We start from the raw sequence: 72,089 nt of genomic DNA on the forward strand, positions 1-72,089 counted from the left end.
GTGAAGATGCCAGTGAATAACTGTAGAAACAGGATAAACGTTTCATGGACGAATTGCAGGATTTTTTCAGGTAGGTAAGTGAAGATGCTGACGATTGAGTCGATGAGAAAGATTAGCTTTTCATGGATGTAAGTGAAGATGCCAGTGAAGAACTGTAGAAACAGGATAAACGTTTCATGGACAAATTGCAGGATTTTTTCAGGTAGGTAAGTGAAGATGCTGGTGACGAACTGGACGACGAGGATAAACTTTTCATATAGATATGACAGGAATTTCTCAGGGAGATAAATGAAGATTTCGGCGATGAAATGGAAAAAGGAGGTAATTTTTTCATAGAGGAATTGCAGAAACTTTTCAGGAAGATAAATGAAGATGTATGCGATGAAATGGAAGAGGAGGGCTATTTTTTCATAAAGGAATTGGAAGAATTTTTCGGGGAGGTAAGTGAAGATGCCAATGATGAATTGAAGGAGGTGGATTAGCTTTTCATAGAGGGATTGGAAAATATTTGTGTTGAGGTTTGAGGGGTCTGTTATTTGGGTTATCAGTAATTTTCTCATGCCTTGCATCTTTCTGTCTTTGCTCTCTTTAGTCTTTTTCTAAAGGGTGAGTTAGCATGCATGAATACTGACTACTGAGGAAGAAGCACCGGGGAGTAGAGCTACTGAGCTAGAGGCGTGTGGAGCACTTAATAGGCAAATTTTTTTAGTTGACCCTAACTTTTGTTAATATTATAAATTGGTCGTCAAATTTATATTTATCCCTAATGCCAATATTTTGAAATGGGTTTATGATAGAGGGGGTCGTTCAATGTAAGTTACAATTACAATGTTTAAAATGAAACGATCGAACATTATATGTCTTTTTCTCTAAAAGAAAATCTATTTATTCCTCTTAATTTACTGTAACTTTGCTTTGCTCTAATCAAGATAGTTTGCCCTCCTGAAAAGTCCCTTGTATTTCATTTCCTGAGAAGTCCAGGTATATTGATAGTTAACTGATTTTACTTTCTTTTTTATCCGCACTGCCCCCTATATATAATTTACATTCTCATCTTTTAAATCAGTTCGATTTTGGAAAATATATGTGTGAAAATATTTATTTATAAAATAAGATCATATGAAAGGACCTTACTGTCTTTTCCATACGAACAGACCCCTATATATAATTTAAAATTTTTTAAAGGCTGAATGTAGAAGTTAGAAACCGAAATGACGGACAGCACTTCACTCCAAAATTATCGAATTAGTATCCCCTCAGGTTACCCGACTGAATAGAATTGAATTGGACGGTCCGAAAATGGATTAGCATGCATCTCAAAGCACTAATAATCCTGCCCCCTCTGTCATCCCGAATCCCGACCGGCCGAGAGTAAATCTGAGCCGTCTGTTTCAATTATGTTGAGTCAGGTACCTGGGAGGATACGGATCCAAAATTATCTGTGCGCTCCGGTTTCCGAGTCTGTGCTGTGAAAAAGAGAAAAACATCACTTTCCAAAAATTGGAAAGGTAAACATACAAGATTGTGCAAAAGAAAGTGTGCAATGAAAAAGTGCAAAAATTCCATCTCCAGTATTGAAAGGAAAAGTTTTGCACACATCTAACGATCTGTTTTTAGATACGGTGTTCCTATTATATTTAGAACCGCTTTTGAAGTGTCTGAATTCTGAATAAATACAGTGTCAAGTAGAATAGATTCTTCCAAATCTGATCCATCGACCCAATATCCATGAGGTCCACAAATTTGCAAAAACATCAAAAGTTAATAGATGATTATATACAACTTCATGCAGCTTATCTTACATGCACATTAGCTCTCAAAATTGTGCAAGGATCCGACAAAGCATATGATAGTCCTACATGTGACCCACACATCACTTGTCATCATCAACTTTAGTGTAACCATTCCACTCGGACCTTGAAGAAGGATATAAACAGTACTATCACCATTGATCGATAATTCATGAAGAAGACCAAAACGAGCACCACGAGCTGGGATATGGCTGTGCTAATATAATGAAATAATTCAGAAACAGGCGAGCTAGAAATCACTGGAATTTCGGTGACTAGCCTCCTCAAGGGTGATTAATCATCCATGGAGGCAAACCTGAGCCATTTGATTGGGTTGGAGTCTGTGCTGGTGAAGTTTCAACTTCAACTCCAGGTTGGCTGCATTTTTTGGGTAAAAAATGACAAAATTGAGGTTATTTGTGAAAAGAATTGAAGAATTGAGCTGTTAAAACATGCATGTATTATTGAAATTGGGTTGGTATATCTAAGGTACTAGTTTGTTATCTTCGTATGAATTAGGTAAGTTAACATTCGAAGAATCAGTAAGTTTTGATTTGTCAATTATTTGATGATATCAAGTAATTCAAGTTCACAATTATGTTCGAAGTTTGTAGGATATATATTTACACAATTATAGTAGGCATGAGATTTTCAAATTGTGAAATGAATTCATGCAATTTAGAAAATAAGTTATATAAACAATTCAACAATAAATTTCCACGTGAAATGTTCATTATGCCTATATATTATACTAATTCTAGGTTTTATTGCTACTACAGGTTTTAACAGGTGCAAAATAAAAGAAGTGATAAAAAGGGTACCCGATATTAAGAGTAAACTGCAAGTCTTTAACCATAAAAGGAGATGCTGGTGAAGGTTGTGCTTGAGCATGAGTTTGTGGGCCACACAACATCTGCTGGGCAGGCATTTTCTGTTCTTTCTCTTTTGCAAGTAGATGCTTTTTAAGATTTCAATAAAGAGGAAATATAAGTCAATTTGTTGGTAACGCTAGTCTTTTATATTTTATGAAGTTCCAGTTGCAATTCTTTGAACATTATCATAAAATTTTACCTTTTGGAGTGATGAGTTTTCCTCCTTTAGCAGCTTCTCCTGCACAATCAAACAATAATTTTAGCCTATAATATTCAAATCGAATATGGCAATAATGTTTGTTATTTTTGCAATTTCTCACCTCTCAGCTTCAAATAAGAACATTTATTCTTGGAAAAAAATTATTGTCTGATTTTCACACCCCTATTAATCATTTAACAGCCAATAACTTGATGCTGCAATACTTGCACCTCTCATAAGTAGTACCAGAGATAATATAGCTCCAGGTACTACAACAGTACAATATTGTCTGATTTTCACACCCCTATTAATCATTTAACAGCCAATAACTCGATGCTGCAATACTTGCACCTCTCATAAGTAGTACCAGAGATAATATAGCTCCAGGTACTACAACAGTACAATATGTTCTCAAAAAGTTCTGATAACTTGCCTTTTGATGAAGCTCTGCTATACAATCATTGTAAACTTGGTTCTGCATCAATTGATAATCCATATTATTAGACTCAGCAACACAAAATATGATTTTAAAGGGGCTGCTGTGAAATTTTCATTTACAGTTTATCATATTTTTAAATAACGTCAATTATTTCTATTATGCCCAACTAATAAATCATTTAGAATTTACTTTGTGAATATTGCATCAAATACTGACAAACTTATCCACTCCACTTTTTTTTTTCTATTTGAGTGATGAATTTCTGTACTCTTAATCAAACCTTTATATCATTTGGGTCAGCAAGGGCAGAAGATATCTAGCATGTACTTCATATAACTCTGTTGGTTATCACCGGATAATTAACCGCTTAACAGGTGTCAACCTGATATATTTAACTATGCACCAGCCAATAAAAAATTGCAACTCATTTGTCAGCCCAGTTCTAATTTTTTTTTTTTGAAGGTTGGCTAGAAGCCAACAGATATATTAACCAATATAAAAGGTTTATTTACAAAGGCCCAGTTCTGATTAGGTGTAAAAATCTCCTTATGCACGTATACTATCTGAACATACTCTGTTCAGTGTCAGCCTACCAAAAAAATCTGATGACTTTAATTGACAAAGGTGCAACAATTGACAGAGATGTCTACTTGGAAGGGAAAAAATGGAACCTCCCATTGCTAATTTGGTTTCCATTTTAGCTCTGCGGACAAGCTTTGTGATTTATTGTTTCCTTTTCAAAAGGGCTATTGGATCATTGGTTGCATGACTTAACCCATATTTGTTAAATCTTAGTGTCAAATAGATTATTAAGTAGCATTTTATTGATATCATGAGAAATTAGTAAAATATTAGGTATTATTTGTAAAATGTCATAAAGATTGAGTGGGAAAATTTATGTAATTGAGCAACCTTTCTATTTCTTATTTGTTTCAAGGAAGCTTCAAGCTGTTGCTCCAGGTACTGTAGCTCTTTCATTGTCAGTGACTCTAGTTCTTCTCCCATAAGATGTCTGCACACCAAAAAAAGTAATGGAACAAATAAGTTAAAGGAAATTTTTTCTTATTTAGGTTCTTCTTTGCTTCAGTTTTTCTTAATTTATCATGGTTATATTACACTCCAATGCATGATCAAAGGTTATTGCTAGAAAACACAAATGACCTTACTGATTTTGGTTTGTGCCAGTTACAGTTGGGTTATGCATGAGCACATAGCAGTACAGGCAGCTTGGTAATGTTTATGATCATGATGTGAAATTTCTCACCTTTGCCTTTTTTGCAGAGCTTCTATCTTAGACTTTATTATTGCACAACTATTGCTCAAGCTATCCTACAAAAAAGCACAAATACATGGAAATTTTAGTATCATGAACCACAGATGTCTTGCAATCTTGCATGGCACACAGGTATTCGCATAACGTGTGATGTACAAAAAAGCTCCAGATACTTGAAGGAAACAAAACAATGCATGTAAAATTCATTCGTTAGACACAAAAGTTCATCGTTAATTTTTGGGTATTCAATTTTAAAGGCAAAATCCAAGCATTGCTCTCTTAAATTCTCCAGAAGAATGAAATTTTCAAAACATTATTTCAATTCAATCAGCCTTAAGATTTTAACAAAGAAATATCTTTCTTTTAATTCTGGTGCCTAAACAAACACTGCTTTCATTTGGCAAAAAAAAAAAAAAATACTATTTCACTTTGGGGATCCCCATCGTATATATCCCTGTCCAACAATGACTTCATTTGACATATCATCCCTATATATACCTCCAGATACAGATGTGCATCCACTAGTATTTTATTAGTATTTTACAGTCAGTACAATGTGATGCACATGATATATACATGTACATGGAAATTGTGCCTTATATGAATAATTACTGGGACTCAATTGAGCATGTGTTACCTTTAATTGGCCTTTTAATAGCAGAATTCATTTAAGATATGATATGCTAACAACTAAAGACCTATAAGCCTATTATAGTGGAACCCACCAAACATACCCGACATTTTATGTTTTTGGCTCAAATTCATATTAGTTTAAATAAAGCTAACAAAATCTAGTTTGCTGCATATTTGAAAATCATTTGATCCAAACCTAATATACCTATATTTTTATTCTTTTTTGTTCAAATTCGTATTAGCTTACATAAATGTAACAAAACGCCTTCATCGATCATTCATATAGGAAATACCTGAGACACAGAATCTGGTTCTGACACTGCCTTTTCAGCAAGGGAGTACTGCTGAAACTTCTCAAGAATCTGTTCCATCCTGCACAAAATGAAACAGGTGCAGCAAGATTATTGTCTAATTTAGATCAAAGACTCCATATGTTGAGAAACCAAGCCGAGACAAAAGAGATTTATATATATATATTCAGTTCCTGCAAAAGATGCTCCAAAAAGTGTAAACCAAGCTGTGAGATGGCCAATATGTTTCCTTTATTTTATACTGAGTTCAAATGTTACATACATAGATATTTGCTTAGTACCAATATTTCGTGCCAGAATCAGAGCAAATATTATCTGCAAATGTCCACATCTGTTTTTAGATGCACATACCAACCATTTAACACAAATGCATATAAAAAATTATAGATTGGATATGGTAATAGTATGCAAACTTAACAAGGACCATTGTAAAACATACAAAATATGAAAATAAATAATGGGTCATATTTTCCATAGTCATATCATAAGAATATGATAAAATATATGCACTGAATACTGTTGTTACAATTACGAATACTAAAACTGATGCGGGCACACTCATTTTATTTTAACTACAATATATTTTTCATACTTACGAACTAGTTAATTTATTATAAAAAGTACTACTACATATAATATTGGTTAATGATTTTGTAAATAAAAGACGCGCGCATGCTATCATGCATGTATAGTTGTTGCTCTAACAGGTGCTTGGCTTCAGGAAAAAACAATACTTATTTTGTTTTGTTAGTTATAATTTATATGAAATTTTATAAATTCAACTTAAAGGTTTGTATTCATCAACTCTTAGTAACAGTTTTGTATGTTAATATGAATATATAGGAGATGACCGATGATAATTCATAACTATCAATTTTCCAAAGATTCTTTTTTTCAATCTTGAAGTTGATGGCTTCTAAGATGCGTGTACTTTATGCACTATATTGAGATGGACTCTTAAGGGAGACTTCTTGATGTTTCAATCCTAAATTGAGTAATTTTAGTTCGATTCATACGATCATTATTATCAAGATATATATGCTTGACAAACAAGGACCACCAAAATGAAAGTTCCTTGGAGTAAATTGTTTTGAGGTTAAATGAGAGGAGCCATTTTTCTCTACTAGGGTAACAGAGAATAAAGGAATTTTATAGTTGGAGAAGATCCTATAATGAAAGATAATGCAAAATGGCCCCTTATGTTCTTCTCTATGTCCCAACTAAAAGTGAATCTAAGTGAAAAACATGGGATAAAACTGTTCATTTTCATTACCTTACCATCTAAATGGGTCCAGAGCTACATATCATGCTGATTGTATGAATATAATACAATTCTAAACAAAGTATTATGGATAGTTGTATAGAAAGTGTGATGTATACACAGGGGCGGACGCAGGATTTTTGTCAGGACGGGGCAATAATCGGATGCAAATAGCTTATCGGATTCAAATCCAATAGCTTATCGGGTACAATTCAACATAACAAAAAAAATACCAATCAATATAATAAAAATCCTAAGTTACTTGAAAAAAAATCAACAATTCAACATTTATAGGGAATTTGAAATCAACATTTTGGTTCAACTAATTGTTGTTATTTGGGATCAGCGCCTATTTGGGCTCCGCTAATTTGTTTTGCTCAGAGTTTATATGAGCTCCGTTCCGTCTATTAAAATTCCAGAATGAGCTACAGGGGGGCAATTTGAATTCCAGAGAGGGGCAGAGGTCTGAAAAGCAGATTTTTAGCACTATTTTTGAAAATCCAGTGGGGGGCAGCTGACCCCCCTGTGCTACAGTAGATCCGCCCCTGTGTATACATATTGACAATGACACGCAGTTCTGTTTACATTATTTGAGAATGCAAATGTGGGGTGATTATGTCTTCTAACAGGCATAACATTATGCCTTCATGGTTTCAGGTACATTGGTGTCTATTGGCTATTCTTAATGCCCTGCTCATTAATAATGACCATAAGGCCTTTTATTGGGAATGTAAAAGAATTTATGTATATAATTATTTTGTTGGCCATATGCATTGAAAGGTAAATGAAGAGCAGTAATTATTGTGTTACACTAAAGGCCTGTTGGTAGCCTATAAATAGAGACTAATTAATAGTTTCATCACCATTATATGGAAGTCAAAACACATTTGCTCTGACTTTCATATCACAATATTCAAGGTCTTTGTCTTGATACTTGTATGGTACTAGTGATCAATTCAAATAGTTGTCCGCAATTTTTCATGATGTTTATATAATTACTCTTTGGAGCAAAGAAGAGAAACTCTTTGGAACTACTTTGGCAAACATTCAGACTAAGATGAATAATTTATACTTCATTAGTTAATTAGTTAATAAATAATATACTAACATGACAGAAAATTGTAGAGATTTTTTTAATTTAATTTAATGTCAAATAATCCTATGATTGAAACAACAGTGAGAATCATCACATAGGAATCAAACATAACTAGTGGATGAAGCGTGATCAGGTGCAAAAATTTGGCTCCAAATTGTGCAAGGAAATTCCATCTAAAACCAAGGAATTTGAACAGATGAAAATCAACCGCTGAGAACATTAATTAATGAACAGCTTCCACCCAATATGAGATTACACTCAAACATAGTGGGTGATTTCTCACTATATTAAGTACATTGTGATAAAATAGTTAATTCAAAATAGTGGATCAAGCGCATTGTGAGTTATGTGAATTATTATTGTCCAGGGTTCTAAATAGCTAGCTATATATTAGGCCTTGTTCGGTTGCACAGTGGGAATGAGAATAGGAACGGGAATATAAAAAGTTTGAACTAAAATTTACTGTTCACGTGGGAAAAAAAAATTTAGAGTAAATTTTTTTTTTCCCACGTGAACAGTATTTTCGGGATTACTTCCGAACAGGTCCTAAAAGTTATAACACTATTGGCCATTTTTTTTTTGTCAGGATTCTAAATAACTATCAATAGTTGCACAATAGCTTTTATTTTATCATAAAAGCGATGACTCACACTATTTAGAACCTTGTTATTGTGAGATTCTTCCACTTGTTTCTGTATAATTTGAGAACTATCAAATGACACTTGTGTATCTGTAGACATGTGAGGGGACACGTAACACAAGTCTGAAATCCTCAGAACCAAACCAACTTAATGAAATGTTTTTCCTTTAATGTTGTCCGTGCAATGAAGCGATGCTTTAGACAGTGGACATTTTCTACACTATACTTGGATTTCTATTGTCGATCAATCAAAATTGAACATAAGCAAGTACGGACTGAGGACACGTACATCTGTATGACAATATTATATATAGTGCCATTCAAGTTATTTAGGAACCCATAAAATGACACATCGACTCCACAAGGGGTTCTCACAGGAAGGCATATTTGAAAGAGGAAATTTAAATGTCGTTAATTGTTGTGCTTCTATTATGTCTTAGTTTTTAGAATTTAACCAACTCAAAATCTAAATTAAATTTAAATTCAAAATTAAATAATTAGATATGATCTATATATATCATTTTCTATATATACACATAAAAATGATGACATTTCAACTTTATTATAATTGACATCAAGAGTTTGCAAATTAAAATGTATTGATATGAATAATTTGTTGACATTGATTTCTTTAACTTATGATTTATATTATAACAAAGTTAAAAAATCATAATTTTGTATGTGCATGTATAAAAATAATATGAATCATATCTAATGATTTTCATTTTGTTATTTTAAGTTGAGGAGGAATCCGATTACCACAACAATTTTCTACGTTTTCAAAGTCCAAATCATCGATCTAAACTGTTCAACATGATCTCCACAATAAAATGTGCTTCCAGATCAAACTTTACAATTTTGAATTTTTTTACTATTTATTAAAGGCAAAGGCTTCTATGGACATAAGGACCTATTTGTAAAAATGAACATATTTTTATTTTCAAAGTTCAAACAATCGATCAGAACCGTTCATCTTGTTCTCCATATTAATATGTGCTTGGAGACCAAATTTTATATTTTTCTGAATTTTTTTACTATTTATTAAGATGGGTACAAAAAATATCAAATTCAGACCATTGAATTTTGTACCCATCTTAATAAATAGTAAAAAAATTCAGAAAAAATGTAAAATTTGGTCTCCAAGCACATATTAATATGGAGAACAAGATGAACGGTTCGGATCGACTGTTTGAACTTTGAAAATAAAAATATGTTCATTTTACAAATAGGTCCTTATGTCCATAGAAGCATCACTATTTATTAAATATTTTACAAAAACTAGTCAAATTCAGACCATTGAATTTTGTACCCATCTTAATAAATAGTAAAAAAATTTAAAAAAAATGTAAAATTTGATCTGGAAGAACATTTTATTGTGGAGATCATGTTGAAAAGTTTGGATCGATGATTTAGACTTTGAAAATGTAGAAAATAATTGTAGTAACTTTGTGGTAATCGGATCTCTCCTCTTTTAAGTTTCTAAATGTTAAGTAATAATAATTTAAAAGTTGGAGGTATAATAAAAATATAATAGAGACCTGAAAAGTGAAAGTATCAGAACATTCCACTATTTAAAAATTAAGGAAACTACCCGTTAAGATCTTATTTAGAATAAAACTTGCTTTGCTTTTATGAGTACATCATATGCCATCTTTTCATATAAGAAGATTTATTGGTGCAGTAGATTATATATGAATGTGCGAAGGTGTTAATTTCCACTATGTCACAAAGACATTGGCAAACAAATTTGGACCACTTACATCAGAGAAGAACTTCACCTGTGTAGTTTCTGCACAGTCTGTTCCAAGTTAGGATAAAGAAGGAGGGTTGTGATAGGTGTGGCGATCCAACGATAGACCAATGGTCGAAAAACAACCATTCTCTCATGAAATAAAACCCATAGATATTTCGTTGGGGCGTAACTCTCATAGCGACGCACCATATTGAAACCCGGGTGTGGTGTTAAATGAGCAAGGGCTGGGTCGTCACCTCATTAGTGGCGCGCTACATCGGCGCCCGGATGTAGTGGTAAATGAGCAAAGGTCTTCATGTCTTACTCGACGGGTGCGAGGGGCAAGGAAGCTAGCCAAGGAAAGTAGGATTCATTTAGGTAGCTGGAATGCAGGGTCCTGAACAAGTAGTTAAGAGAGATAGTTGATACTGCGACTAGGAGACATGTGAATATCTTATGCGTTCAGGAGACTAAATAGACGGGTTAGAAGGAGAAGGAGGTGAAGGATACAGGCTTCAAACTATGGTACACGGGAAAAAAACGGAACAAGAATGGGGTGGGTATCTTAGTTGATAAGAGCCTCAAGAACGAAGTTGTCAACGTTAAGAGACAAGGAGATAGGATCATCGCATTTAAGTTGGTAGTTGGTGATAAGGTTTTGAACATCATTAGTGCGTATGCCCCACAAGTAGGTCTAAGTGAGGTCGCCAAGAGGGATTTTTGGTAAGATCTTGATAGCATGGTCAGAGGTGTGCCTAGTAGTGAGAAACTTTTCATAGGATGAGATTTTAACTGTCATGTTGGTACAACTAGTGGGGGATTTGAGAGGGTATATGGAGGTTTTGGATATGGCGATAGGAACTAAGAAGAAGAAGAGATCTTGAATTTCGCTGTAGTCTATGACCTCATGTTAGCTAATACCTTCTTTAGAAAGAGACAATCCCATATAGTTACCTTCAGTAGTGACCAGTACTCTAGTCATATCGATTTTGTCCTTATTAGGAGAGTGGACAAACGAGCTTGCGTAGATTGTAAGGTTATACTTGGAGAATGTGTCATCTCACAACATCAGCTTCTGGTATTCAATTTTCGTCTTCGGATACGTGTTCGGAAGGACAAAGACGCCAGAATTACAAAGACGAAATGGTGGAAGCTCAAAGGGGACGCTTCACTGGTGTTTAAGGATAGAGTGATTGAAGAAGGGGCATGGAACGTAAAAGGAGAAGCAAATCGCATTTGGAAGGTGGCTATGGAGGTTTTTGGAGTGACAAGAGGAAATAAACGCGAATCTAAAGATACTTAGTGGTGGAACGAGGACGTGCAAAAGACTATCAATGAGAAAAAAGAATGCTACAAATGCTTGCACAATCACAGGAGCAAGGACAACATACAAAAGTACAAAACGGCAAAAAAAAATACAAAAAGCGGTGAGTGAAGCAAGGGGTCATGCATATGAAAATCTATATCGTAAACTAAGTACAAATGATGACGAAAATGACGTCTATAAGATAGCTACACTTCGTGAGAGGAAGACGAGAGACTTCAACCAAGTTAAATACATTAAGGACGAGAATAGTGGCCTTCCGGTGAAGGACAACGAGATAAAGAATAGACGGAGAGCATATTTCGACAAACTATTCAATGAAGAGGATGATAGCACCACGATCGAGTTGGATGACTCTTTTAATGACACTAACAGACGATTTATTCTGAGGTGAAAGAGGCATTAAGAATGATGAAGGTAGGTAAGGCGTTGGGGCCTGATAACAATTCTATCGAGGCATGGAGATGCCTTGGAGACGTAGGGGTAGCTTGGCTAAATAAGTTGTTTAATAACATTTTCAGATCAAACAAGATGCCTAACGAGTAAAGGAGAAGCATATTAGTACCAATCTTCAAGAATAATGGAGATATTCAAAGTTGTACAAATTATAGATGGATTAAGCTTATGAGTCATACAATGAAGCTTTGGGAGAGAGTTATCGAGCATCGCTTATGAAAAATGACAAGCGTTACGAAGAACTAATTTGGTTTTATGCCTGGAAGATCGACCACAGAGGCGATTTTCTTGACGAGACAGCTTATGGAGAGATATAGGGAGCAGAAAAAGAATCTACACATGATATTTATCGACTTGGAGAAAGCATACGATAAAGTACCGAGGAATGTCATGTGGTAGGCTCTTAAAAAGAAGAAAATTCCAACAAAGTACATTACCCTCATCAAGGATATGTACAATGACGTTGTGACTAGTGTTAGAGCATACGATAGCGAAACCAATTACTCTCTTCTTAAGATATAATTACATCAAGAGTCAGCTTTGAGCCCCTATATTTTTGCCCTAGTGATGAACGAAGTTACAAGGGACATACAAGAGAAGATCTCTTGGTGTATGGTCTTTGTTGATGATGTGGTGCTAATCGATGAGAGTAGGATAGGAGTTGATAGGCAATTAGAGTTGTGGAGACATACTTTAGAATCGAAGGGTTTTAGACTTAGTAGGACTAAAACCGAGTATTTGAAGTGTGAGTTCAGTGGTGTCAAGTCAGATGATGGAGATGTCACTTTGGCTGGACAAATAGTGCATAGGAAGGACACCTTTCGATATTTGGAGTCGATGTTGCAGAGTGATGGTGAAATTGATGAAGATGTTAGTCATATGATACAAGCGGGGTGGATCAAATGGTGATAGGCATTTGGCATCCTATGTGACAGAAAAGTTCCACAAAAGTTCAAAGGCAAGTTCTACATGACGGCGATCAGACCTGCGATGTTGTATGGCGCAGAATGTTGGGCTACTAAAAGACAACACATTCAGAAGATAAGTGTAGCAGAGATGCGTATGTTGCGGTGGAGTTGTGGCCATACAAGATTGGACCGCATTAGAAATGATGATATACGTGATAGACTTGGGGTAGCACCAATTGAATAGAAGATCGTCTAACACCGCTTGAGATGGTTTGGACATCTCCATCGGAGACCTCCTGAAGCACCAGTGCGTACTGGAATTATAAGGCGTATCGAAAACACAAGGAGAGGCAGAGGTCAGCCACAATTGATATGGGACGAAGCAGTAAAAAATGACTTGAAGGAGTGAAATGTATCTAAGGAGTGCGCTTCGGACAGGAGTGCGTGGAAGCTAGCGATTCAAGTACCAGATTCATGACCTAGTAATAGTTAGGGATTATTTAAGGGTAGTATTATAGGTCTTAGGTCATAGGACTATAAATTTGGAGTCAATGATGTAAGCTTAGGACTTTGATCCCTACGATTAATAGTTTAGGTAGAATATAGTTAATATTAGTATTAGTAGTATTACTATCACTTTCACTCGCACTCTCATTCTCACTTTTATTTTTATTATTTTTATTACTACTCTGTCTACTCATCTTTATTTTATGATTGTGATTGGATTTTATTTCTAGCCTATCCAAATTTATTTAGATTAAAGATTTTGTTGTTGTTGTTGTTACATCAGAGAAGTCTCATTGACGGGGAATTCCTAGACAGAAATTCTTTATTGATCACAAATAAGTTGCAAGCCCAATAACAGGTTGCACGAGTCCGATGACAATATCAACATTGATTGGAGGCTACTGTTCTTTTTGTCGAAGCTAATTTAATTGCAATCTTGTATGTTATTTCTACATAACTCGATGTGGGTTTGAATAAGTGGAGTTTATTGAGTAACAACAAGCAGTATATCAACTATTTTTGAGTCTTATATAACTGAAATATCAGTTTAGCAATACAGAAACAAATATTAGATGCGAGCTCCTAAGGTTATGCAGTGGCTTCATCCAGTTTGTGACAATGTGGAATTTAATTTGATCAACTTTTGCTTATAATACGATGATGCTGCAAGTTATGGACACCTTAACAGAAAAAAATATATATTTGTTGCTTGAAAGGAAAGAAGATTCAAACTAAAATTAAGACATCATTGTCCACTTCATATGTTAAGATATATATTTGGTGGCTGCTTTCAAAGAACATATTTTTGTACCATCCTCAAAGAAAAAATGAATGTGCTACGAATATTGAAACAGTGCTCATTCTTTGAACACTGGTAGGAGCATACTATAAATCCACAGAATTAGTTTCAATTAATGACTGGAATGGAAATAAAAAAAATGCTAAATTAACTAATCTAACTCAATCTTGATGAAGGTCGTGTGGAAATATTCCTTCGATCAATATGCAAAAAGGATCAAATAGTTGTAATCTGTTACATGAGGAAGATGAAAGAAAAAAAAAACAATATTATTTTAATGCTTTGATTGCCAATGCTAAATTACCTAATTTTTTTTTCTTTCATCTTCCTCTTGTACTATTGAATATGCTCTTCGATCAATATTCAACAGTACATGAGGAAGATGAAAGAAAAAAAAAATTAATATTATTTTAATGCTTTGATTTCCATATGATTCAACCAATTGGTAGCTAGGGAGACCAAAGCAAATTTGAAATAGTTGAGGTGCTACTCAGAATCTGAACATATAAATTAATCAACCAATTTGCAAAATAAGATTCCTAGCCTATACAAGAGAAGAAAAAAGGATTGAAAGGAGAATGGACATCAAGTGTGTCATTTTTGCCACAAATGATGGAATAATAAAAGAAAAATAAATCTCTTCAATGGCTCTCCCTCTGTGTTGCAACTCATTAGTAAGTAGAAAATGTGAAATACACAAAAAAAAGTTACTGAGTTGAAGTCTAATGTGGTATATCTGATTAAGGCTATCAATGCTGATGAATTAATAAAAACCAATACACAGTTGACAGTTGTATGAATCACAAGCCGCTGTTGACTTACAAAGTGATGAAGTGGTGCACTACAGTCGATCCAAACATGGGATTAATGATGGACTCATAGTCAAACTTCCAAACCAACAAAAAGGGACCGTGAAATGAAAAGAGAGCTTCGGCAAATGGTGACTGAGTGAAAATATACATTGAAATTGTTATACTTACAGTAAAGAAAAGGCAAGCGAAAGAGAGAGAGGCAAACAGTGGTGCTTCTTCTTACCCTACATGCTAGAGGAAAACGATAAGGATGCTAGCATGCTATAGAGCTATAGGAAACCAGAAGCTAATCTCACAAAATAATGTCAGAAACTTCTTCATGCTAAAATCACGTCCCATTTATGAAAGACGAATTTTCTCAAAAAAGATCAATACATGAAAGACGAAATTCCCAAAAACATCAATAAAATTCAGCAGTTACTTATACTAGAATGAACCTAAACAATTTAACAATTTGATCTGGTAGAATTATACATACCGGTCATTGGTGGAATACTCGAATAACTTCCCCTTAGCAGAGAAGATTATGAGCGCCACGTCTGCATCGCACAAAATTGATATCTCGTTTGCCTTCTTTAACAGCCCGCTTCTCCTCTTAGAGAATGTGACCTGGCGGTTTATCTTGTTCTCTATTCTCCTAAGCTGCACCGGCCCTCTCCCCATTCCCTCTTCTAAGAACAACTTTAGAAGGAGAAAAAAAAAAGATAAAAAGGAGAAAAATGGTAGAGAGGCACGCTGCCCTCCCAGCAGTTACCGATTTGGAAAGGAAACGAGGGGAGGAGAGATTAAAAGAAAGGAGCGAGATAATGTTTACCTACACCGAGTCTTCTGTAGCTGCACCACTGTAAAGTGGGGTCAGACGGTATTTATACGAGTCAGGTCCACAGACCATGTCTATCAATATTTTTCGAACAAGGGAGAAAAAAAAGGTGGTTTTAGATCGAGGAAAACAGTGGTTTTGAAAACCAGAGTGGTTTTCGTCCACTCTGCTGTCGACTTGGTATTGGCTGAGGTTACGTGGCTAATGCTGACTGGTTCGAGAGCCCTTTCTCAGTCGTTAGTTTTTTGGGTCCAGACAAATTCGTATCCTCTGCATTAACTCAAAAGGTAATCTTTTGAGTTAATAAATCTCAATCGTCCAATACATTTTAAGATTCGTGTGAACTAGATCTGCACTAATATTGAAAGGTCCCTATATTACAAACAAGTTACGAATTGACTCCGTTTAATATCGGACGGTTGAGATTCTTTAACTCAAAAGATTCCTTTCCTTTTGAGTTAATGCAGAGGATAGGCATTCGCCTGCAGACTGCGTTAAGCCTGTAGTGGGGTTGGGTCTGTGTCCTTTGTCTCTGTATCAACGCGCTCTTTGCAATTTGTGGAAAAGAGGCGGGGCCCATCTGTGGGTGTAGTGTAGTCTGTGTAGTGTATCCTTCTATATTATTTTATTTTTTAGGCTGGAAAAGGAAATGTTTTTTCTTTCTATTTGGGATTGGATTTGTGGCGAGTTGCTACGAAAGGAAAGTGATTCCTGCTATTTATGGGGCGGCGGATATTTTGTTTTTGTTTTTTGTTTTCTTATTTGGCAGATATTTTGTGGACATGCCTATTTTGTGGTGGTTAATTTGGTGCAATATTATTTAATAATCTTTTCTTAATGATTTTGCAATGTTAATTTTCTTAAGAAACAATCCCACACAGTAAACAAATATCTTGTACAATTAATCCCCCTAGTAGACCAGTTATTTTTTTAATGGAGACATAATTATTTATATAGCTATCTAAGTTCAGATGAGAAGCAATTAGTAAATCCTTTTTTGTTGGAAATTTAAAGTTTATCAAGCCTTTTATTTTATATATCATGACAAATTAACACGTTTTTTTTTATTTACAAGTTCATTATATATGGCAATTACAAACATCAAGATACTATACTAACCATATATTAAAAGCTTTTCAAAAAACAAAACAATCGACTAAGCTAAAAGAAACAACTTAAGCCATTTGTAAAAACAAAAGTTTTTTCATAATCAAATTACAAAATATTTTGATTAAAATTTCCTTTCATTAATTTCAAGGAAATCAAAGAAGAAAAAAGAAAATTAATCTTTAATTTCTACTCTGGCTGGTAATTTGAGATTATAATTATTAATTTTATGAAACAACATGCCAAAAGGAAATACATATAAGTTTGAATTTTTCTTATATGCTAAAAACAAATGCGGACAAATTTAAATGTTCTTACTATAAGGAGTTGTTTTATTTTTCAAAAGATTCTTAAAATTTTTTTTGCTAATTAAAGAAGCAAAATAAATTGAAATAAGGAAAATAAATGAGAGTAAAGTTGTCCATTAATTAAAACTTTTTAATTATGTTGCGCTGATAACAATAAGTTTTAGGGTAGTGATATTAAAACTACTAATTTTTTTATTAACACAACCTTATCTAATTATTTTACTATATAGACAATTTTACCCTTTTTTAAAATTTTCTTTAAAATTTGATTCTCTCTCATATATTACCACATTTTTCCCCATAAAAGTTATGTTTAATAAAATATGTTATTTGCTTAAAATCTGTTTCTTTCTCTCTCATATTATTATAGATTTATTTCCTTAAAAGTTAGATCATTTATTTTCATCACATTGTTTAGATTTTTTAAGAAAACTACTACAGTGAAAGATTTTATTATATTATTAATAGCTATCAACATTATATAGGGATGGGCTGCACTACTCCATGGAGTAAAACGCGTTTGTACTCCACGCCGTATTTTTATTTTGAAAATTCAAATGACCGATCCGAACCGTTAGATGTGATCTCCATATTGAAATGTGCTTGGAGACCAAATTTTATATTTTTTGGAATTTATTTTACTATTTATTAAGCATTTTTCAAAATTTCTGTTTTGTTGTGAACAGTAAAAAACAGTAAAATTTTCTGGACCATCGGATTATCAATTTTAAAAAATGCTTAATAAATAGTAAAATTTGGTCTCCAAGCACATTTCAATATGGAGATCACATCTAACGATTCAGATCGGTCGTTTGGATTTTCAAAATAAAAATATGACGATGTGGAGCACCAACTCATTTTACTCCATAGAGTAACGTAGCCCATCCCCATTATATATATATCAATTTATTTTATCTAACTTCACAAATTTTATTAACAATCTTCTATAAAAAAAATTATATTGTCAATAAATATTTTATCTTTTTTTTAATTTACTGAAGAAAATGACATAATTACTTATAGAAATGGTGTATTGAATACATCATCAAGCCAAAATTAATTATCAGCAATAATTTTAATATTTAATTTATGATTAAAAAAATTAATTGAAGTACAACATAACACTACAATAAAAGAATTACATATATCAAGCCAAAATTAATAAATTGTTTTCATTAGACTTAAATTAATAAAATATTATGCAAATTCTCAATATCATATTAAACTTAAATTGATAAAATATTCTACAAATTCTCAATATCATATTGGCAAAAGGTCTATCTAAATCGATATAGCTCATTAATTTGTTTTCTCCATTATTAATGCTACGAACATGATAACCTACAAAGAAAAAAAATCTCGTCAATAGATAACTAACTTATCATATTGTTTCAATAAAAATATTGTTAGAATAAACTAACCTTAATCGTTTGTGATGTTAGGCAATATATTCAGATCAATGGCATTACATGAGGTGCTTTCTATTAGAAGGTTCGCTTTGATGTTAAGACTCAACAATCTTAAAATATGATGGATCTTGTCGAGTTGAGCTTTTTTTTTTTTTTTACCTTAATATCTTAAATCTATCTAGTCATATAATTGGTTCAGAAAAATTGAACAAGAGCTCCTTAATTTTTTTTTCTGACAATCTCTTTTTTATTAATGGGTCATTCCATGTACTCATCTTGGAGCTCTTTTATTAGTTCTTTCATTTCATCATTGTCGCTATAAACCAAGTTGTCGGTAGAAAGTGATATTAATTATAAAATATCAATGAATAATTTTCGTAACAATTTTAATTATAATAGACATATAGATTATAAAATTCAAATTTAGAATAAAAATTATAAAAATTAAATAATATATTTGAGTTGGATAGAAGTGCCGCCTCAACTCAGTAGGCAAAAAAAAAATTACCCATGTCAAATTGGTTCTACGTTTCTGACAATTTTTTTTTTTATCATTTTTGGTTGATTAAAATTTGAAAAGATTCAAATAATCATTTTTCTTAGAAATAAATAGGGGTGACAATGAGCTATTAAAGAGCAAGTTAGGTCACATTCGTACTTAGCTTGTTGGTGTATCAAGTTGAGCGAGCGAGTTTGGATTTTAGGTCCTGAACTAAAACTATTGCTCAAGACCGACTCGTGGCTTGTCCGAGCGAGCCGAGCTAGCTTGATACTAGCTTGGCAGATTTATAAATTTGTATATTTTCTTTTCTGCTATATCTTAAATTTTCATAACACATCTTATCAATTATGATTAAAACAAAACAATATTTATATGACTAATTACTGAGGAATACTCTTAATTCAATTGTAATTATGCAAATCAACTACTATAAATTAACTTTACAGCTAAATTTATACATACAAATATATCAAAATTTTAAATTCATACAAACATATTCACATAATAAATTCATGCATACCAAATCAAACAAATTCATACAAATTAACTTAGTTACTTATAATTAATTCACACATATTCCACACAAAATTACCAATCAACTTAAACACAGTCCAAAGTGCAATTGCCATAACATTGGCTATAACATCCATAGATCATAATATCCCCAATCTGAAGTGAACGGATCCGATTAAACTATTAAACTATGTATATTAAATAGCTCGTTAACGAACGAGCTGGCTCGTGCTGAGCCAGGCCAAACTCAAACTCATTAATTCTGGCTCGAGTATGTAGCGAGCAAGCTAATTTTATCTTGATCCACTAAGGAACGAGCTGTTACCGATCGAGTCACAGGCGAATACCAAGCGGGCCACGAGTCACGAGCTTTTTTGCCAGTCGTAGAAATAAAGCGACTACGAAAAGACATTACTTGATAAATTGAATAGAAAAAATGTATTTACCTAAGAATGAGAAAGTCATTAAATCCCTTGATATTTAAATGCGAAGTTAAGCATTGTTCTCGAATTGGTGGTTGAATTTTGGAACAATTTTTTTTTGAAAGATTTTTTGTTTGTTTTTTTGGATCATATTGTGTGTCATAATATAAAGAAAAATACAAAAAAAAAAAGTTAAATACATACTTTGACTCTGACTTGATTGCTTAAAACTTGAATTGAATTGAGCTGTTTTCTTGTGTAAATTTTGTAGCATTACTGTGAGAAAAAGGGATGCAGAAGAAAGATGAATAATTATATTGATCCCCTCACCCCTGTCCCCCCATTTAACCCCGCACTCTCTCTCTCCAAATTAACTCCCTAAACTGCCTTTTATCCCCTCATTAATTCCTCTAAGAATTTCCATTTATCCCCGCATTAATTACTGCCCTTTAATAACAATCCCCACATTAATTATACTGTTCTCTAATAACAATCCCCACATTAATTATACTATTCTTTAATAACAATTCCCGCTAATAAATATTTATCTGTTTATTGATGTTCAAGAAAGTATTTATCATTGTTCTGACAAGTATTTATCCTTATGTCTGAGAAGTATTTATCATTGTCCCTGACATGATAATACTTTGATTTGATTAAACATTACTTATTGACAAGTTCAAGAAAGTATTTATCGTTGTTCTGACAAGTATTTACGATTATATATGGGAAGTATTTATCATTGTCACAGATGTTTTACTGTAAGTTGCAATTATGTCTGAGAAGTATTTATCCATGTAACATAAAATATTTATTCATGTAACATAAAATATTTATCATTATGTCTGAGAAATATTTATTATTGATATTTTACTGAAAGTTGCAATTATGTCTGATAAGTATTTATTCATGTAACATATAGTATTTATCAATGTATTATAAATTATTTATCCTTATGTCTGAGAAGTATTTATCATTCATATTGTACTGAAAGTTGCAATTATGTCTGATAAGTTTTTATCCATGTAACATAAAGTATTTATCAATGTATCATAAAGTATTTGTCCTTATGTCTGAGAAGTATTTATCATTGGGTGAGGGGATAGTTTATTTAATGGTCCCCAGTTGTGAGGGGACAATCCAGAAAAAAAAAGAAAATTTGTGCGGGGATAAATGACAAGTATTTATGAGGGGATTGTTTATTTAATGGTCCCCAGTTGTGCAGGGATGATTCAAAAAAAAAAGGAAATTTTGTGCGGGGACAACTAATGGATTGATTTATTCTTTCCTAAATAGAGATCATTGCATAAGGATTAACACTTTGCAAATTCACAATAAATACTTTGATGCTTCAAGTTAAATACTAACAGTTTATGCGGAGTATTAATTATTGAGCGGTTCCCCCCATGATATTTTTGGCAGTTTGTGCGGGGTTTTTTGTGGAGATAGACATGCGGGGATTGTTATTAGGATCCAAGAAAGATACATCAATGCAAAATAACAAAAAAAGGAGAAAAATAGTATCTATTGTTTATGGAAATAAAATAATTAATAAATGATCATTATATTAATTACATTATGAAGCAAATATAGTAATTAGGATGATATTTAAAGAGGGTTAAAATTGTCTATACATTAAATTTTTTAAAGATGTTGTGTTAATATAAATACTAGTATCATATCCGTGCGTTGCAACGGAGACATATTATAAGAAAATAAATATATCAATGAAAATAATAATTATCCAAAAATTAAGACACATGTTAATAGAAAATTTATATGATTATGTATTTTTAATTAACTTTAATCATGATCTCTAATAACAATTTGATGATGTGATGATTCTTTATTTTTAAGTTCCAATGATATCAAATAATAGCTCGATTCAAATCTAAAATCAAATATCGTACAACAATTCAATATCGACATATAATATGATATCAAAAAATATAAATAAAAAGTGTTATCGTGTGTATCTATAGGATATATACCAGTATCATACTCGTGCATTGCAATGGGGACATATTATAAGAAACAAATATATCAATGAAAATAATAATTATCTAAAAATTAAAACACATGTTAATAGAAAATTTATATGATTCTGTATTTTTAATTAACTTTAATCGTGATCTCTAATAACAATTTGATGATTTGATTATTTTTTATTTTAAGTACCAATGATATCAAATAATAGCTCGATTCGAATCTAATATCAAATATCATACAACAATTCAATATCAACATATAATATGATATGAAAAAACATAAATAAAAAGTGTTATCGTGTGTATGTATAGGATATATACACACACACACATATTATAAGAAAAATATATATTCACACACACGTTCCAATTTATATTCTTCTTTGTTTCTAATTTAGAACACACACACATTGATATATTCTATATCGGAAATATATTCTAAATTGTCCACACCAATATGTATAGAAATAAAGAAAGAGAAATAAGGAAATATAAAAAAAATGATTTTCATTGTGATCCGTATAAAAATGAAGAAGTAAGGAAACAATAAATAAGAAAATGCAAGATGGAGTCTTCTCAATTGAAGAGGAGAAATATGGAAACAAAAAAAGGAAACAGATAAATATATCGCTAAATTTCAGAATTTATTCAATTTTAATTGTAACATATCGCGTGGCAGCATATGTGGTAGGTATGTTTTTAACTAAATTTAGACTTATATACATAAAACATATGCATTTAATCAAAAGAGGAGAAATATGAAAAAAAAAACAGATAAATATATCGCTAAATTTTAGAATTTATTCAATTTTAATTATAACATATCGTGTGGCAGCATATGTGGTGGGTATGTTTTTAACTAAATTTAGACTTCTATACATAAAACATATGCATTTAATCAAAAGAAGACAAAATATGTAATTAGAGAGCTGAGATCAAATCCGAAGTTTCATCTCTCAATCGTGGCCGTTGGCGGATCGGACGCCCAACGTGCTTAATAATAGAATAGAGATGTGTGGTGTAAATATGTCCACCCTTCACAAATTGGTCCCAAAATCTTTAATTAATTACATCAATAAGATCGCCGAGTCAAAAGTGTCTTCTTTGTAAGGGAATTCGGATCTCCTAAATTAACTCAAATTTTGAATTTAGATTCGGATTATTCAAACCTTCTCTGGTATGAATATTAAATAGGCTTTGTGCATTTTACTTCGGACAAGATTGGTCTGAATTCTCAAGTGTCATTAAACATGTCCAAATAAAATGTTTGTGCATTAGTTTTAAATTTTAACCTTTAAAACTTATAAGATAGCTTCAAAAACTTATCTTTGTAAATTTGTTTATTCTTCTGTTCTTTTTTAAAATAAAAAACTATTACTATAAAATAGTCTATAATGTTTAAAGCCAATCACATGTTTTCTATAATAAATAATAAATAATAAATAATCTAAGAAGCATAAAATTTACTTCTCATGAAATTATAATATGTAGATATATTTTGAGATTAATTAATCTACGTAAATTTTATAGATATATAAAATTGAAATTGCCTACATTGAGAACCGACTTGTTTCTCATCAGCTCTCTTTTTGGTAGCGACGTCTGGTGTTGTAAATAACACTTAATATTCAGACACATCACAGTTTATATGTATACAATACGGTAGAACACGACACAAAGTATTACGTGTGTCGTGTCTCTATGTATTTGTACTGGAAAATAAATCTGTTGTGATTTAAAAAAAAAACGTAGGACCCTGTGATTCTAAATCCAAACCTTTATTTTTTGAAATGTACGAATCTCAAAATTACTTATCTATGCATGAATCTATAAATAGATAAATGGATAGATACAGAATAGCAGGGTCATTGGATTTCAAAGAATCACAGTAGATTTGTATCCTTAATTTGTATTGTTTGTGTTCTTCGAAACACTGTTGTGTTTGACAATGGTTAAATTGATATGGTTTAATACGACACAGACATGGCACATATCAACACAACACAGATTAACACGACCGGCAACGCATATTAACACAAACTAATTAGCTTAGTTTATACCCAAATCGCACCCAGAAAAATTATGTACACCTAGCTCCCCGAAATGGTTTTAACTGCTAGAAAAAAATAAATGTTAATTTTAACACTATTATTTAAGTCAAAATTGAAAATTAACAATATATCATTTCGGCTAAGTTTTCTAGTTTTGACATAATTTTACATTTTTTTTAAGTTGACTACATGTAATGAATTTTTTCAACAACCCAGATTATGCATATAATTAGACAGAAAAAGAAAATTTGAGAAAACACGGAAAATTAATGATCAAAATAGAAACTTATATATATAATTAGCTTTGTTCTTTTTTGGACATTTTCCCATTTTTCTAAATTTTTAACTATTTTTATACATTTTAGGAAACATGTACAGAAGTTTCAAAAGCAAACACAAAAACACGTTTTGACTCTTTCAGACATGCATGTCACGTTTGCAAATTGCAGCACACTAGTAGCGACATATCACTGGAAAACAGGTCAGCGAGATATGTTGGTTAGTGTACTGTAACCTTTGCAAATGGTCCTTCCGTTTGTTTTTTTAATTTTAGAACTTAGAAGATGTTAGTGTGTGACAGTGTGATCGCTTTTAGTGTTATGCATGGGGACAACCTTTAATGCATTAATATTTGACAGTTTGTAATTAAGTTTAATTAATTGGGATGATTGACTTTCCACTGCTAAGTTGAACTATTTTTAAGACATAAATTAATATTTTATGTGACTTGTTGATTTAAATAGAGAAATTTAGGGAACCAAATCTCCTATCCATCCATCTATAATTTGAATGGTCGACATAATTAAAGTATAAATTTGTCTCCGAATTTTTTATTAATATCCAAATTTTATATTAAATTTTAAAAAATATCCGAATCGGTTGTTGTTTTCGAAATCTACCCATTCCGGAAAAAAAATTTCCGGAAACTCGGTTCTAACTCCAGAAATTTTTTTTCCGGATTTAGGATTTTTTTTTTTTTTTGCTAAATCCGGAAAAAAAATTTCTGGATTTAGGAATTTTTTTTTTTTTAGGAAATTTTTTTTTTAGGAAATTTTTTTTTTAGGAAATTTTTTTTTAGGAAATTTTTTTTTCCGAAAATTTTTTTTTTAGGAAATTTTTTTTTCAGTTTTTTTTTATAATTTATTTATTTTTTGTATTGAAGTATTACAAATATTTAATATATTTTTTAAAAAATAGATGGAATACTATATAATTTGATTTATTCGAAAGACTGCTACAAATAATCCGGATCAACATTTTTCGTGCCGAATTTTTTACGGCCGTAAAAAAAATAATATAATATAATATATGTATATGTATATGTATATATAATATAATATATGTATATGTATATATATATATAATATAATATATGTATATATATGTATATATAATATAATATATGTAAATATATGTATATATAATATAATATATATGAAAATGAAGATATAAAATATGATATATATAATATAATATATATTCGGAATTTGTCTTCTCAAAATTTAATATTCTTTTTATTTCAATTATAACCGCTCAAATTATGGTTGAATGGACAAATTGACCATGTGGGCAGGAGATTCAGTTTCAGAATTTAGATATATATCCATTGCAATTTTTTTATTTGATATTTTTCCATAAAAAATCAAACTTAGTTATTTCTCCATCTTAACTCACTTAATTTATGAATATTTCAATTTCTTAATTTAATCACTAAAAAAGAATGTTAAATATTAATAAAAAAAATAGAAGGACAATTTTGTCCTTATTTCAAAATATCATGTTGCCAATCCATCTTTTCCTTCTGTAACAAGACAAGCGCTTACAAAAATTTGGTCCACAAGGGTATCTTTACGATGATCGAAATAAAGTTACTTTGTTAATCGAAAAAAAATAAAGTTACTTCCTTCGAAGCCTTTTACTGAATTGTTCAGCAATAGCAATCCACCTTCTATTGAGAGAAAAAATATCCCAAAATCTTCAAATGTAGCAGCCTCATCAGGGGCGGACCCAGTATAGAACCAAGAGGGGCAACCGCTCCCCTCTGAATTTCGAGTTTTAATGGTGATCTATCGGTACCAATTGATTTTGCTCTTTCTTGGAAATTTTTTTGCCTCCCTTTGAATGTTTGATTTGTAATTCGAGTCAAATTTAGTATTAAAATTAAAATAAATTTCTTGAATTATATATAATTGGTAATTAGAATTATAAGTTAAAATATCATAAATTATAAGTCAGAGCATTGGAAAATATAAGTCAAAGCATTATTTTTTTATCGAATACCCAATTAGTTAATGTATTTAAATCTGATAAGCTATTAAACCCGATTCAATATTTTTTTGCCCCCCGCCGGATGAAAATCCTGCGTCCCCCTTGAGCATTATACCATAAGCAGGTTATTTTCCTTATTTTTTAATGTTAACGTCTAATCTTTGAAATTTTGGTACGAGGGATGTACACTTTACAATAAAAGAGGGAGAATGAAGACATACAAGAAGCCTTCCCGCCTCCCGGCAATAAATAAAGATAAGGAGAATCAGGACCAAACAAATCAAGTCAACTGCAATTAATGTAAACAAACTACCTAATAAAAAAGCACCTATCCAAATATGAAAAATCATTCGCTTGGAGGATAGTTTTATTGCCCAAAGCCTCATTTCCTGTTTATCCGTGCTTCAAATAAATTAATCTCTTCTACTTCTAGTATATTTGTTCATTGGTTGGATCAGCTAGCCTTTCATACTCACTCCAGCCTTTGATTTTTTTTTTTTTTTTTTTTCCAGCCTCAAACTTCCATTAAGTCTAAAGAAGGCGCAGCATGATACATGAGTAAAAGAAGTGGGATTTACAACACAGTATTTTGAAATAAGAGCAAAACGGTCCTTCTATTTTTTTTATTAATATTTATCTTTATTTTTAAGTGATTAAATTAAGAAACCAGGATAATTATAAATTAAGTGAGTTTAGATGGAAAATAATTAATTTTTAATTTTTAATAAAAATTATTTATCAAAAAATTATGATGGACATATATCTAAATTTTTTGTTTAAATATTATAGGTAATCAGGAGCGGACCCACATATAATCAGGATACCATGAATTTTGAAAACAACTTCCGGGATATACTATTATGCTCTTGCCCTACCCAGAAGATGACTTTATCGTATCCTGTTTAGTCCAAAATTTCTGTTAAGCTCATAATTAAAAAAATGTTGTGCAACCCACAATAGTACCTTAGCTAATAGATTTGAACCCAATATTTACTTGATCTCTTGCCCTACCTTAACATAAATTTTGAATCCGTCCTAATGCATGCATTGTATGGTTTGAGCCTTGCGTACATTGATGAGGAATACGTGGCGATAGCCGTATGAATAAAATTAGGGATACAGACCATTACAACACGCTATCTTGTCTAGGTCTTTTCAGATTGTAGGATGATGAGCAATACAAATAATACTATTATCCATATCATAATAGTGATTAAATTTGAAAATGATATATAATTCAGTGGCTAAAACTAAAAAAAAATAAAAATGTTATTTTAAGGGATCACAAGTTCGAAATTCGTACTACATTCCAATTATTTGAAGGACTTTAATCCTCATATCGTTCTCAAAGCAAATGAGAGGGTTAGAAGAGATCCATCAGTACGTGTTTCACATGCATAATCGAACATAAGTACCCATCCTTACTCATTTAATTAAGATTTATTTATAAAAATAAAATAAAAGGGGAATATTTAGCCACACTTGGGAACCGTTCTTTCCTCAGTTTTTCATAATATAATGAATTGTCATGTTTATAATGCAGATTGACCGATTGTGTATCATCAGCTAAACAAGTACTCACCCCTGTAGATAATTAATACAAACGATGAGGAGTCTTCTTGCTTGAAGTCTCTTTTTACATACAAAAATCCTGTGATGTTTAAGTTAGAACATTATTCAAATATATATAGTTAGCCATATGCTGGGAAAATAACTACTAGAGGAAGACTAGTGAAGAAAACAATGGGCATTGACGATCAGGCCCGCTCTTTTGCAGTTTTTATTAGTGTTCTATTTACTAGTTGAGTGTTGAGTTAATACTATAAAATTTCATTTGGAACTTGTAAATAACTCTTTTTTATAAATATATTGTTGGCTGACTTCTTGCCAGTTGATCTTCAAAAAAGAAATATATATAATTGTCCATTATGATCGAGTTGGATACGAACATAACCCATCTTTACTAATTTAATTAAGATTTATTTATAAAAAAAATAAAAGAGGAATATTTAGCCACAATTGGGAACCGTTTTTTCCTCAGCTTTTCATAATATAATGAATTGTCATGTTTATATATAATGCAGATTGACCGATTGTGTATCACCAGCTAAACAAGCACTTTCCCCTGTAAATAATTAATAAAGGTGATGAGGAGTCTTCTTGCTTTAAGTCTCTTTTTACATACAAAAATTTCCACTTGAACAACATTTAGATTTATACAAATCCTGTGATGTTTAAGTTAAAGCATTATTGAAATATGTTTTCAACGGTTCAAAGTTAATGATACTTTAATATATGCACTACAAAACACAACTTAAAATGTATGAATTATAACTCTTATGCTATCTATAAGTTCAAATAACATATTTAACCCTCATTTATAAATTTACTTTTTAATTTCAATATTACAATTGTCAAAATAAATAATTTTCCTCCACTTAAAAATGTCGGCCCACTGCTTCGCTGTCGAATTCTAGCTGACACAATTATCAGAGCACCAGGTAAAACAAGATAAGCGTTTTCCTTGCCTTGGTAGTCCAGAGTCCAGAGTCCAGACAAGTCTGAAATGCCACAGATAGGGTGTCAATGGTACCTTTTTAGCCGTTTACCCGATCCGTATCGTATTCGATAAGGCGGGTATGGGTAAGATATTTTTTTCGTTAGCTTATTGGGTATGGGTATAAGTAAGAATTTTTTTTCATTAAATAAATGGGTAAGGGTATGGGTAATGACTATTTCGTACCCGTTACTCTAAAGGGTAATTATAAAATTCAAATATATATTCAATTCAATTTCCAATCCACTTAAATGTATATTTAATTCAATTTCTAATCCACTTAAATATATATTTGTGTTTTTAAACTTTTATTCTTTATAAAAAATAATTTAGTTGAAATTAATTGCACATTTATTTTATTTTTTTATTAGAAATGCAATTATATATGTGTTAAAATGAATGAGTTTTTGATGTTTAATTTGTAAAATATAATAAAACTAATTATTATACTAGTATTATTCGTTATCCGATAATATTAACGGGTAAGGATAGGGTAGGGTAAGATCAATTTTTAATGGGTATAGATAAGATATGAATAAGATCAATTTTAATGGATATGGATATGAAAATGTCTCCATCCGACCCGTACCGTACCCATTGACACCCCTAGGCCCACAGAACGAGGACCTATCAATTATCATCATTGAATTAAGTGGGAAGTTGGCAATTGTTGCAATGATGGCGCGCGTCGACGTGTCGCATGGCAATTGATGGACATGATGAACTTGTTTGGCAACATATCATGGTCATCAATTAACTAAAGGACTGAAAGCAAAAAGAAAAGAAAAAGAAAATTAACTAAAGGATAAGTGCCAAAAATTTATAAGGTCGTAATTGCTCTGCCTTTCTCAACTGTATAATTCCTTTAGGGCCTGATCGGCTGTCAAGTGGGAATGCGAATGGATTTAGATTCAGATTCAATTTGAATGATCGAAATACTGTGCACGTGAGGAAAAAAAAAGTGAATTTCTTTTTTCCCCAGAAAACAATTGCGTGCCGAACAGACCCTTATAAATCAATCGCGTATGAAAAAAATAACTAGTTGCTAAATGAGATGGACAAATAGTTATAAATAACAAATAAAGGGGTCAAATTAAAAAAAATAAGATTAAAAGGCTGAATAAGTAAGTATCGTGTAATTTTATTTTAATTTTTAAATAAATATATTTTTTATGTCAATCTTTTTTGTATTAGTAAATCGATTTAACTTATACACATTAGCTCAATTTTTCGTACTAGCTAGTACTCTTTTATTTCACCTACCTAGCTAGTCCTCAAGATTTGTTTGGTCTCATTGCCTTGACCAAAAACCATATTATCATAACTCTCACCTATTTCAGTTAACTGCTACCTAGCTCAATCATCTATTTTAATTAGTTTTGTTGCACGAGACGGGATTTTGAATAATAGAGGTAAAAAACATACAAAATAAAACGTGAAGAGCGGTGAGTTTGATAGTAGCATTTTCAAAGGAGTTGAGACTGACTGAGTGTTGAATGGGAGAGAGAATCAAAAGACATGTGAAAAGTGAAGGAGATTCTCAACTTTTGAAAAAAATAATGTAAAATGCTACAAGTCACCAAATTATACATATTGTACAATAGTCTATTTTTTCTTGAAAATGAATGGGGCAACTATATAAAATTTTCACAACTTTATGAGGGTCATTTTTAAGGCACTCATAATATTTAACTATAAACTATACAACAAAATTATATATAATAATTAGTTTCTGAAATTGAATGGATCAATTGACTCACATTTGATGAAAGTCAATCCGCCTCTGCACGTGACACAAAATACTAATAAGAACAACAAAACACATATAATATTGCTAAACACATTGGAAGCTTATTCCTAATTTGTTGATATACTAATTCCACCCCTTCTATTACTCCTTGCTTTCATGCACCACCACTTGAGAATCTTTCACAGTGTGATTTCATTTTATAAGCTGGACTACTAATAACAATTTTGTAAAAACTAAAAATTTAAAGAATAAAATACAAAATTTCAATTTATAGGGAGTGCTTAGCACATTTTCCCTATATGTTCTCCTGAATAAATATCACAAGCTCCCGATAAGTGAAAGCTATAGTTCTTGTTATACAATATTTTTGTTTTGCTCTATCAGCGTAGTTAAGATTTTTATCAGAGATAGGCAAAAAAAATTATTGGACAACTAGTGAATTGTGGACTGCCATGAATTGACCTATTCGATTCTGAGTTGTATAGACAAATTTTTTTCTAAGAATAAACAACAATCCGATTATATATAGATCTATAACCTGTTTTCAAAATTTAGGGGGAGACAATTACCTATCTTTGATTCAATGTCGCTCCCAACTACTCTATGTTGGCAGAAAATCCTTTTTTTTTTGCATGCTTTGAGTATAACTTGCCTTAGTTTGTGATAAAGATAGTGTGGTTCATTGAGTTTATAAGAAATGAGCGTAGGAATTATGGTTCAAACCGGTAGCTAAGATGGTTCATTCATTAAGTTGCTCTTGTACCAGTTCACTGATACGGTTGAATGCACTCTTAAATGACCCATCAAGGAAGCAGGTGTGTGTTGGGGCTAAAATTTCCACTTGGGTTCAAATAGAGATGGGAGATGGGTAATTTGTGTTCATTTAGATATGCAAACATGAGAGTTGTAATTTATAAAATTAATTTGCAGTTTTATGATCTCAAACGAAATATTCATAAACTTTTGTTTGAGCAACTCTCGAGTGAAATGGCGACTGTTTCCAATCTCGAGTGAACTATATATTTAAAAACTTCGCTCCTGTTGGTGCTAGACGCATATATAGCAACCTGGTAGTATGTTTGCTGAAGGAAATAAATCTGCTACGATCCTAAAAGGGATTGTAGGGTCCTACGATTCTAAATCCAACCTTTCATTTGTTTTGAGATTCGTGCATAAAAACAATATTATGGAGATTCTTACAATCAAAAAAAGAAGAAGTTGGATTTAGAATCGTAGGACCCTACAATCCCTCAGGATCGTAGCAGATTTATTTCCGTTTGGTGAAATGGCGATTGCTGTCCAATTTATGGGCTTATTTGGGCTTCATATATGGCTGTGCTTCATGACTTTTTGGAAGTTAAATTTCAACCCAAAATAAAAAAAGACCCAAGTTGTTTAGTCGTTCCATGTCGAATATCACAATGAAATAAAAATAATAGTCTTTCTCCATATGGAATATCACAAATTTAATACTCGGAATTACGAGTTCTTCCAAAATTTCCAATTAATTAATAGAAAAACTTTTAGTTTGTGTTATTATGTATCTTCTACAAATTTAACAATGCAATTTTTTTTTACGTAATTTCCAAGATAACATGGCTGGCGGAGAGGGGCACTTATAAAATGGTATCAGCAGTGGACCCCACAAGATAACATGGCTGGCGGCTAATCGTCTGATATCTGATCACAATCAAATGCATGGTTAAAGACCGCGCATGGCTCCGTCGAGACTTGGACGGTCGGACCTCTCTATATTAAAAAAAAATCTGGATACGGAAATTTTTTCTGATCACAGATGCACCAAAATATATTTATTTTGTCTTTTTCGTTTTTGAATGAGACGGAAATTTGCGAGCACTTTGTCAACCTTCTTTTTAGTTTAATTAATTAATAGTCCACTGATGCCTGGCGTCTAAAAAAAAAAGTGCATGTAGATGCCCCTATCTGAGTTAATAGTTCATCCATACATGGGTTCTCATCTCAAAATTTGAATTTGAATAAGGATCGCGTGATCATATTTCAGACAAATTTGATCTAAATGTCATTATGTAAGCGTTAGAAGTAAAGAAATAACCTATTTGCTCCCGAAAATCGTCCAATTAGAAGACTACAATTTTTCTAAAACATACTACATATTTTTTTTAAAGGGTAAAATTGATAATGCGTAAATTTGTGAGTTTTTGAAGTTTAGAAGGATAAATATGATATTATAAATTTTACAGGTGGAATTATGTAATTTCCAAGTTTTTTTGTGAGAGAAGTAATTTCCAAGTTTTTGAGGGGTACACATGAAGTTCCGTCCTAAAGTTCTTATCTACACACTGAATAGTAGATCTTTTCCTCCCGAGTTGTTTTGCCATTGTGCTTTATAAATCAATACATCCGTCTGCCTCAATCAGTGGAAGAGGGTGTTTTCCAAGTCTTCATGACGCTTTCTTGTTAGAGACGATGTGTCATATGTCAATTAATTCATTAATGCCAAAGGCGCTGTTATAGAACATGTAATTGTTCCATCGTTGTCCCTACAAATGGACTTCCCAAAGCAATAAATGCAAGTGTACAGTAATATAAGAAATCTTTCTAAAAAAATGATATATAGATAGATACTCAGGGGCAGATTCAGAATTTTCGTTAAGGGCAAAAAAATATCGAATCAGGTTTAAATAGTTTATCGGATTTAAACTCATTAACTAATTGAGTAATAAATAAAAAAATAATACTTTGACATGTATTTTCCAATACTCACTTATAATTTCTAATGCTTTAACTTATAATTCTAATTACCAATCATAATTTAAGAAATTTATTTTGATTTTAACACTAAATTTAACCTGAATTACAAATCAAACATCTAAAGAGAGACAAATTTTCAGGAAGGAGTAAAGTCGATACCGATAGATCATCACTAAAACTTGAAATCCAGAGGGACGGCTGCTCCCTATTCTACTCTGGATAAGATACTCAAATAATAGCTCAAAGAAGATTTTTTTTTTTTTTTTTTTGAGTAACTTCGTTTTTGAAGTCCAGTGGATAGAATATAGGTGACAGACTTGATAGTCTTCTCAGTCGCTTAAGAAAACAATAATAAAAACAAATAAAATAAAATAAAGAAGACCATTCTTAATAAAATAATTATTTAAATAAAATTAAGAAGACTTGATAGTCTTCTCAGTCGTTTTTTAAGTATACTTTTGTCAACTAAAAAAAAAATGGGATCCCTTAGTCCAAATGAAATATACACCCACAAAATTAAAAGGACTTGTAAAATAAGGTTATTTTTTAAGAGAAACCAACACAAATCCACAAATTTGGTGGTCTTGTGGTCCCTTCAGTCTCCAAATGAAAGGAGAGGAAAACACCATATATAGACTATTACTATTATGATATTATCCAATGACATTGATTCCTCTATTGCATATAAGAACCAAATAAAATTACAATATATATCCTCTCTTGTTCTCCCCTTCACACATGCTTCCACACAAACAAAAACATATAATTAAGCATATGAATCCTTGCATTGATGACTCCGGCGAAATTGGCGTTTTTGATGCAGCTCGATACTTCTCGGGCTATGAAATGCATGGTACTATTTCCACTCAATCAATATTGAAAGCCCTAGATCCACTCAAGACTGAATCTTATTTAGTTCTCCAGAAAGCTAATCAGAAGAAAATTAGCAAAGGTATTATAAGACTGTCTATGTTTTTCAAATCTTTGTTCTACAAATCAAAATCTAAGAGGAACAAACATAAACAATTGGAGAGCTCAGTTGTACCCGGTACCGCTAAATCGTACCCGAAGCATTGCTCTCGGTGCATTGATGGTTCTGCTGGAGAGCTCTGGAGGGATAGGAGACTGGATGGAATTATGGTCGTTGGAAAGAGATGGCTGTTGAATAATTCTACAAATGACGAGGGGCTGTTTTGTAAAGATTTACTCGTAGAGAAGGGTTTATATGAAATCAAGGAGAAAAATGAGGAAGATGATGATAGCTCAAGTGATGCCAGCTCTGATTTGTTTGAGTTGGAAAATTACAATTAGAAGCATATTATTTTATCTCATTGTATATATAATTCACTGTATATTCTCGTGGTTTATTGAATGTCATTGTGGAATGAATTAAGATATATGTTATGATTTGTTAACTGGAATCATAGAAATAAAATTCACAATAATTCATAAATGGTTCGTTTTCAACACTTTCCAAACAAATAGACGAATTATCGAATTAAATGAAAAAAATATTTCTTAAGACGAATTCATAAATGATATTTTTCAATATTGAATTAAATAGAGCAATATATCAGAAGAAAATTTCAAGAAAGGAAATGAATCCAACTACCCGGGCACCTTGCTGCTTGCATGCAAGTACCTAGTGAGGCCAGCATGTTTTATACTTACCAAGAGAGTTTCAATTTGAGATTAATTTATTTCATGAGTGATGCGTATTCATGTAAATTAAAATTTGAAAATTTTGAATTTATTTATTATAAAGTCAAGCGTTCAAAAAAAAAAGGATAATAAGTTATTCCATGTATCATTAGTAAAGTAGATGAGTTTCAATAGTTTGAATTTGTCGTTCAAAGCTAGATTGATAAATTTTGGTGAGGTTCAAAACTTATCGAATTGATTTTAAATGTTGAATTCAAATAATTAAAATTGATCTACTTTACGAATGATGTGTTTATATGCAAAATTTATAAATTTTCAAAATATGTTGAAAATAGTTAAATGGTTAAAAAAATGATGTATTTTTTTTTTCCGATGCATGAAAAGAAAATAGAATAGCACTTATACATCAAAATTCTGTACATGATTCTGACGTGTTTCAAAACTAATATGTGAGCTGAAAGTACTTTCTTTGTAACCAAACCATTTAATTTTTTTTTATTACCAAACGGTTTTAAAAATAAAAAGGGCATAAAAAAAAAACAACTGATTTTAAACGAGCCTAGCCCTACCATGGACGATCGAGGTCCATCTCGACCCCTCGAACCACACGGGCCGTTAGAGATGAGCCCGACAATTATCTAAATTTTAAAACCCGTACAAAACCAGCCATGACCCATTTCGAAATGGAAGCTGATATGAGTACCCGCACTACAGTACTCGCACCTAAACTGCTATAACTGTTTGTGGGGATCAAACTACCATAATTGCACTTCAGATCTGTAACTTTTTTTTTAATATTAATAGTCAAATCTTGAAGTATGTAGTCTAGGGGTGGCAACGAATCGAACCGAACCGAACCGAACTTACCCTAGGTTTCAGTTTGGTTTGAATTAATTTCGAACCGAAGCTGGTTTGATTCGTTTCGAACCGAAGCTGGTTTGATTCGTTTCGAACCGAAGCTGGTTTGATTCGTTTCGAACCGAAGCTGGTTTGATTCGTTTCGAACCAAACCAATTTCGAATCGAATTAATTGTGAACTACACATTTTTCAAATCGAACCCGAATCGAATCACGAACTAAATTATTTTTTAGCAGCCCTAATTATACCGGTAGTTTATACATTAATTTTTTTCTCGCGAGACAAAATTCACATGGCTTCCTTTTACCGGTATGAACTATGAAATGAGTATTTTTAAGTTGAAAAATTGTTTATGAAAAAATACATCAGAGACGGCTTTCCTGGTATGAACTATGAGAGACGATCGAAGAGAGAGGAGAGCAGTCATCTAAGCCGGAGAGAGGAGTGACAGCCGGAGAGACAGCCAGTCGCCGAGAGCGTCGGCTAGATTTTAGAGCTAGTGGGAGAGTGAGTTAGGGAGAGGTGGAGAGAGAACTAGGTTATTGAGATTTGAGAATGAGGAAGTGTCGGCTAAGTTAAATTATGACTCTCTATCTTGGATTTTAATTTCATCAGGTAAATGGACGGCCGATGTTATTATGAGATTTGAACCATAAAAGTAACCGAACCCATTTCGATCGAACCATGCTAGGTTTGAGTTTGGTTTGAATTAATTTCGAACCGAACCTGGTTTGGTTAGTTTCAATTCGAACCCATTTCGAATCGAATTAAACTCGAATCACGAACTACAATTTTTTTTGCCAGCCCTAATGTAGTCCAAAGAACACAAGTATTTATATCTATATAGTAAACAATGTAAATGATAAATTAACTATTTTTAAATAATCATATCCGCGCTGTTTTTTGAAATTTTTGATGTCGTACCCGCACCTAAACTGCCATAATTGCTTGTGGGGACCACAACTATTCTAAATCTGTAACTTTATTTTAAAATATTAATAGTCAAATCTTGGAGTATATAGTTCAAAGAAAACAAGTATTTATATCTATATAGTAAACAATGTAAATGATAAATTAATTATTTTTAAATAATCGTACCAGCACCTTTTTTTGAAATTTCTGACGTCGTACCCGCACTTAAACTGTCATAATTTCTTGTGGGGACCGAAACCGTTCCAGATCTATAACTTTTTTTTTAATATTAATAGTCAAATCTTAAAATATATAATTCAAAGAACACAAGTATTTATATCTATATAGTAAACAATAATGTTGTAATTTTTACATAACTGCTTGTGGGGACCTAAACTGCCATAATATTGTAATTGGATCTCTCCTCTTTTTACATATGACACTGAAAGTATTAATATTTAAGCATTGAAAGTATTTATATCTATGCACTGAAGTATTTATTTTTATGAGGTCACTATTTTTGTTAGAGAAATGTTGATGCAAAACTAGTGCCGAGACTTTGAAAGGGTGCTGCTGGGATTTTAGAATAATAATTAGTTGAGACTATATAATATCTTTTTCGAATAATAATTAGTAGGGACCATAATACATTATTCCTTTAAATGCATTTACTGTAGCGCGGGTACTGTGCGGATACTGTAGCGCGGGTACAGAAATGATTATTCCTTCGAAAAAGGTTAAATCCTGTAAATTTGAAGAGTGAATTCTGCACGAATTTTGAAGCAAAAAAGAAAAAGAAAAAAGGATAAACTTTGTACTAGACAGTTATTTTTTTACGGACGATAGTTCATAGTAACTTCTTATTTTTTGTACAGAAAAGATATTTAAATCCATGCAAGCTTGTCAAGCAAATTCTAAATTATATAGGCTGACAAGAAATTTTATTATGGGAGGAACAGTAAAAAATATCAAGGACAGCAACAAATTGTACCGGGGAACAATCTCTCTTGACAATAGAAGAACTATCAAATAAAATTATCAGGGATTTCAACTAACCTTAAAAAAAAAAAATCATTTGGTAGGCTACTTGAATGATTTCTAAAAGGGGGAGCGCCATTTTAAGAGCAACAATTAGATTATAAAAGGTTTAGAGTTCAAATTTCAATGAACTTTTTTCATCACTCAAAAAGAAGTTTGTCGGTTCTCAAGATTCTGAACAAGTAATTTCATAATTTATCTACTCAAATGCTAATTAAAGCAAATCTTCAAACCACTAATTCATACAGAATAGTCTATGCTGATACAAACTAATGAACACCCACTTATCCTTTTCCATTGTGTTCCCATAATTGAACACGTTGGTACGATGGAACAGGTTTATTTCATAGCTAAATGGCACTTTATTACTGTGAGAAAAGAATTAATAACCATTTACAAATTTCAAATGAATATGAAATTTATTTCTTTTGCTATGCTTCCTTCGCTGTCATCGAGAACAGGATCTTGAGGATGATTGAGGCTGCAAGAATTTTGAAAAAATATATATAAATAAAAGAAAATGAATGTTGTAATTTTTATAGATGTGTACACAAAATATATTAATAAAGGTTAATTATATAACAGAACGTCTATACAGCAACTCCTGAGCACGGGCCAGTTACAAACTTAGGTACGTTTGGATTGAGAGTGATGTTAGTGAGAATAGCATGCTAACCCAATTCCGCTAACCTGAGCTAACCCAAGTGTTAAGAATAGCTATTTTATCACCCAAACATGAAATAGTCGCTAGAAAAAGTATAGCAAATGTTTACCGAGCAAGAGAGTACATCATCACAACCACACAAAAGCCTTCCATTCAGCAAATCTGTTGATCCAAGCGCACCTTGTCCATCACTCCTCTACATAAAATTCCATCCAAATTTTTCATTCAAAAAAAAAAATCAATTCAATCCCAATTTAAGGTAGTTCAATAACCAAAACAAAAAGTTACTCGCAACACAAAACCTCCCTTAGCTTATCAATAAGCTACCATACCACAATGAAATCCTAATGGAAACATAAGGTAGTGCCGTAGTGGTGTGACGTAAGGTCCTAAGCACTTCCCTTTATCCTTTCTTTTTTTATTTTTCTTTTGCAATACCTATTACATTTGGCCTCTCATCCGTACATATTGGGGAAAAGAGGAGTTTACTAACCATCTAAAAAATATATAAGAAAAAACTATGACAAAAACAAAACAAAGATGAAGTTTTGATGGTGTCAGTGTCTCAGTGGCAACTTCTGTGTGGTCAGCTACAAGGGTAATGTTGCCTTGGTTCCTTCAAAAAGTCTTTCAGATGTTTCTAAAATCAACCATGCCATGGTTTGCTTTCTCTAAAATGCATGATGAGATTAATATTGATCACTTATAAAGGATTATTGATCTGACCTTGTAATAATTGACAGCCAAGAAATTGGCCCATCGGTGGCCGGCAGCATCATAACAAGTTTTGAGCATGTCATTCAACCCCATTGAATTTTGCAAGCATGAGGTCAATTTCACAGGAACAGTTGGGAAGTAATTTACAAGCACGAGAGATTTTGTTGGGTCGTTGAGAGGCGGGGACTCATCTCGGTTGAAGCACTTTCCTTTGTCCATCCCGTCATCTCCATCTAGGAAAGAATGAACAAAGTTAGGTCCCATGGTTCTAACCCATACATTATGCACAGGACTAACTGTATCGGTATGAAACAGGCATGGAACAGTCATGTTAGACCCAATGCTGGCACAAAGTAGTACCATATTATGATAGTATGGTAATTTGGTACATTTTTTATATTTAATACTAATTTATTTTGTTAATATTAACACCTGTGATTTAAATACAAAGAACTTACTCGGGCCTAATACAAAATATGGAAATACAAAACAAAACAAATTAAGGGTCTTTCCTTTTAACTATTTGAAGCATCTCCATGTGCTGTCCCAGTACAAAATATTGAAATACAAAGAACTTACTCGGGCCTAATACACCAGAATTTTTTATTTATAATTAATTTAAAATAATAGGATATTAGAATCATTGCCCCAAGATTTTGATGCATGTAGGGAACCGTAAAAAGTTCGGGCTCCATTATTTGAAGCCGAATTTTTGATACGGATCCATAAAATTCATCACACACCACGGACATTGCTTAACATGGCCACATAGGATCTGAACAATCCAAGCATTGGATCTGTAAAAATAATTCAGCTTCATTGTTTGGAGCTGATTTTTTTTATGTATCAATATCTTGGGTAATCATTATAATACCCTATATTATTTTATATTAATTTCTATAAATAAAAAATTATGCCAATACACATACTAGTACAATATGCATTAAACAAATTCCAGCTAATGAGTAGGGAAAAAATAATGTGAACTTACATTGATTCTCAACCATATATTTCCACTGATATGCAATCCCTTCTGACTGTTCTTTTGACTTCACGGATGTGAAAACAAGTAACCGATGGTTTTGTGCAACCATTTCACTTACCCTTGGCCAATCTTTACCATTTTGGGGCATTTTGGAAACTGGAAACCAGTAATTCATCAGCCCTGATTTATTGAAGACCTTTGTTAGCCCATTTGGAGCTTTGACGTAATCTTCTAGAATAATTGTGACAATTTCAGTTGGATTTCCTGATAAAAATGCCTCTATCTCCTTCAATGTATCTAATAGCAGTTCCTACAAGTCAAAATAAGTACAAGAAATGAAAAGAATATAAAGAAAACTGTAAATAGAAAGAGAAATTTCACAAAACAAGATCAACAAAATGGAAACAACATAAACCAATGAGGATAAACAGCTAGTATCTTCCTTCTAATTAATTATCCTCTAAAAAGAAACAACAAAAAGCTTCCTGATTAACTATTTTTGAATGAAGATAACATTATGATATATCTAATAGTAAATTAGAACCAATAAAAGATCAGCTTACTCACAAAGGCAGTTGTATCATAGCATTTGCCTCCATTGGAATGGCACAGCCATACATCCCCTCTAAAATCATAAGTATCCAGCATTAGAGCTCTTACACCATTCTGCAAAACCATCATATTTCAAAATTTCAAGGTTGAATAAACAGAAATTGAATTTTGTATTTTGATCATGTTTAATTTTATATGACAGTAGTACCCAAAAGAGGGCAGGAACACATCAAAGAACATTTATTGCCACAGTAGCTGTTCCAAATTTAAATAAAAGGTGTTTACTTTGAGTTGTTGAGTAACAGAGTCTTCTTGGTTATCAAAAGTGACACGCGGCACGCCCGTATGAGATGGCTCGCCCACAATTGCAAAGGAATTGTGCGTGGTGAGATAAGCATACTTGTTAAATGGCAATGAATTATTCTGCAATTCATGTAGAGCGGAGAAAGATGATTTATGGAAAAAAAAAAAACTTCAGCATAAAAAGTTCTAGGAATACTTAATTTGTAGAGATGATTTATAAAAAGTTATAGGAAGATCATTTAGATAATTTAGAAAACTTCAACATAGAAAGATGATTTATAAAATGTTCTAGGAATACATAAAAACTTCAGCAAAAAAAAGATGATTTATTAACTAAAATATCTTTGATTGGTTCAAATCTTATTAATTATTATCCTTTTTTCCCTGACTATGGTTTAGTTTGATAACTCAAATTTTAAAATTAAAATATCAAAACAAATTAGTATATGCGAGTTTTTAAAGTTTACTAATGTGGAGTTCAATGTTTTTTTATACTCTTGAATCTTATCAAAAGGACCTGACATATCAATTTTTTTTCTTGTGCGCATTGGCAAGGTGATAAAAAATTATAAACCCACTTCTAACGCCTTTATTTATCATTTGAATTTCATATTTATATTATATTTAAATTTTAAAAAAATAGACAAGATAAATACAAAAGAAGGGGGAATTTCATGTATACCCCTCAAAAACTTCAAAATTACGTATTGCCCCCTCTAAATTCTAAAATTACATATTCCCCCTCTAAATTTCAAAAACTCACATATTTACCCATTTTATTATCATATTTAGTAAAACACATTCTATATTTATAAAATACCTATTTTACCCTTTTATTAAAAAGCATAAAACGCCCATCTGACTCCAATTTGAATCTAAAAGTTCCTCTACCGTCCGAATTGCTTTAAGATCTGTGCACGGTAAATCAGCATGAATCTTGAAGCAACGTGCACATATCTTAGCGATGCACGCAGATCAAAATTGCTTTGTGAAACGTGCAGGCTAGATTAGCACGAATCTTGAAGCGAATACGCAATAATCTTATTGTGATGCGCGGATCAGACGGTAGAGGAACCCTCCAGATTCAAATTTGAGTCTGAAGATTCTTTTAATAAAGGGTAAAATAGATATTTTATAAATTTAGACTGTGTTTTAATATAAAAGACAATAAAATAGATAGTATGTGAGTTTTTGAAGTTTAGAAGAGAAACTACGTAATTTTAAAATTTAGAGAGAGGAATACGTAATTTTGAAGTTTTTGAGGGGTATATGTGAATCCCCCACAAAAGAAAGAGTGGCATTTGGACCCACTACAAAATCATTTCGAATTATGAAGGGCATTTTGGTCAAGCATTATACAATCTAGGTTATCTTCGTGTAACATTGTGGATTTGTGGGGTGTGTTTTGAAGAAACCTAAGACAAAATTATTGATATTTATACAAAATAATCTTTGCCAACAAAAATTTTTATGCAAAAAAAAAAAACTATTCAATATGTCCACACTCTACACCATTACTTTCAGAAAAAAGATAATAAAAGAATATACGAACAAAAGATACTTACAACTACTTTGAATGGGTCAGAGACAGTATAGCGTACACATCTAGGACCGGAGAACTCCAGTCCACAGTCGAAGCAATACAATCCAGTCCCACAATCTGTGTCCGATGTACACCTGTCCCCCAACTAAAACCGACACATTTTAATCATCCCATTTAAAAAAAAAATAGTTCATTTCCAATTAGCATATTTTTCATGGAAGGAGTATCTTTTCAGTATATCCTACTAAACTAAGCAGTAAGAACTAAGAACAGTTATAGACCAACCAAAAGATCCAATTTTAATACATATTTCATACAATTAAACGTTTACTTAGAGAGAGAAAGAGAACCTGGCATTCTCCATTGGAGCAAGCTGAAGCAGAGAACGGCAGAGACAAACAGAGCAGTATAACTATTTTACAAGAGAGCTCCATTAATTCGAGAAAATACGGCGGTTTGTGGAAATAGAAAGGAAGGAAAGGAGAAAATCTATTATTAGGGGTATATTATATCAAATCCCATCCCCGCTTGTTTGCATAATTGAACTTTGGGAACGGTGGAAAAGAGACTGTTGGTTTAAACTTTGCAAAGGAGCAACCAAAAAGTAATCACTTAATATAGAATCCAGATTTTCTGTGGCGAGTAAAGGCTTATCTATTGTGTGACGAGTTAGATTCATTTATTAGGGAGCTAGGCAGCTAGCTAGCATAGTGACAAATGAATTATTCGGGTTCGTTTCGGTGAGGTCAAAAATTCGTGAATCGGAAATAATTCGGGTATAATTCGAGAAATATTCGGAATTATTCTGACCAGAGATCTCAATCCTGCAAAAGAGCAAAAAAAAAAAAATGTTATGGAAAAAATTCAGGAAAAATTCGTAAAATTCGCGAATTATTCGGGTTTAATTCAGTCAACTGAATAATTTGGCATTCGGTTCGGCATCACCAAAAAAACAAATTATTCCGGTTTAATTCGCGAATAATTCACGAATCTTGTAACTATAGCTAGAATGCTAGATACTCTGTCAAGCGCTACACAATTTAGGTCGCTCATTAAATTCTAGTTGTTAATTTGATGCCACATTTGATCAATGTTAAGGTTCCAGTACAGAACTGGTCGTGCATGATGTTACATTTATATATTTTAAAAATATATGGTATAGTTAAAAAGTTTAAGGGTTCAAAAACTTTATGAATTATTTAATTTTCATTAATTAAAAATTATTTTGATTCTGGTAGATTGGACAAGCTTTTACCGTCTCAAACAATTAATATTTATATCTGCAATTTATTATTGTCTTTGAACTTGTTTTAGTGTTTCAACGTATTATAACCAAAAATAGTTTTAGCAGATGGAGAATAGGAGTTAAATATATATTTGCAAATCTATTTTTAAAGCATGCTTAATCAATTTGATAAAACTTTAAATGAAAAATTACTTAATATATATTTTAGCTAATATAGTCATTAAGTTTATCTTCATTGAACATTTATCTTTTCTGTGCATTCGGCATGAATCTATTAAAGAATTTCTTTTAAGTTCCACAACATTGAAATTACAGCTGTTTTTAGTCTTTTTTTTTCTTTTCTTTTAATTTGCACAACATGAATCGAAACTTTATGTTGAACAAAATTGTTAGATGTAAGCGACAAACATCCTACGCAATAGTTGATAAGAAATTGATCACAAAATATCTCTTTAAAATTAACTTGACAATTTGTTTAGAGAAAGAGATGATTTGACAAAACTTTTTTTAGAGAAAGTAGAAATAAGCTTTTCAAATTTCAATATTTACAGAAGATGTTACCATCTTCAACTCGGAAATGTTATATTTATCACGACCAAAGACTAATTCTTTTGATTTGACAAATTATTAACAATTTAACTCATAATATGTTTATGTATGATCTTTTGTAGCCTTCAATATTGCCAAGCCATCTTTATAATAAAACAAAAATGGCATGATTTTTTTTTTTAAATAATGACAAAAAGTATCTGAATAAAATAACTCTTTGTTTTTTATAACATGACAAACAAATAATGCATATTTCCGAACGGAGGTATGAGGATGTTAACTCCAGTTTTAAATTTTATGGACCATGGATTAAGTTCTCAATCAGGATTTTTTTTAGAAAACGTAAATAAATAAAAATTAGAAAACAGATTGATTACTACAAATAAGAGGGTAACTGAAAATTATTTTCAGTTCTGATCAATAGTTTTTGTAATTGAAGAGTAATCAATCTATTTTTTTATTTTTTTTATTTACGTTTTATAAAAAAAAATCTTCTCAATCACCGATATTATTTTATACTTATTGCATTTAAAAATCAAAATTAAATCTTTAGTATTTTTTTGTAATATGTTCAAAATTAATAAGATTATAATTTTTTTTTGCGGTTCATGAACTGTAAATTGAGCTCATTGCATGTGAGATGTTATGATTTATTAAGGTTCAAACGGTCCATGAGCCACAAAAATTCATTACAATCCTAAATAAATAAAAACATTACATTATTATTATTTGTAAATATTTTACAAAAAAATGCTAGATTTTTATTTTAATGCTATAAATAAAAAAAAGTTGGTCTCAACCGAACCGAATCAATTCCATACGAACAAGAAATGGCGTTGGTCCTATCATGATAGCATTACTTGACCAACCTTCTTATTTCATTATTAACCAAAAAAAAAAAAAAAATTGTTCCCAGTCGACATCCTCTCGAGCTACCACTTACCAGCCTACGGGCATTTTTTTTCCAAAAAGACGGTGAGACGAAGTACTTGGCTGTGTCTAACGATAAATGTATATATTTTTAGTTTGGTCAGTCAATTCCCAATGCCATTTGCTCTGCGAATTAAAATTTTGGGCGAGTTTTCACCGTGACAAATGAATTATTCAAATTAGGTTCAGTGAGATTAAAAATTTGTGATTCAGAAATAATTTAGATATAATTTGAAAATGATTTGGAATTATCCGGATCAGAAATCTCAGTCCTGCAAGAAAGTAAAAAAAAAAACCCAAAAAAAATTGTTCTGGAAAAAATTCGAGAAAACTTCGTGAATAATTCGTAAAATTCAGAAAAAGTTAGAAAAATTTGTGAATTATTCGGATTTAATTCGGTCAAAGTTCGGCCAACCGAATAATTCAGCATTCAGTTCGGTATCACAAAAAAAAAATTATTTACAAATAATTCGTGAATCTTGTGACTATGGTTTTTAGTGCACTAAAATGAAAATATTATCAAGTATTTGATTTGACTGATGATAGTTAATTAATAATAAAAGTTTTAATAAAAATATTATACTTATATTTATTACGATCTAACGAGAATCAAGTATTACCAAACATAAAAACACTTTTTCATTTTGTTTAAGTGTTAAGAATAATATTTCGATACTCTCTTATTACAATATAAACAATAAGGTTGGGTTACCAGAAAAATGAAACATCTTATATTTATCTTTTCAATATTGTCATTGATATTGAATGATCAAAATTAATCTTATAACTTCTTTCTAGAAAACGATATATTAGAGAAAGTTTCTTAAATTTTTTTGGCGAATTCCCTTTGACAACAATAATAAATTGTTAGGTTAATTGATATTTATCAGTGGATGATTAATTGTTAGGTTTAGGTTTGATACTGTGTGGATCTCAGGTGGAGATTAGGCAAGAGAATACGCTGCCCTAATTAGTGTATTATTTGGCGTTTAGATTAGGTATGAGTTATAAGTGAGACTAAATCTGGTTTACCTGAGTTGTAAATATTTTTCTACTTAATATTATTTTTTTGCGGCAAATCTTCAAGAAAAATAAATAACATACATTTTTTAAAAGACCGACGAGTAATATTTAAACTATACTTTATACATATTATATGCAAGAAATATCATTAAATTTGATGCAAGTTTTATCATATACCAAATGATATGAAACAAATAGGTCCGTATTTAACGTGTATATATAAATGGATGGAATATTATATAATATGCAAATATGATATAGAAGTAATTTATAAGAAAATAATAGATTTATAATTTCTTGCTCTGGTTAGGTTTAAGTGTTTAACCCCAACTTTATTGAAAAAAATAGTTGAAAAACTTTTTTTTTTTTTTGAGAAAAAATAGAGGTCATGCCTGCCTCCATTTGATTTCATTGACTGAATTACAAAAGTTTTGTAATTACAAATTGAAAATAGAAAAATTAAAAGGGCAAGCTCAAGACAGTTGAGCTGTAGTACGTAAATAAACAACAAAACATAAAATTAATAAAGCATGAAACTAAAATAGATTAAGCAAAATTTTCAGAGGGCTTCTCTGAAGAAAGACACTAAAGAAATTCCTCTTCGTACCAGTGGCATCCTGTTTTGTACCAGCATGCTCAATTCAGCCAGTATCTCTGAACGGTGCTTTCTGCTTGTTGTCAGTGTATAACTTTAAGTACCAAGCTATCTCCCCCATCAATTCCTCCATGTTTTTCACCTTTTCCGTGAAAGACCGTGCGCATCTCTCCCTCCACAAAACAAAATTCATTATGAGCAGTATCGATTTTTGCTTTTTGCAAATGTTACCTGTCTTTTCCTTACTTGCCAATTCAATGGTTGGTTTTGCCGGCCATCCTCCTTCCTGTCGGCCTCTTATGAGGTTGTGATATAGTTGGAGCGTATAAGGGCATTCTTCCAAGATGTGTTGTGTAGACTCTCTAGCCTCATGACACATGAGACACCTACTGACGATTTCCCATCCCTTTTTTTGCAAATTATCATGTGTCAGAATTTTATTCTGGATTGCTAACCATCCAAAAATCTTGAACCTTGGAGGTGCCGGAACCTTCCAAATGATTGTTGCTTGTAGTTTAATCCTGGGGTCCATCTTAAGCATTGTGTATGCTGTCTTGACAGTTTCTTATAAATTACTTCTATATCATATTTTCATATTATATTGTCCTCTTTAAATCAACTACTTGCCTAACCAAAAATATGATATAGAAGTAATTGTCCAGGAATCTCCGCTCCACCCATTGTTATATTGTCCTCTTTAAATCAACTACTTGCCTAACCAAAATGATCAGTGAAACTATGTAGGAAACTGTGTTTTGAATTTGGATGCTTAATTTAGCACTTCAAATGTTTATTTTGATGACAAGCACCGGAATATTCAGTAGTGCAATGGAATATTTGAGCGAAATATTTTTTTAAGAGAATTTTCATTCCTAAAATTATAAAAGGTAAACTTTTTTTTTAATCATATTGACAATTTCAACAACTATCACTCAGTAATAAAAACTAGTCTTTGATGTATTCACAAAATACAACACCATGGAGACGTCGTGGATTCAAAATCTGAATAATATCCTTAATGAAAAGCTGAAATTTAAAATAATAGACTTCCATCTTTCTCTTAAATTAAAAAAAATATATCACTCAACAACTTTCATATCATTTCTATTTCTACAATTAGTTCTATTTTTAGCTGCATTTAGTAATTTTATATTTTTTTTAAATTATAAGTTCATAAAACTATCAAATTAATATGACACGTTGACAGATTGCTAATGAGCAAGCTTACAAACTAGAAATTACACTATGTCCTATACTTAAAAGTTAAAACTATAATTATTATATTAAATTTTGAAATTACTTACAATTGAGATGGAGATATTCTACATGTAACATGTACTACCATCTTTTGGAGGATCTTCCTGATTAGGCAATTGAGTGTTCACTGAAAAATTAACAATTAAGTTGCAACACTTTGTGGACATATATTTGTCCATAAGTAAAACATTGAATGATTGGAGTAATTTCCATTCAATTAAGTTCAAAGTTTATATAATATATTTGTAGAATAAGGCTTGAGTGTTATGGATAGCATAAGGTCATCCATGCTACTGTCTTAAGAACCTATCAAATAAACTTCAAACTTCGATTTAAGTAGCTCAGTAAATTAATTAATATAATGAACTTGTAGAATACATATTTTTACTATTTTTTGAATTTTTTTTTCTATTTTTTATGATTTATGAAATATGACAAAAAATTACTTAAAAATTAAAGAAAATTGTTAATATTTAGACCTTTTTTTGTCATCTTTCATAAATCATAAAAAATAGTAAAAATTAGTATTCTATAATTTTATTATATAACTAATATATTGAGCTACTTAAATCAAAGTTTAAAGTTTATATGATAGATTTTTGAGACCGTAGCACGGATGACCTTATGTTATTCATAGCACTCAAGCCTTACTCATATTTGTGTGTTAACTAAAAAAAGAGAGTACATAATTGTCCAATGGCAGTCCAACCTGTTTTAGTTTTCAACCTCTCCAATTTTAAAATTTTTGTGTATTAAAGTAAACTAAATTTAGTAACGTGTTCATCCAAAACAAAAAAAATACTTCAGGTGTGTCAAAAAAAATTCTTAAATTTCCAGCTTGAACTGAATTATCTGAATTCTAATCGGACAGTCCAAATATAAACTCAAAAATTGAGTTAATTTGAAGAATCTGAACCCCGAATCCGTATCACCTCAGATAGCTGAGGTGCAATCCGAAAATCCAGACATTCTTTTAGCATGACGCAAACCTCAAAGCAGCCTCCCTGCAGTCACAACTCACAACAGCTACCGATTAAAATTAAACTGAACAAAATTAATCTGGACCGTTACTTCTTTCAAACAGTACCTGGGCGGATACGCACTCCTGATTCCTGAACCCCCGCATCATTTCCTCCTCTACTGTTTATACTTTTTATATTTTACTATTCATATCCATTTTCCTCGCAATTGAAATTACAAGCCCAGTTTGTCAAATACGACATATAATCAGTGATTTGGATGCAATGCTCGATGTAGCCTGTGGCCCATTATCTTCTCGGCCAGCCCAGTCCAAATTGGCCACAAATAAAATTCTATTTCGTCATGGATGGATTTGTCATTCTACGCGACCTCATAAATAAATTAAGGCCGCATATTAGGGGAGAAAACGGTAAAACAACAATCTTTTCTTACGCTACAACTACAGCTGTTTCGTCATTTCGTGTGCTAAAAAACTTGAGGAACAAAATCAGAACTTGAAATTGAGATCAGATTCAACTACTACTAGTCTACTACTCGTTAAAATTTATTTATGAGGTGATCTACTTCTTCTCGTTAAAGTTTCACTTTTTATCATTCAATGAACCTCCAATATTGCGCCTGTTCATACTGACTTATACTGGAATATTTCTTGATTTTTCTTTCAATCCATTTTCTGCATAACGTATTGACACTGACAACTGTTTGACTTCATATAACACACGAGTTGCTTTTTTATTTTTATTTTTTATTTTGGCTTTATTGTTTTTGTTTTGTAACACGCTGAGTTGTATGTTTCATAAAACTAGTAGAAGTGCAAACATTGCTTGCATCAACAGGGAAGTGCAAATAGGAAGTGCAAACATTGCTTGCATCAATAGGGCGTCGGTCGCACTTGTTCCCAAAAAAAGGAACCTATCACCATTGGGGATTATCGGCCGATTAGTGTCATCAACACTTCTATTAAAATAATCACGAAGGTGTTAGCAAATAGATTGCAACCAATGCTTCATACATTGATCTCAAACAAGCAAACGACATTTATAAAAGGAAGATCGATCATGGAATCATTTATGGTGGCGAGAGAGTTTCTTTCATCTTGTTCTAAAAGGAAAATTCCATCAATCTTTTTTAAGGTGGACTTTGAAAAGGCTTTTGACTCTGTCAGTTGGTGCTTCCTAACCAACTTGCTGATAGAACGAGGTTTCCCGCCGAGATGGGTCTCAGTGGTACTTCTCATTCTCAAATCTTCTTCTTCAGCAATTCAGGTCAACGGAAATCTGACGAATTTCTTCCAGCACCGGAGGGGGCCACGGCAGGGTGACCCTTTGTCTCCAATGTTGTTCATTACAATTGCAGACTCACTGAATTGGTTCATTACAAATTCCATCTCGGCAATCCATACGCCGATTCACATAGTACCTCAACCAATTCAATATGCGGACGATACAATAATCATTGCTGAGGATCATCCTCAGACTCTGAGAGTAATAACAATGATTCTAACCACTTATGAGAGCCTATCGGGACTAAGGATAAACAGATCAAAGAGCTCATTTGTGCCTATTGCCATTCCAACAAATATTGTGGGGGTGATTCGGTCTATTCTGGGGTGCCCGAAGGAAACCTTGCCGATCAGATACCTGGGTCTGCCTTTATCTGCTAAGAAACCGCGCAGGGAGGATTTCCTATCTTTAATTGCGGCTGTCGAGGCCAGGGTGGCAAGTTGGAAATCTTCCTTCCTTTCATTTGGAGGGAGGCTGACGCTTATCAAATTGGTGCTCTCGGTAGTACCATTACACTTCATGCAAGCACTTAAAATCCTGAAATGGGTATTCCAGAGAATCGATAGGATAAGAAGGAACTTTCTTTGGAAGGGTACTCAACCTTGTAAACCGATTAATTGTTTGGTGAATTGGGAGTTAACTTGCGCATTGAAAGAGGAGGGAGGGCTGGGGATCATAGATCTTCAAACTCAAAATGAGGCACTGATGACTAAATGGTTGTGGCTGTTTCAATCAAATAGTCACAGCAATTGGTCGGCAATACTTACTGTTAGTTTGTAATAATCTAGAAGTTAATAATACGATAAATTATCATAAAGCTTTGTTCATGAATTGAATGTTTATTTATATATCATTTTGTTGCCTTGAGTATTATTGAATTTATGGATCATTTCGAGTTCATGACTGAAATTGTGAAACTCCATAATATAGATGATATATACTCTTAAAAGGTCACTGACCAAGGTAATTAGCAGGAACACTAATTACCGCGATAAGGTTAGTATGTGGATTAAAAGATGGTTAAGTTTTACAAACCACCTGACACGAGATGTTATTTTAATCACATAGATACATGTTCTAGGAACATGGTATTTGACAGACCCCGAATGAAACATTAAATAGAATTGTGTTCGTGTCATTTATGTTTTATTCAGTGTCACGTTCTACAGTATGAGGTATTTATCGTTCCCACTGAGAAATATGTATGTGTAATTGTTATCTACCGCTGTCCGTAAAAAGCAGTCATAACAGTAGCATTTTCATATGTATAGCTTAGCTGAGGAAGTGATAGTTTACCAAGAATACTATTTGTCCCTCGTATCTCTATGCGAGCTATAGCATCACTGGGCCCCTTGATAGAGTAAGATTATATGCTAGCGGTATAATTACAAGAGTAATTATATTTGATAATCTGCTCAAGATCAAGAAAAGATTCAGTTAGCAAGGATGACACACATCTACCTTGAAACTAATCTGATAGCTATGAGACAGAAGAACTGACACAAGTAAATAGTTTACTGGATCATGATATTGTACAGTACAGCATCATCTGTGTAATTGGATAGTCATGATGTGTTGCCAGATACCACTCATGATTATAGAAGTTAAAACAGTTTTAACTCTGTTTACCAACATAACACAGATCCTATTGGGTCACACCATATAGGAGCTACTCGGAGAATCTTACTGATTAATTATAAATTGATTATAATTAATATTAAGATGGTTATAATTAATTATACGTGATATAATTAAATTATAAATGTCATTTAGAATGACAAGCAGAAACAACGGTTAATTTATAAACGTACACGTTACGTTGTATAAAAGTTACCGAACAACAACCGAAAAGAAATATAATTGTATATGACAATTATATATATTTGATTTGGATTTTAATTTGTTAATTATGGATTTGAATTATGGGTTTAAAAGCCCAAAATAATCAAAGCCTTAATTAAAATTAAAAGCCCAAAGTCAAAGCCCAAAATCAAAGCCTTTTACTATTCATGCCTTAATGGGCCAAGGGCAAAATGGTCATTTCACACCTATGCCACCTTGCATGACACCTTATGGTGTAGAAGCATGGAGAAGAGTATGGAAGGGTGTGGAAGGGGTATTTTGGTATTTTCACATATAAAAGGATGAGGTGTCAAGGGTTTTTGGTAAATAGATTTGTTTTGAGGGGTATTTCGGTCTTTTGCGAACCTCCTCAAAACACTATAAATAGAAGGGTGAGGGTAGAGAGAAAACTTACTAATTCACATGTTAATCTGATTAATTCGTTAATCGGAATTTCTCTCTTCCTCGGTTTCGGTTATTACGAGATTCGGAAAAATATATTTTTGCAAACTCTGCGGTATTTCTTGTTTTGCTTTTAAGTGAAACGGAATAACTTGGAGTCTTAAATATTTTTAATCTGTCCCTATTTCGGTGAATAGTGTTTCTACAGAATTCCGCGGTTTATAGTATTTCTGGCAGAAGAAATAAATTGCTCTCCGGTTAGTCCTGGTGGATAACTAATAGAGGTATCACACGTGTGATACTCCGAGTCAATTCCTTCCCTGGTGAGGCTCTACTCGCTCGGTCTGCATTCCAACTGTGATTTGGAAACAAGGTATAAATATGTTATATTAATCTATTTAATTGGTAAGTAGATTAAAGTTTTAGAAATCAATCATGGAGTAGATCTGTAAAAGGATTAAATTGGGTTTTGATGCCAAAGGAATACTGAAGGTGGACCGCCTTGGAAAGTTTCCTGACATACCCCGTTTAATCCTGAGCTTAAGTTGGCCGTAGAAATTTTTGTTCTACGGTCATTCCGCAACTTAAGCCTAAACGGGTTTTGGTTACCCCGAAACCCAACACTTACACGTTTATATGGGATTCAGCAGGCGTCTGACATTGGGACTGAGGCACACCATTCATTCTTCCTCAGGGACCTCAAGGGAATGCTTTCTTTTTACATGGCAGTAGTATCGTGTCCTGTTGATAACACTGATACCGGATGGATTCTTGGCAAAAGTGGCAGATTTTCCACGTCTTCGGCTTATAGGATGCTACACTTAAGAGGTATCTCATGTCCTTTCTAGAGTCGACTATGGTCAACTAAAGCACCGCCGAAGGTTAGGGTGTTCATATGGGTTCTCATTAAGAATAAAATTTTGACTAGAGCAATGCTTTGGAGAAGGGGATGTCAAGTACCTGATGGATGTGCCCTATGTGGGAGTAATATGCTGGAAACAAGCAGGCACCTGTTTTGGGAATGCTCAGTTTCGCAACAGGTTTGGGTATCCTTGATCACCATATCTAATCTTGATGTTAATACTATAGGGGTGACTAACCACATTCAACTTTGGAGTGCGGTACAAGCATCGGTGAATAGTAATTTGAGGAAAATTTGGAAAACAGCCTGGGCTGCGGGATTATGGGCATTGTGGCGTGAACGCAACAACAGAATTTTCTCTGACAAAAGAAAATCAGTCAGGATCCTGGTGGCTGACATAGTGCAGGAAATAACAAGATGGCTTCAATACTGTTAAATTCTTTGAGGGATGGAGTGCACATGTAATTAAAATTACAGTGCCAGTAGTATTTACTTTTTTAGAAGCGTTATAATTATGTAGTATTTCATTTATATTTTCAATCAACATCAACTTTTGTAAATAATTTTTATCAATGCAAAACAGTAGGGATGGCAGTTGCCTCCTTACCATAAAAAAAAAAAAAAAAAAAAAACCTAGTAAAAGATGACAAATAATCAATAGAACATGAAAAAAAAATAGTATAATATGAAAGACAACTAAAATTAGACGAAAGACGACCGGTAAAACATTAAAGACAACTGGTAGTAAATAAAAAAAAAATCAATAGAAAATGAAAGACAATAATTAGAGCATTAAAGATAACTAATAGTCTAATTATCTCAGATTCAGATAGAGGGGCTTAAACGTATTAGATCCGGAACGCATCTTCTAACCCATTATACTCCGCTAAATCAGTGGCTGCCATATTTATTTTAACCATATTTATTTAATTTTAGACGAGAAGGCAGTGGCTGCCATATCTTTCTATTATATATTTGGTTTTGATTTGATTTTTCCATAAATTTTAATTACAAATTTAAATAAATTAACTTAAATTATTCATTCATTTTTCATATTTGAATTTTATTAATTAGTATTTGTATTTTAAAGTTTAAATAATTCAATTATCCGACTATTATTCGTTTTATATCTATATTCGAATTCGTATCCGTGAACTATCCGTTCCGTATCCGTATCCATTTAAGGCAGATTTGATTTTGAATTTTGATATCCGTTTACTATCCGTATTCATATCCGTTCATTATCCGATGGATGTGGATATGGTATCAGCATTATCCGCTCCGTTTTCACTCCTACTAATACAAGATGAAACACAACTGATATAAATGAAAAATAATTAGAAGAAAATAAAAGACAACCAGTACAAAATGGACTTCTTTGAAATTTGGGCTAGTATACAACGAATGAACATAATTCAAACTAAAAAATTGAGTTACTTTAGGTGATATGAATTTGTCCTGTGCAAGCTATGCGAGGCGGTCTCCATTTGCAAAGAAAAAACAAAGTTCAACTGTTTTGTTTTTCGCTGATTTCCTTCTTTTCATAATATTTTAGTTATTTTTTTAATAGTTGTTTATAATAATAAATGACTGTTTTGTGCTGGTACTTCTTTTATATCTTTAACAATACTGATCATGTCTAGTTTTGATTGTTAGTTAAAAACATTTTATAATTTTTATTTTAGTTTACCTGTTGGTACCGGATTGTGGTATCATATTTTTTAAAAATAGTCCAGCTGTTTTACAAACTGCTAATTTGATAAAAGAAATTAGTTGTATTGTGAGCTGGAGCAGGCGGATAGTAATGTGCACAGCTTGGAAAGATCAGAGGCTCAGGGCATGGTCGATGGCAACAGAGTGGGCTCCACAGGAGAGGTCCCTGAAGGGGCTGAGCTGTGCAACTTATCTCCAATTTTTTTATTAATATACACAAATATATCAAATTTCACAGAAGATTCACGTTTTCAACAAAATTCTAAAAATGACCAATCCGTCAAATAGTTTAGCGGAAATTTAGACTCAATTATTTGGAAGATTCGGAAAACAACTTTTCGTATTCAGTGGATTTCCTATTTTCGTTGGATTATTCAACGGAAATAGGATTTTCTGAATTTTTATTTTAATTAAATAGATTTTTTTTCCTATTGTAATATTAGAAATAGTTTTATATTTCCAGAACAATAGATGGAGTACTATAGAATTGAATTTACTAGAATGGCTGTGACTAATAACTCGGATCAATATTTTTCAGGCAGTTTTTTTTTTTTTTTGCAGTGATAAAAAAATTAAAATATTTTTTGGTGTGTTACTGAAAAAAATATTTTGAATCTAAGTTATTGGTCCCGGTTCAAAAATCACTTTTAGATAAATAAGAAAAATATTGCGGTCCATCTAGCATAGTAACATGGTACGCGAATAATTCGTGTATAATTCATATTTTTGATGTTTCCAAACCGAACACTGAATAAAACACAAAAAGAACGTATTATATGTTTTATTCGCGAATAAAACGCAAAAAAAAAAAAGCAATTTCTTTTGGGGTTTTTTAATTTTGCTTCCTTGTGATACCGAATTATACTTGAATTATTCCCGAATCATGAATTTTTGATCTCGCCAAACTGAACCCAAACTATTGATTTGTCATGTCTTCTAGTACATTCAAATTCTAAGGTACTCCATCTATTTCTCTAGAAGTGATTTTAGAAAAAATATGAAAATATAAAATTAATACTAGAGAAATAGATGGAGTACTTGAGAATTTGAATGTACTAAAAATATTACGATATTATTTCTATTTACCCAAAAGTGATTTTAGAACCGGAATCAATAACTCAGATCTAAAATATTTTTATTTTTTATCCAATAACACACCATGAATTTTTTTTTTTTTTTACAATTGCAAAAAAAATCTACTTGAAAAATGTGGATCCGGATTATTTTTCATAATCTTTCTAGTAAATTCAATTATACAGTCCTCCATCTATTTTCAAGAAATATAAAAATATATCTAAAATTTCAATAGAAAAAATAAAAATCAGAACATTTTTTATTTAATTTAAAAAATTAGAAAATCCTATATTCGTTGAATTAATTCAAAGGAAATAGGAAATCCATTTCCGCTGAAATATTCAGCAGATTTGAACTGGATTTTCACTAAATTATTTGCCAGATTGATTATTTTTGAAAATTTGTTGGAAACATGTATATTTTGTAAAATTTGATATATTTTTTTAATATTAATAAAAATTTCGGAACTTATCTTCTTTTTCTTTCTTTCTTTTAGTGTAACCTAGAAATGAGCTTTATTTGCTTATGAAATTTGAATTATTTATTTTTGTAATTTTTTTTGTTCGCAGTCCTTAGGTTTCTTAAATTTGTTTATGAGAAAATATGTAGTCTTAGGGCGGATTTAAGAGGGAACAAAGGGCCTTTAGCCTTTTATAGTTTTAAAAATTCATATATATTGTGTGTGATAAAATTTTATAATTTGTCATTTTTAATTAATAAAATATTTTTTTAATTAAAACAACAAACAAATATGTCTCATTCTAAATATATTTTATTGAATATTACTTTTTTTATCATATTCAGTCTTCATCGCAATAAATTTATAATTTTGCCCCTATATGTAGTGCATGGTTAAATTAAACAATAATATAAATATAGTAGAAAAGTTTAATGTTTTTGAATTTGTAATGAAAATTTATCGCCACTGTAGTATTACTTATTTTGCATCACAGCCTTGATGTATTTTAATTTTTCATGCTTTATTATATGCAATTTAAAAAACTAAGAGTATTATAAGATTATTCTAGACAAACTCAGGCATTTGTCCAGCCTTATTTTTGAATGAGGAGTGTTCAAATGCCTCCATTATACCTCTAATTTTCAAAATTTTAATAACTTAAAATTTAAAACTTAAGAGTTAAAATAAAACCGTTGGATGTGATCTATGTTATTTTCTCTCTGTACTCATAAAAAAAATCTCACATTTCAATTTTGTTTTTATGTGAATCAATGAGTTGAAAAATCAACATCTACAAATTATCCACATTAGTACATTTTACAAGCTCTTGATGACAACCAAAACAAAATTGAAACGTCTTAATTTTTTACATGTGAATAGATAAAATGATGTAGATCATACTCAATGGTTTTCTTTTGACTTTTAAGTCTTAAATTTTGAGTTTTTAAAGTTTTTAAAAATAGGAGCACAAAAAATGAAAGCATTTGAACCCTCCTCTTTTTGATTAATGTGCTCAAAACACTCGAATAAATTAATTTAATAATTAAATTCGATGTTCATTTAACATGCCAAAATTAGCCCAATCATCTAGAAAAACAATCTTTTCTTTTTTTTTCTTTTTTTAAATACCGACAGTAGCTGCCAGACCTTAAATTGAAATGAAAAATAATAAAGCTTACATCCTTGTACCAGTGGACGGTACCATCACATCTAAAACCGGTACCAGTGTCACACCCCGGAACAGGGGGTCGCGCAGTTTTGTTTAAAATGCGGTTTTGTTCATGCATGCGGATTTATATTTATATTATTATATTTTTATGTGGGTGGGCCTGATTCTATTAGTATGCGGGGGGTGGCAGGGGGGCGGCAGCCCCCTGCGAGCGTTGTCTGAGGTTACGAAGCACCGCTCAATAGAGCACGGAAAATTTTATTTTGGAGAAGTCAAATGGTATGAAAATCCTTTAACCGACAGCCCAGATTAGTCAAATTATCATATGATTTGATTTAAAACAAGTTTGGTTCAAAACCGATTTAATTTGACTAAGTTATACCCTAAAACAGCATTTTTCAGAACCCATTGCGGCCCGCAACACTTCCCAAAATTTCCAGCCTTTGAAATTTGCCTCTGTCTCCATTCATTGCGGCCCGCAATGAATTTATTGCGGCCCGCAACAAATTCCAAAATTCCCAGCCTCTGCACAGCACTTCTGCCTCCATTCATTGCGGCCCGCAATGAATTTATTGCGGCCCGCAATGACCTGGTTGGCTTTTTAAGCTGCGAATTTTTCTCTGTCTACTCTCATTGCGGCCCGCAATAGGGTTATTGCGGCCCGCAATAAGGGTACTGTTTTTCATTCCTTTGCCCATTTTCGTGAAATTTCACCCCGTTTTCAAACCCGATCAAATCCCCGTATAATTAAACAATTATTCCCCATTCACTAGCAATTTTAATGACATTTAACATGCAATTTCAACATTTATATCATAACAACCATTTAAAACATACCGTTAGGGTTTTATAACATAATACGGTTCGATAATAACCTATACATCAAAATAACCGACTACGGGTTCAACTACACATTCAAAATGGCATAAAAAGGTCTTGGCATAACCTAATAGCTCGGCCTAAACTCACGCGTCGAGCCCGAGTCCCACTTCACTCGCGTTTACCTGCACATTTCAATTCAAAGGGAAAAATTCCCCGAGGGGAGGGGGTGAGAAAACCTGTCATCCGTTTTCTCAGTGCGGAATTTAAAGGGCTACTGGATTTGTGAGAAATCCATCACCAGAACTAAATACACTAGCAATAGGGCATCTATTTATTTATTCACCAATAATAATAAATACACATGTACCGGGAATAGATTCAAACGGATTTCAATTCACATAAAATCAACATCAATCAACGAATTTCCAGAAAGATTTGGTTTCACAGATATAATATATATAAGTCTGGTTATGAGGTACAGATATCAACTATCGGTCACCTCCGGCTTAACAGTTCTATTTTCTGGTTTCAAGTCATACAATCTCATCAATTCATCACTTAAAATATACACGGGCATATTCCGCGAATATGCAATAGAATATCACTTTTCTCAAAAAGAAATCACTGACACTTTCACTGAGTCACTGAACCACAGTTCTACCTAAAATTACACTGCACTTCCCTTACCCAACCGGTACTGGGTTCACTAGGGCCATTCTCCAGATGCGCATAAGGGTCCTGGATGAAAGTCTAGTAGCTAGCTAGACTTTCCACTATGATACACTGTTCACTTCACACAATCAATCCAAGTCATACTGTGGTTCCACTCACTTATTCAAAACGACAGATCAACAATCGATAAACCGTACCAACATGAGAATCATAACAGTTATACTATTCAATTACACTAATATCACAATTAATGCAATGCGGCAACAAATGCTTTCAATCAGAGATTCAACATGCTATGCACAGTTTATTTAAATCAAGCAATCAACATAAATATAATAATATGCACCGTTATTTAGTTCTACGAATAAACCCCAAAACAGATCCCGTGAACCCCCGCACCTGGTTATGTAGGGCACGTAGAGGGTCCGTGATCTCGTGACTCGGTAAGCTCGTCAATCCCGCTAGTCGTGCTCATTAGGATCTATCCATAGGTCAATTTATTAAATTCCGGCACTTTTACAATTTAAACCCTAATCAATTTTTGGGAAAATCCGTAATTTGGAAATTTGGTTGCACTTTGGAAAACGAAATCAATCAATTTACACTTTAGAAACAACAAAGGCACGGAATAATCAATTTGGTACGATTCTACGGGTTTTCACCGAAACCCTAAAAACACGGAATCGAGAAATTTGGGAAAATCCATAAATTGGAAATTTGGTGGCACTTTGGAACACGGAATCAGTCAATTTACACTATAGAAACAACAAAGGCACGGAATAATAAGTTTGGTACGATTCTACGGGTTTTCACCGAAACCCTAAAAACAAGGAATCACGAAATGAGAGAGAAATAGAAAGGGGAATTACCGATGGAACGGATGGATGTACGAGATTTGAGCTCCTCTTCCTAAATCTCCATTTTCGTGAAATACGGTCACCGGGGGGTTTAGATCTCTCTCTCACTCTCTCGTTCTCTGTCTCTCTTGGCGGAAGCAAAGGAAAAAGGAGGGGGCGCAGGAAAAGAAAGGAAGGAGGGGAAGAGAGAAGAATGACAAGGGGCCCCCACTTGTAAGTGGTCTTTTTGCAAAATAAACCCTCCACTTGTTCGATATTGTTTAAATGATTTATATAACACCTATTGTTCCTTTTTCTTAACACAATTAATCGTATAATTATTGTTCACCATCCACGTCACTAATTTCGTATATACGTATATATATATATAATTCGATTTAACCACTTATTATTTTAATTAAATCTGAATTTTAAAAGTTCACAGTGTTACAACCAGTCAACTTAGTACCAAGCAACTTGCGTCCTCCCAGTACCAAGCAACTTGCGTCCTCCCCTTTCATTGATAATCCTAAACAATCTTCTCTCTCTCTGTAACGCTTCTGAATTCGGGTATATTTTAAATTTAGAATCCAATTTGAATCAAAATTAAAAATAAGAATAATATATATAGTTCAGAAAATAAATAGCAAAACGTTTTATTAATTTACATGAAAGTTATATCTAAATTCTGCATATAAATTTTAATTATGCATTTCTTAGCCCCATTAGTAAGCCCAAATTAGAAATATGCAATCCTAAGTTTAGCCCACATCCAATAATATAACCAACCAAAGTCTCTCCTCTCTTCTCATTCCCAATTGTTTCCTTTTCAATTATTCCTGTAAGTCTTTCTCTTTCTCTTTCTCTCTTCTTGGCCGCCCCCCCCATCTCTTTTTGGATGCCGCCGGCCCTCCCTCTCTCTTGTTCTCCCTTGTGCCGCCGCCCCCCTTCTCTCCCTTGGCTGCTGACCCGCTGACCCGAGCCCCACCCTTGGCCGCTGAATCGAGCAACCCCAAGGCCGCCAGCCCCCTAGGCCGACAGCCCCCTGGCCGAACCCCTCCCACTCTCTCTTCTTCCCCTTGCCGCTGCCGCCGGCCACTACCCTAGCCGGACCCCTGCTGGCCGAACCACAGCCCTAGACCCGAACCCAAACCCTAGACCCGAACCCATTAACCCTAGACCCGAACCCATTAACCCTAGACCCGAACCCATTAACCCTAGACCCGAACCCATTAACCCTAGACCCGAACCCATTAACCCTAGACCCGAAACCCATTAACCATAGAGTGTGATCCTATGAACCAAAATTTTCTTCAGGGGGCAAGCCCCCTAAGACCCCTGAGCGGAACCGCCGATTTAATATACGGGGTAAGGAAACCAAAACCTAAACCCAATAACCCAATATCCGAACTGAACCCCTTCCCTCTTTAAAGTCAATCAAATTAGTACGAGGATCAAGGTTAATACCAATTTAATAATACCAAATTGAATTGTGGGGGAAACTGAATTGAGGGTTTTAATTATGTATAAATTCTTTGGATTTAAAAAGAAATAAGAAGTTAATTAAGCGTTTAAAACTTAGGAGCAAACCGCGTGAATTTAGGAGACGCTGAGAATACGCGAGATCCTGACAACCGCTCAAACGAAGGCACTGAAAATACAGGTGCAGGTTCCTGGTCTTTTTACAAATAATACAAAAAATGCATGGATTGAGGTAAGTAGTCCTTTTTCTTAATCTGGTGGATAAACTGCATGTTGTGAATGTCGAACAATCGTTTGAATTTGTGTAGAATTGCATGATAGGAACTCTTGATGCATGAAATTGAATTGATAGGAATTGAATTGTGAATTTGAGAATGGGGAACTTGAATGAATCGTTTTAAATTGGGGCCGTCCGTGTGAGGCGGCTCTGCATGTGTTTTTGAAAAGCGGGCTGTCCATGTGTGGCAGCCCAGTGTGTGAACAGGACAGAACAGAACAGAACAGAACAGAACAGAACAGAACGGGTCGCCAAATTCGCGGCGGTTCGCCGGATGGGTCCCCGAAATGGCCCATCTAGAGTGTGATAATCGGGTCGTCCTTGCGTGGCGATTCGCCGGGTTTTCATGTACGGGAATGGATTCCCAGAGTGTGGAATTTTAAAACCTTTTGAAATGAGTTAAAAAGGGGCGGGAATAAAAATTGGTTATTTTAAAGTGATTTGCATATCCGAATTGATAGGGACATGGGGAAAAATTCAAAAACCTTCTTTTTATGTTATTTGGGGAATTAAATGCATTGATTTGTAAAAGCACCGGGCTGGAACTAAATCCCGCACTGAGAGTTAGTTCGATCTCTCACCGTACCACCTGTTATGTGGGTTCCAGGAAACGAAGAAGAAAGCATGGAGGAAGGCCGCGGGTGAGGAAATTAGCGGAAGTTGTTAAGATAGCCACTCTCTGTTTATTTTATATTTGTATGAACAATATATTGTGTGGACATGGCAGTGACTGTTTGACTAGCCATGTCTGACATATTGTCCCTTTTCTGTTTGTTTGTGAACTCCATTTATTTTTAAATAAAGTGGCTTGTTGAATGTTTTTATTGATGATGTATGTGATGTGCTTAACGCCTAGCGCATAAATGCGCGGCGGGTTGTCCGGGGGTGTGACACTCTCTCTCTCTCTCTCTTTTTATTTTTATTTTTGGAAGTTAATTAGTGATCAATTTTCCTACTAACAATTGTATTAATAAGAAAAGTATTTACAGAAAAACAAAAATCTTTTCTTACGCTACTGTTTCGTCATTTCGTGTGCTAAAAAACTTGAGGAACAAAATCAGAACTTGAAATTGAGGCCAGATTGAACTAGCGAACAAATACATCATAGTTCAATATTACGAGGTGACATCTGCTTCTCGTCAAATTTCACTTTTTATCATCCAATGAACCTCCAATATTCCTATTGACTTATACTGGAATATTTCTTTATTTTTCTTTCAATCCATTTTCTGCATAACGTATTGACACTGACAACTGTTTGATTTCATATAACACACGAGTCATGATATGCTTTTTTTATTTTGACTTTATTATTTTTGTGTTGTAAGCCAAAACAACAATGTTAACATCTTTATCATTTTTTTTTCAATCCTTAAAAATGTTAATCAGAATTTCAAAAAAATAAGAACCTCTCTTCAAACTCTTAACTTATTTATAGGACAAGAGGGACCTAAAACTTACATGCAATCGAGAAGAAAATATACTTAATTAGCAAATTTTTCCTAATAAGCAAACATCCAGTACAATTTAATAATTTATTTATTAATTAATGCATTCAAACATGCATCGCGCGTCAATATTTATCTTATTTTTCAGCACGAGCTTCTGCTATGATCTCTCTCAGTGGCCCTCGACTGAGAAGGAAGTCGCGCACCGCATGGTTGTGATATTGTTGCGCCTTCTCGGCGTTATCCAGTATAGCAGTGGTCCGTTGTGATTTCATAATCCTACAATTAATTGCAAATTGTAATGTTTTAGTTAGCTTCAAAATTTTATATCATGTCAGGTGCTTTATCTTATATACCCTGGTGGGGTACTGAATCTATATTGAAACTATGTATTAACTTGATCTGGTACAGATGTTCAATATCATTATAAGATGATTGAGGTTTACTATTTTATGCATGCTATATATTTTTATAAGATATTAACAGTGTTGTTTTGACTTTATGCAATACACAAACGATAGAGTTATAATATATATTAAAAAAGAACATATGTGATATGACTCGCCCGCTACATCAAAACAATGTTGTTAATATCTTTACTCGTCACGATAAACTATTTGAAATTTTACCATTATACCACTCACCTGACATCTGGGTTCAAGACAACATTTCTTGCAAGCTGAAACACACACAAGCCACTAGCAAATCCCATTGCAGCCAAAAGTGGGTACACCTGCAAAGCAAAGCAAAATTACAAATATATTTTAAAATATCATAACACATGAATTAATATTAGTTCTCTCTCTAGATATGATCTATCCTAAAGATAAAGAAGATCTAGAAAACCAAATTTTACATACATCTGGCTTCAACCAACGAAAACCGCTCATTTTTATATATCAAACTTGGCTGAACTTTGAAACTTTGGAGTATATTATATTTCTTGCAGATAGAAGGAGAATGCAAATGCACTTATATATAGAGAGGCAATGGAGAAATTTTGTGTTGCTAAGTTTGTTTGCATGCCAAAGGATAGGAAATCAGTGGGCTGAGAATTGATTTAGACACTTTAAAAAACCAGCAGCTATGCCTCCGGTTTTGAATTTTAGATGACTAATTTGTGATTCATTCGGCTGGATTTTCGTTGACTCGGTTGACATTTCCTTTTATTAAATGCCAAGTCTTGTGTCAATCTGTGCGATCTTTCATTATTATTTTTTTTAAATTCGTTCTTTCATTTTAGACTCTATAGAATTATATACAAGTACAACTTAATGTACGCTTTAAACTGTCAGCATTTAAGTAAATATTAAATAGATATGGTGGTATGCGCTATTTAATAAAAATTTAAATGCCATTGTTGCATAAAAAATTAATAAAAGCCTCGGATAGAAACTTATTCTGACGTTGACAACACCAAAAGGGCCGAACTTTTTATTAATACCCTAAAGAAAAGTTTGTAATTAATGAAAAATATCCTTGATTTTTTTTTCACTATGAGGACTTGACTGCCCTCATAGGCAGGGGCGGATCTATGAAGGCTCAGGAGTAGGCAAGTATCTACCCTAGATTTGGATTTTTTTTTTTTTTTTAGAATTAGTACTAATTTTTTATATGTGCCTATTCCTGATTTGACAGAGTGTTTATTCTTGACTCAAAAATACCTTTGTTTTGATATGTTTTGGCTCAGTCATTATTCTAAAAGAAAAAAAAATCTGGTTTAAACAAATTTGAGATTTGACCAGCGGGAGAAGATAAATCATAAGGGAAGAAGAGAAAATGAAGATGTTTATGACAGCGGGAGAAGATAAATCATAAAAGGACCATTAATTTATTACATGGCATTTAATTTTTTAGACAATTTCAACCCAATTAGACTCACCAAAGCCCAATTAAACGTTACATGTGACTATTAATTAATGTTGAAGATATTGAAGATCACAAAGCAACCCGATCAAATAACAGCTAACCAACTTTAATTAGCACACTGTTTAGGAATATACACCTGTCTCAAATCTTCCCTGTAATATGTGTATTATGGAAATAAGTCAAATAACAAATGTATGAAATTTATGTATTAAGGAAATAGCAACGGCTATCTTGTGTAATTAAGAAAGATCAAAAGGCTATTGATCTATAAATACACCTACGTACATTTTGTAAAGACATCTTTTCATCAATAGAATATTCAATCAATAATTAGTTAATTACTAACCTTCATCTCTTCTATGATTTGTAAGAATTAATTTAACCTTTTTGCATTTTCTTTAATTCTTAATTGTTATTTTATTTCATGATGTATATATCATATTATTTGTTATGTAATATTGGAATTTACAATTTAACTCTTTCAATTTACAATTTTTTTTTTATCTTTTGTATGTTTTTATTTTATTATAAAAGTGGATCACACCAATATAGTATTGTGCCCAATAAGTTAATGGATTTAAACCCGATTAGTTATTTGAACCCGATTAGTGCCTTACCCTGAAAGAAATCTTGGATCTACATATGCAAAATTAATATTTTAATTTTGCATATAAAGATTTAATTAATGTTTATGTTTCTTTAAACTTTTTATATAGACCAACACTTTTTTTATGGTAAATAACATGGGTTTAGTTATGATTTAGACCAACACTTTTTATATAGACCAACACTTAAAATAAATAACATGTGTTTAGTTATGATTTAGTGATTAAAACTTAATTTTGTAGTTGAGAAGTCTTGAGTTCAAATCTCATTCACTACAATTGTGCATTTTAATTTTTAACCACTCCTATCAAAATTTTCTAGTTTCGCTCCTAATTTCAAACATTTCAAACTAAGATAGAATTTCAAAGATAACACATGCTGAATATTCAACATAAAGAACCAGCGTAGTTAGAAATGCCAACTTATTAGCTTATCCTTTTTTTCTTCTCTGTATTTTATTCTTCCCTGGATTCTTCTAATACATCATGAAATACCGAGGTTTCGTTGGCGTATAATACACAAACTTCCCCAGCATTTTTTTTTTTGGATGGTGACCCAAAACTATTAATTGTAATAAGGTGCGTGCCCGTTATATTTTATACTTTCTACCTTGTAATTAAGGAAATTGCTACTGGGCACCACCACCATGAGTATAAAACTGTCAACGGGTAAGGATGTTGAAAATGCTTTCATATTAGTACGTATTAAAGATTAGTTTTATTGTCGTTATCCTATTTTTTCTTTGTTGCAATTACAATGAATTTTTATTCTTATCTTAACCTTGATTTGGTAAAGTACCTATGGCATAAAAAATAGATAAACGTGCATATAGTTTAGTCGCAAAGAAATAAATATAACAATGGAAGTTATACATTTGATGAAAATAATCTAATAGAATGACATGATATTTAGTTTTGAAAAAAATAATTTCTAAACTTTGATTGTGTAAATTTGATTGTGTAAAATAATATATATTGAATGTATTTAAACAAAATAACTTTGATTGTGTAAATTTTTTAAATAATTTATTAATGAGTAGGGATGGCAATGGGCCGAGCCCACAGGTATTTTACCAATCCCATACCCGGCCCGCCTGGTAAAAATCTATACCTGACCTGCCTGGCCCATTATAACGGGCCTAGAAATTGATACCCGGCCTGCCTGTGGGTATTTTCTTCAAACCTGTGCCTGCCTATGCCTGCCTGCCGCAGCCCATGGGCTGCCTTACCTGGCCCGGCCCAGCCTAGCCTGAGCACATCCAACAACAATTTATACACCAAATATACACAGAATCAGAATACACAAAATAGAATTTAAGCAGGCATGGCTGAATAGAATTTAACACTCAAACAGTATACCATACAAATACAAAAAGGATATGATGCAATCAAATAACATAATTTAACATAGTTTAACACCAAATAACATAGTTTAATACTAAATAACATAGTTTTAACACTAAAATGAATTACACGAGCACATTATCTGATGCAATCAGTTCGATGCTGCATAATCTGACGTTGTTTTTCCTTCTCTCCAATATAGAAGACATCTAGCAAACTGTTGCTGCATCAATAAAAAAAATGTTGCTGCATCAATAAAAAAATTCCAGCTGTTGCTGAACATTAACAAAAATGAGATAAAAATTAATAAAAACTGCTACTGCTGCTGAACACAAAAAAATGCCTATGTACCAATTCAAAACTAAAGAAAGCAACAACTACACAATACCAAGTTATGGGGACCGTAATTTAAATTAAAAGCAGAACTGTTAATGCAATTTTTGGTACCTTTTCTAACATGCGATGAAGCCTTTCAGTTTCTTTCTTTGCATAATCAGTGCCTTTCGTCAGGAGACTCAGGATGCTCTTTGCAACTTTCACATAGACCTTACCATATCCTGTTTAAAAATATTCAAAAATTCAATAATAGCAAAAAAAACGGTAAGAGATGCACATATTGTTAATGAGACCGAAAACTCAAATTCAACACGAACAAGTTTAACTTAAATTAAAAGCAGAACTGCAAACAAACTCTTACCGAGAATAGAGGAGAAAGGCGCAGATCGGTGAAATTACAAGCAAAACATCTCTATATCTCAGTGGTGAAGCTTGTCGGAGAAAGACGCAGATCGGTGATTTTTGGTGTTCGAAAGTTGGGGTCTCGGAGGAAGGCGCAGGTCTGTCCATCTGTGGAGGCGAAACGGGGAGAGCCGTCACAGAGAAGAGAGGGGCTCCTAAACCTAATTTCGGAAGTCACAGAGAAGAGAGGGTTTGCCCTTTTCGAGGAGATATTCCTCATTTTCGAAAGTCTAGCACAGATGGTCTTTGGATAAAATTTTCAGAATAGATAGGCCCATCAGGCAGCCTTTGGGCTTCAATAAAATCCCATACCTGGCCTGGCCTGTTTCTAGACCCGGCCTTACCTGGCCCATTACAGTACCGGGCCGATCAGGTAATGGGCAGGCCAGGCGGGTATGACCGGGCCGCCGGGCCGAACAGGCTTTTTTGCCATCCCTATTAATGAGGAGGGTTCAAATGCCTCCATGTTTTTGTGCCTCCATCATGCCTCCATCTTTCTTTATCATTTTCAAAGTTCAAATAGTCGATCCGAACCGCTCAACCTAACCTCCATACTAAAATATGTTTGGAGACCAAATTTTATATTTTTAGGAATTTTTTTACTATTTTTTTAGATAGGTACAAAATCAGTAAATCTGAACCATCTAAAAACAGTATTTTTGTACCTATCTAAAAAAATAGTAAAAAAATTCCTAAAAATATAAAATTTGGTCTCCAAACATATTTTAGTATGGAGGTTAGGTTGAGCGGTTCAGATCGACTGTTTGAACTTTGAAACTGATGGAGAGAGATGGAGGCATGATGGAGGCACAAAAACATGGAGGCATTTGAACCATCCTCTTTATTAATAATATCTTTAAAATTAGTACAGTATGCACAATTAAAAAAAATATTAAACATAATTTAATTTTTTGTAAAAAAACACATTGAATTATGAGTATGGAATAATTTTAATTAAGTCTCCTGTATAGCTAAGCTAACAATAACCTATCTTGTCATTATCATATTAGTAATAAAAATAAAAAAAGTTCCAAAATTTGTTTTTTTAATAAAATAAAACTCAAAACAAAATATTTTGCCTCTAATTTTTTCATCAGAAAGCCCTTGTAAATCCCATAAATTCTTACCATCCTGTATCTCTTTTCCTACCGTATGAGCATTTGTATACATGTATAACTTTTGAATTCTTCGTTCTGAATTCATTCTAATTGCACCCTATTTGCTGGTTTTTTTTTATTTGTTGTAGTTAATTTGTTATATAATATCAATTTTTGTGTGATCATTACCAGAATGACTTTCTATTGAAGCCCTTTTGGCCGAATTTTTTTATTAATACCCTAAAAAAAGAGTTTGTAATGAAAATACCCTCGATTTAAAAAAAAAAAAAAACTGCCCCAACCGACCCCTATAGGGTCGGTCCACTCTGAGGACCTGACCACCCTCCATAGGGGCGGTCCACTATTATTTTTTTTTTTATCATCTTAATATTTTCATTTAAATAATTTTGTAGAGTTTTAGTTTTCTTGTTTATGGTATATGCCAAAAAATAAGACATTTGATATATTTATTAGTGATGTCGTAACTCTTTATAACTTTGACTTGTTTTGTCAGTTTGATATCATCACAAGTCTAAAGATAACTTAATTAAGAACTTGGCCTTGATTCTTAATAATTTATTTTATTCAAATATACACAAGATAATATGGTTAGATTGCCTCAATGACCTTCAACTATTCAAATATACACAAGGAAATATGGTTAGATTGCCTCAATGACCTTCAACTATTCAAAATATACACAAGGAAATATGGTTAGATTGCCTCAATGACCTTCAACTACATAAATATAACCATTATTTTTTTTATTCCAAACAAGATGCTTTCGATGATTTTTGAATCATAAATATAAACAATAATTCATGCTTTCGATGATTTTTGAATCATAAATATAACCATAATTCATGCTTTCTATGATTTTTGAATCATAAATATAAACATAATTCATGGAAAACATGAACAAAAAAAGTTTAGAACAAGATTGTGAAATCTAAGAGGAGATGGTTTTAAATTTTGAAAAAAATAAATAAAAATTACCGTGTAAAGGACATATATTGAAAATCATAGATAATTTCAATGATCTTTGAATAATAAATGAAACCATAATCCATTAAAAAAATAAACAAACACACACAATAAATTGTAAATGCATTTTAAAGTTATGGTCGTTTAGAGAGCATGGGTGCGTCATCGATGTTTTGGCAATAATAAAGTTATGACCATTTAGATAGCATGGGTGCGTCATCGATGTTTTGGCAATGAAGCATCGATGCAATTCTGCTATCGTTAAGCCGGATATAAAGCATCGGTGTTTTTGCACAAAAGCATCATTGTTTTTTTAATTGCAAAAAAACGTCGTTTAGTGTCTCAAAAATTAAGTTTAAATTTTCTACCAACGGTAGACATACAATAACCGGTATTAGTATTTTCAAATGCCTAAGAGATTATTCAAGAATTACCCATATAATTATTTTAAAATGCATTTACTATTTATTGTATGTGTTTGATTATTCAAGCAAATGGTATATGTTGACAATAATCAAATAATTCAATTATTCTCTCTCTCACTCTCCAATTATTCTCTGAAAAAAAATTTGACATCATTGTGATTAAGAATCAAGGCCAAGTCCTTAATTAGTGTTATCTTTAAACTTGTGATATCCAACTGACAAATCAAATCAAAATTATAAAGAGTTACGACATCACTCATAAATATATCAAATGTCTTATTTTTTTGGCATACACCCTAAACAAGAAAACTAAAACTCCACAAAATTATTTAAATAAAAATATTATGATGATAAAAAAAAAAATAGTGGACAGATCCAAGATATTAAAATTTCAAATAAAATATTAAAATTATAAGAGTGGCTTAGCCATTTTTGACTATGTCTTAGATCTACCTCTGTTTGAAATGTTTTTCTTTTAAATATCTTTAATTTTTCTAGCCGGCAGATTTGTAGGTTTTTTCTGACATATTTATTTAAAATAGTTTGTATTTGATATTACACGGAAAATAAAAATTGTATTATGATAAATATTCTTTCGTAAGAATAAGATGTATATGCATATAAACTAAAGATATTGTCATTGTGATATATAGGTTGCACAAAATGCTTGTAGTTCACAATTCGTTTCAAATTATTTTGGGCTCAATTCACCAATAACTTGAGTAATTGGATCTAACTCGAATTGACTTATTCAGCTGACTCATGAGTTGAGTCAGAGTTACCTCCAACTCGCTCATGAGCAACTCGAATTAGTATATTTTTTGAAAAAAATTTCGGCCAGTGACCATACCCCGACTTGAGTCAAGAGTCAAGACTCAAGAGTCACAACCCATTTCCATTTTTTCACTATGGATTGTTCATTTGTTTTTGTAGACTATTTTGGTAAAAAAAAATTAACAATATTGTAAACTGTGGATTGTTTTTGGTAATTAGTAAAGTATTTGTTATGTATTTTGGATTCTTATGACAATTTGTAAACGATTTATTTTAAAATATTTTGTCTCAAAATCAAAATCACTAATTTCAACGAATTGGCTCACGAGCTAGGAGCTACGAGCTGATTACTCGAGTTGATCCTGAGTTGTGTTTTCAACTCAGTTCAAGATGAAGAACTCGAAATGACTCAGCTCATAAATTCACGAGTAGAGTTCAAATTGTCCTCAGCTCACTCCTAACTCATCTCAGTTAAGGCTGGCAAAAAAATTCGAGGTTCGTGATTCGATTCGGGTTTGATTCGGGTTTGATTCGAGTTTAATTCGATTCGAAATGGGTTTGAATTGAAACGAACCAAACTAGGTTTGGTTCGGAATTAATTCAAACCAAACTCAAA

The 72,089-nt window shown here is 32.4% G+C and overlaps 3 protein-coding genes and 1 pseudogene across 3 annotated transcripts; 1 reads left to right on the forward strand and 3 right to left on the reverse strand.

The window, feature by feature from the left end:
- Window positions 1-1,667: 1,667 nt before the first annotated feature.
- LOC144551111 (MADS-box transcription factor 14-like) lies at window positions 1,668-15,864 on the reverse strand. Its single transcript, XM_078298922.1, has 8 exons — window positions 15,531-15,864; window positions 5,500-5,578; window positions 4,565-4,629; window positions 4,213-4,312; window positions 3,295-3,336; window positions 2,862-2,900; window positions 2,612-2,748; window positions 1,668-2,168 (listed from the first exon to the last, which is right to left on the reverse strand). Exons 1-8 carry the CDS (start codon window positions 15,713-15,715, stop codon window positions 2,075-2,077), a joined length of 741 nt encoding a protein of 246 aa, XP_078155048.1. The 5' UTR covers window positions 15,716-15,864; the 3' UTR covers window positions 1,668-2,074.
- Window positions 12,524-13,431, forward strand: LOC144551109 (uncharacterized; annotated as a pseudogene).
- A 22,281-nt stretch (window positions 15,865-38,145) lies between the features above and the next one.
- On the reverse strand, window positions 38,146-43,389 carry LOC144551112 (PLC-like phosphodiesterases superfamily protein). The gene is made up of 8 exons (XM_078298923.1): window positions 43,066-43,389; window positions 42,738-42,860; window positions 41,155-41,292; window positions 40,885-40,983; window positions 40,324-40,627; window positions 39,342-39,565; window positions 38,725-38,811; window positions 38,146-38,432 (listed from the first exon to the last, which is right to left on the reverse strand). Exons 1-8 carry the CDS (start codon window positions 43,147-43,149, stop codon window positions 38,400-38,402), a joined length of 1,092 nt encoding a protein of 363 aa, XP_078155049.1. The 5' UTR covers window positions 43,150-43,389; the 3' UTR covers window positions 38,146-38,399.
- A 20,288-nt stretch (window positions 43,390-63,677) lies between these two features.
- LOC144552019 (uncharacterized) lies at window positions 63,678-64,623 on the reverse strand. The gene is made up of 3 exons (XM_078300128.1): window positions 64,498-64,623; window positions 64,282-64,370; window positions 63,678-63,916 (listed from the first exon to the last, which is right to left on the reverse strand). Exons 1-3 carry the CDS (start codon window positions 64,525-64,527, stop codon window positions 63,775-63,777), a joined length of 261 nt encoding a protein of 86 aa, XP_078156254.1. The 5' UTR covers window positions 64,528-64,623; the 3' UTR covers window positions 63,678-63,774.
- Window positions 64,624-72,089: the final 7,466 nt, after the last annotated feature.

This window comes from Carex rostrata, chromosome 3 (assembly GCF_964058835.1).
Source record: "Carex rostrata chromosome 3, lpCarRost1.2, whole genome shotgun sequence".
NCBI classification, from domain to species: Eukaryota; Viridiplantae; Streptophyta; class Magnoliopsida; order Poales; family Cyperaceae; genus Carex; species Carex rostrata.

Coding starts and splice junctions, on each gene's coding strand:
- LOC144552019 (XM_078300128.1), bottom strand. CDS start 64,527: ATGAGCGGTTTTCGTTGGTTGAAGCCAGAT. Junction 64,371..64,497: donor TTCGTTGGTTGAAGCCAGAT/GTATGTAAAATT, acceptor TTTGCTTTGCAG/GTGTACCCACTTTTGGCTGC. Junction 63,917..64,281: donor GTCTTGAACCCAGATGTCAG/GTGAGTGGTATA, acceptor AATTAATTGTAG/GATTATGAAATCACAACGGA.
- LOC144551111 (XM_078298922.1), bottom strand. CDS start 15,715: ATGGGGAGAGGGCCGGTGCAGCTTAGGAGAATAGAGAACAAGATAAAC. Junction 3,337..4,212: donor AACAAATAAGAAATAGAAAG/GTTGCTCAATTA, acceptor CAATTGATGCAG/AACCAAGTTTACAATGATTG. Junction 2,169..2,611: donor CAGTTTACTCTTAATATCGG/GTACCCTTTTTA, acceptor CAAAAAATGCAG/CCAACCTGGAGTTGAAGTTG.
- LOC144551112 (XM_078298923.1), bottom strand. CDS start 43,149: ATGGAGCTCTCTTGTAAAATAGTTATACTGCTCTGTTTGTCTCTGCCG. Junction 41,293..42,737: donor CTGACCCATTCAAAGTAGTT/GTAAGTATCTTT, acceptor CATGAATTGCAG/AATAATTCATTGCCATTTAA. Junction 40,628..40,884: donor GCTATGATACAACTGCCTTT/GTGAGTAAGCTG, acceptor TTTGACTTGTAG/GAACTGCTATTAGATACATT.